The following is a 72089-nucleotide window of genomic DNA, read 5'->3' on the forward strand; positions in this document are numbered from 1 at the left end:
CCCATATGGGCACCAGTTCAAGTCCCAGCTGCTCTACTTCCAATCCAGCGCTCTGCTATGGCCTGGGAAAGCAGTAGAAGATGCTCAAGTCCTTGGGTCCTTGCCCCTATGTGGGAGATCCAGAGGAAGCTCCAGGCTTCTGGCTTTGGATTAGTGTAGTGCTGGCTGTTGCAGCCATCTGGGAAGTGAACCGTGGATGGAAGACCTCTTTCTCTCTCTCTCTGCCTCTCTGTACTCTGCCTTTCAAATAGATAAATCAATCAAAAAAGTTGAGTGCATTTTGATTCAAACACTTCTTGAAATCCACACTAGTTTATTCAAAATATGCATTTTATGTGAAATTTTTAAGATCACTCATATATCCAGTAGCAATAAAGTTGCTTATATAAACTGCATATGTTTAGTAATAGGCCTCTCAGATACACACATCAACATACATAAAATTTCAACAAATTTTCAAATGTCAGAAAATATCCCTTCGATTGTAAATGTACATACACTAACTCAAAAAATGCATGCATATAGATAAGCTCACTTTCATGTAATTACACATCTTCTTGCACATGCATGCAAATCCCCTGTGTTTTTATTGTGTATATGGATGACACAGGGAGTTAGGGGTTAATATTTCCAGATTAGCCTCTAGTCTCAAAGGAAGTCAGTATGGGTGTAATTCAGTGGGGATTAGAGATAAGAAAAAAAACTTAAAGTGTGAAGTAAGTGAAAGATCAGACATAGTCCTTTAAATCGGCCTTAGTCTGAGATCTCTATCAAAGACTGAATCCCAGAAGCTTATTGAAGCACTCATGACCATGTCCATCTTGATCAAAGACGCAGCAGAACTCAAGGTGAGTGATTCTCTGTCTCGGGCATCCCTGCCCTTTCCAGAAGAAGTAGAATTTGCAGAAGTTCCAGGAAGATGAAACAGCAAGACAATGACTGTTCAGAAAGGACAAACTCAATGGAGCTTCAAGTTCAATGATCTGTGACCACAAACCTTTATTCTGACATGGGGAGAAGACTCAGGGCCCCCACTACATCCTCTCTATCCTCCAGGTAAACCCCAGAATGAGTTTGGAGCTGAATGCCATGCACTCCAGAATCACTGCAGTACCCTTAGTTTAGATACCTCAGAGTGAGAAATCAAAATCTAAACTTCTCTCAACTTATTCTTTAGTAAGATGTCTGGTTATTTTATGAAAAACCTTTATCCCTGACTGACACATTCACAACAACAATTTCCTCATAATGCGTGGAGACGTGGAGCTCCAACAGAGCCAGTGGGTACCATCATGGGATTCACACACATATTCACAGTTGAACAGTGAGTTCCACCCTGGGAGGACGCAGTGCTGTGAACTATGTTTCCTGAACAAAAATTACAGAAAATTTCTACAAGGTAGCTACCTTCTGGGAAGAGAAAAATTGAGTCTGAAGATCAAGTGTGATCCCTAGCTGTAATGCTTAAAAACGATATAACTTAATTTCAGTCTTTAGTATGCACTATTTGTGTTTTACTCTGAGTAAAGGAAAAAAGGATATATTCAATATCAGTCTACAGGATTAAAGAGGGCTGGACAGGAAGGGAAGTTATATTGTTTTCCTTTCTCCTACTGTTTACATTTCCATCATTCAACCCAAGGGCAATTTGATCATTTGTGCCTACCTTTCAGGACAGGAAGGTGGATTTAAGTATTTTGTCAGCTGGGCTGATCCTTGGTGACTATGTTCACATAAGCAGAAGGTGACATAGACGGGGGAAAGGCAGGTGATGAGGAAGACATTGGCTCAAACAGAATAGATAAGACTTGCTGGGAAAACCAGGCCAAACAAAAGGCATAAAGCATAGACCCTCTACCCCAGATACTTGTGTTACTGAATTTCACTATATGTTATATGGGAGTTTTTGTTTTGAGCAGTCCTGTAGCTATTATCTGGGTAGAATGGGAACTTTCCAGTTCAGAACAAGACTTACATGTTGGAGCTTCATTTTGCTCATACTATATTAATCTGGGGAAAATTAGAGTAACACTAGACCTATTTGTGACCTGGAAGAAACTATTTTAAGAGGCCATTTAATCTTAGTTAGTTGTTAGTTATAGGGGAGATGTGTTAGTGGGGATTTGAGAGAAAGCTCTTCTTATCAATTTGTTTCTATAATGAAGATGAGAACTGAAGTTCTCCATCCAAGACCACAGGACAACTGAGATTCCATGATTAAAGGCACTTGACAAGAACAGATTAAGTTTTGTGACATTGATTCTAAAGCAGGCTGTGTTCACCAGAGGGATCTGACAGTAGAACCAAACCACACAAGGAAGATCAGAGGGCAATGTTCACATACTATTGAGTGACAGCAAGGCAACCTCTAGAATTAGACATGGATATAACTGCCTTGTGGGCATGGCTCAAAGTAGAGTTGAGAGGATTTTACCAGGACATATTAAGACATTGCAATCAGCTGGTGAGTTAGTTGTCTCTAAACGACATCATTTCTTTCTTTCTTTTTTTTTTTTTTTTTTTTTTTTTTGACAGGCAGAGTGGATAGTGAGAGAGAGAGACAGAGAGAAAGGTCTTCCTTTGCCGTTGGTTCACCCTCTAATGGCCGCTGCGGCCGGCACATCGTGCTGATCTGAAGCCAGGAGCCAGGTGCTTCTCCTGGTCTCCCATGCGGGTGCAGGGCCCAGGGACTTGGGCCATCCTCCACTGCCTTCCCGGGCCACAGCAGAGAGCTGGCCTGGAAGAGGGGCAACCAGGATAGAATCCCGCGCCCCAACCAGGACTAGAACCCGGTGTGCCAGCGCCACAAGGTGGAGGATTAGCCTGTTAAGCCACGGTGCCGGCCATCATTTATTTCTTATTTCTTCAACAAAAGTTTAATAAATTTTTATTCAGAATAAACACATAGGTGCTAAGGATCCTACAGGACTCAAGACTGACCTCAAGACAATTTGATCATCTAGAAGAGGCACTGGCAAATTATAACTTGTTGACAAAACTCAACTTATAGCCTATTTAGCTAACTAAATTTTAATTGGAATATAGCATGCAATTATACATTAACTATATCTGCTTTGGAACTATATATATATACATATATATACATGTAAATAGGCTATAAATATATGTATATATATATGTATTATATATATATAACTATTTAGGTGAAGAATTGCAACAGAGAATGTATATTCACAAAGCCTAGAATATTTATGTTTGCTGACACCTAATCTAGGAGGTTCTAAACACTAAGGGTAATTCTTCAGTTGCAGATGTGCAATTGTTCTGAGTTTTCTTCCAGTCCAAACCCTTATATTAACAGCAATAGAGGTAAAGGTAACTCAAGACCACTACTTAGATTTCTATCAAATTTTAAGCCAGGCTGACTTCCTATCCTGAAAAGTCACCTAAGTGGCATAACAGAGGGATAAGAAGAAACTATGAGAAAGACAGAACATACTGTTAGTTCTACATAATAGAAAAAATCCTACAATATTATCTGTCAGAAAGTATTTGCATCACCGTACTCTACTTTAATAAAAGCTATCAATTCTTAAAATCTAATTATACTTGATATTAGTATGACTCACCCTGTTTTGAACAATACAACTATAAATAAACTACAATGTGTAACACGATTTCCTGTTGCAAAGTTTTATTTATTAAAACAGTTTGAAATTAAACCTAATAGCCTTATAGCCCAAGTGTATCATATGAAAGTCTATTGAATAATAATAATTACTTGGACTATTATAAAAATAACTAAATCAATAAATAAAACCCAATTAACCTCTTAGACATATTATATGAAAGAAATGAATAACAATAGTAATCACTTGGACTGTTATCATCTGCAGAGAGTACATGACCTTCCCAATGGAGAGCATATTAACCATCACTTGATGTTGACGTCAGCAAACAGCTCTTCTCATCCTGCATCCTTCATCCTGCTTGGAATTCCAGGACTAGAGAATTCCCAGTTTTGGATTGCCTTTCCATTCTGTATTATGTATGTTGTAGCCACAGTTGGCAATATCATTATCCTTCATATAATCCGAACTGACCACACATTGCATGAGCCCATGTACCTTTTTCTGGCCATGTTGGCTATCACTGATTTAGTCCTCTCCTCCTCTACTCAGCCAAAAATGTTGGCCATACTCTGGTTTCATGCTCATGAGATTGAATATCATGCTTGCCTCATCCAGGTGTTCTTCATCCATGCCTTCTCTTCAGTGGAGTCTGGGATCCTCATGGCTATGGCCTTGGACCGCTACGTGGCTATCTGCTTCCCACTCCGGCACTCTAGCATCCTGACCACAGCTGTAGTGGTTAAACTGGGGGCAGTCGTGATGGTGAGAGGGCTGCTATGGGTGAGCCCCTTCTGCTTCATGGTCTCCAGGATGCCCTTCTGCCCCAACAAGATCATTCCCCAATCATACTGTGAGCACATGGCTGTGCTCAAGTTGGTGTGTGCTGATACAAGGGTCAATCGTGGATATGGGCTGTTTGTAGCCTTCTCTGTGGTTGGCTTTGATATAATTGTCATTGGTATATCCTACGTGATGATTTTGAGAGCTGTGCTGCGGTTACCCTCAGGTGAAGCCCGCCTTAAGGCTTTTGGCACATGTGCCTCTCATATCTGTGTAATCTTGGCTTTATATATCCCAGCCCTCTTCACATTCCTCACCCACCGATTTGGCCATCACGTGCCCCGAGTGGTACACATCATGTTTGCTAATGTCTATCTACTGGTACCTCCCATGCTCAACCCCATCATCTATGGAGTTAGAACCAAACAGATCAGGGACAGGGTTATCCGAGCATGTTGGGGGAAAGACCCCTGAATCAAGGGTAACTGCATCACCATGACTCCATCTGCTCCACTGATCAAAGGACATAGTGAAAAAGTTTCTCAGGCTGTTGCATATCATCACAATGTCATCTCTGTGAACAACTGACCCAGGCACTGCAGCCCTCAGGAAACAAGCAAAACAATTTTCAGAATACAATGAGCACTCTGAGAGACGTGACAGATGACAAAACTTTGTCAACCTTTGTTCGTCATCACAGGAAAATAATTTGTCATCTAGTACCTATATAATAAATTATTATCAAGATATTATTAAGGTAAAAGAATAATTTTTCTTTCAGAAGTATACTTGGTACATTGTTTAAAAGGAATTTAGAAATTTGTATCAGTTAGGAAGTATATATATTTATTTTCCAGTTTATCAATTTCTTTATAGAAATAGAATTTTGAGAACAGAAACATGTATAGAAACATACCTAAAATCATTATTTATAAAAATAAAACCGAAAATCATTCAATTACTGTCCTAAAAGAAACTAGCTGAAGCAATGTACAACTGAAATCATCTGTCTTTACTTGTTGTATTTACAAAAAGTGTCTGAACATTTGAAAAGTGATCAAGATATAATATTATATTGAAACAGAAGGGAAAAAACAATTGTCCATAGTGTTTAATGCCAATTCTGAAAAGGAGTAAATAGGTAGAGAACACATTTTGGGAAATGCATGCCAATGCCATCATAACTATGTGGATTAGTGAAGTTGTGGGCTTTTCATTTTTTATTTTTACTTTTGTGTTTTTGAAAAATTAACCTCAATTGATGAAGTTTAATTAAAGTATGAGTAAAAGGTAATTAAAATAATAATGAAAGCATACAGAAAAGGTTGAATAAGTGCCAAAGCTTAGGGAAATGGCAGGATGGCATGGACAATTTGAGAGTAAAATGGATCATGGAATAGACTAAGATCCACAAAAGCTAAAAATCTAGGTGTAAAATTGCTGCCGGGTCACAACTTCTTGATACTGTTAACAATGAGGATTGGGTGAAGTTTGTTTCCCTTTTCCAAAAGTTTTTATTCCCTAAGGACAATGGGTTTCAGAATGAAGGAGAAATTTAGGGTAAAAAATTAAGAGGAAAATTCTCTTCTGAAGCTACTTATAGGAATCAGTGTTGCACAGTTAAATCATAGCTCCTTTAAAACTCAGTTGTTTTTAAACAATTAGAACCTAACAGAGACATTAAAAGAATGTAATAGATTACTTTAACTCATTGCTTTAACAGAGGATCAGATTCTGAATTCTATGTCAAAGAGAAATAGATTAATAGTTTTTGTATCCAAATTAAAACAACATTTTCTTTTTTTTTTTTTTTTATTTGACAGTTAGGGTTATAGACAGTGAGAGAGAGAGACAGAGAGAAAGGTCTTCCTTCCGTTGATTCACTCCCCAAATAGCCACTACAGCCAGCGCTGCACTGATCCGAAGCCAGGAGCCAGGTGTTTCTTCCAGGTCTCCCATGCGGGTGCAGGCGCCCAAGCACTTGGGCCATCCTCCACTTCTCTCCCGGGGCCACAGCAGAGAGCTGGACTGAAAGAGGAGCAACTGGGACTAGAATCGGGGCCTATATGGGATGCCAGCACTGCAGGCAGAGGATTAACCAAGTGAGCCACAGCGCTGGCCCCTGGACAACATTTTCTAAATAAGGTAACGCATCAGCCTTAGTTACTTTTAAGCAGTGTTGAACTATTTTTCATAAATAGTTTATGAAAATGTATTTATATTAGGTTTTCTATAGAATTTAAGGTGCTAAGATTACGTAAGTTTACATTTAGACACATTTATCTCATTTGCCTTTACCAAATGCACATTTAGCAGTTACACCTCAATGACCTAAGATGTTGATATTATATTATAACCATATACAAATTAAGGTCAAAATTGCATTCATAGGGAATTATACTCCTTTTATAAACCTCTAGCTATAAATCAATGACATTAAACCAGAGACTGCAAAATCTACCTTAGGGACTTCAGCGAATACTGATTACCCATGGCTCTATTATCAAAAACTTGTTAAAACGAATTGAAAAATAAGATTGGCAAGTTACAAAGCAATATTTTTAAAGGCAGTGATCTTCCTAGATTCATAGAGAAAAATTTCTTCAAACCCAATTTCTAGTTACAGTTGCTTTTTACCCTAAGAACACCTTAGGCCAATGATGCTCTAGTCAACAGCCATTTGGGACTGCCTCTGAAACAAAAGTTCAAGCAGCTACAAGGCAGGTCCCAAAGGTGGGCTAGGGGCTGATGTGCCAGGGACAAGAAGTCCACTGGAGTTTGTTCACCATTATTGTTTGGTTTAATAGTGGAGAGCATCCATCAGAGTAGATGGTTACAGAGATTTTTTTTCTTTTTTTTTTTTTTAACAGGCAGAGTGGACAGTGAGAGAGAGACAGAGAGAAAGGTCTTCCTTTACCATTGGTTCACCCCACAGTGGCCACTGCGGCAGGCGCGCTGTGGCCGGTGCGCTGCGGCCGGCCTACCGCGCCAATCCAAAGCCAGGAGCCAGGTGCTTCTCCCCGTCTCCCATGCGGGTGACGGGCCCAAGGACCTGGGCCATCCTCCACTGCACTCCCGGGCCACAGCAGAGAGCTGGACAGGAAGAGGAGGAACTGGGACAGAATCCGGTGCCCTGACTGGGACTAGAACCCGGTGTGCCAGCGCAGCAGGCGGAGGATTAGCCTATTGAGCCTCGGCGCTGGCCGCAGAGAGATATTTTAAGGAGGAGAATCTGATAGGTGAAAGAAAAAGGGGAAATTAGGCCGGCGCCGTGGCTCAACAGGCTAATCCTCCGCCTTGCGGCACCGGCACACCGGGTTCTAGTCCCGGTCGGGGCACCGATCCTGTCCCGGTTGTCCCTCTTCCAGGCCAGCTCTCTGCTGTGGCCAGGGAGTGCAGTGGAGGATGGCCCAAGTGTTTGGGCTCTGCACCCCATGGGAGACCAGGATAAGCACCTGGCTCCTGCCCCTCTTCCAGGCCAGCTCTCTGCTGTGGCCAGGGAGTGCAGTGGAGGATGGCCCAAGTGTTTGGGCTCTGCACCCCATGGGAGACCAGGATAAGCACCTGGCTCCTGCCATCGGAACAGCGCGGTGCACCGGCCGCAGCGCGCTACTGCGGCGGCCATTAGAGGGTGAACCAACGGCAAAAGGAAGACCTTTCTCTGTCTCTCTCTCTCTCACTGTCCACTCTGCCTGTCAAAAATAAAAAAAAAAAAAAGAAAGAAAAAGGGGAAATTATGGAAAAGAAGATGTGTCTGAAAATAGTTATTAACCCGGTGAGCTGGCTTGTTTGAAGGGCCAGTCTAGGAAATGCTCCATAATGAAACCAAGGAATTAAGTTTTTAGGAACTGGGGAGACCTGGCAGGCAGCTCAGCTTGGTATTCAGTTAAAAGGCAGGGACAAAAACGATCAAAAGACCTCATTATCCTGTCTTACTTACTCATGTAAAATGAAAGAGCCATCAAAAGGTTAGGATACCTACTTAGTTTTTCCCTAAAGAGGGAGCTCTGAAAGATGGAATCATCATTCCCTTTCTATTCTTATGGCAAAATTGGAACAAGAGAGAGAGGGGCAAAGACCAGTTGGAGGATGAGGGCTGGAGGGTGAAACCATGGAGAGAACCCTTGTTATATATTCTTAAAGTTGCATTTGCTTCTCCAGGAGGAGGGTGTTAGGGAAGATCATTGATAAGATAGGGGAATAGACTTTGGACAAGGCCTAATTCTGAGATTTGGTCAGAAGTCCTGGGCGGGAGGGGGAAGGTACAGTGAGCCAAGACAGTGAGAACATGACACAAACTTAGAAGAAAGGGGTATTGGCCCTTTGGGTGAGATCTTTGGAAGTGGAGAGTTTGAGCTGGAGAAAGCTTAGACATAGGAAAGCTTCCACTTTTCCAAACGCTCACAGAAGTGGTAGAGATCCCAGTAATGTTGGGGTTAAACATGTCATCAAACAACCATTTGGACTGAGTTGTCAAAGCAGGAGATAACAGAGAGGAGGGTTGGGTAGAATATGGGAGGAAGCAGTTCCCATGGCAACCTGTAGAGTTGGATCAGCAGATATCAGGCATCCTAGAGATCATGGCTGTCCCACAGCATGAGATGGAAACAGAGGGCAGGGGTCATCACCCATACATCCACTGGATCCCAGGGCCTAGCCCATAGAAGGGAAACAGGAGCTTGAGTCATCACCCACACTCACTGTTGCTCAAAGTCTGTAGAGGCATGAAGCCATAGGAGTCATGGTGCCCAGTACCAGGACTTCGAGATTAAGCAGAGAAGAACCACAATCCACAGTGGAGATTATTGTGAGAATCTCTCATTCCGCAACTTAACTAAGGATTTGAAATGCCGGTGTGTGGATGGAGATCATCAAGTGTTCAGTGGCGTGGAAGGAGTCCCAGGGGCATGTTTTGTGACTGGCAGAAATCCAGGACCCCAAGGCAGGTCAAATCCCGAGCGGAGAGCAAAGTCAATGACGGAACCTGGATCTGAGTCACGGCACCAATGTAAGGCCTCCACAAAACAAACACCAGAGTTGGAGGAAAGGTTTACTGTCAGGTGGGGGAGGCCCGCTGGGCCAGGGGAGAGGGTGAGAAAGAGAAGGAGAGCATAAGAGAGAGAGAGAGATCAAGAGAGCTAATCTGGGGCCAGTGCTGTGGCACAGAGGGTTAAAACCCTGGCCTGAAGCACCAGCATCCCATATGGGCACTGGTTCTATTCCTGGCTGCTCCTCTTCTGATTCAGCTCTCTGCTATGGCCTGGGAAAGCAGTAGAAGATGGCCCAAGTCCTTGGACTCCTGCACCTTTGTGGGAGACCCAGAAGAAGCTCTTGGCTCCTGGCTTCAGATTGGCACAGTTCCAGTCATTGAGGCCATCTGGGGAGTGAACCAGCGGATGGAAGACCTCTCTCTGTCTCTGCCTCTCCTTATCTCTCTGTGTAACTCTGACTTTCAAATAAATAAATAAATCTTTTTTTTAAAAAAAGAACTAATCTGTAATTATTTTAGTTTACTGTATATGTATATGGGTGAAATGGTCATCTTTCCATTTGATTATTGTGTATAGCCCTTGCATATACTCTGGCTGAATTAGGGTCTTTTTACTTTTACCTGCTGAATTAATTCGGTGGAGCATTAAGCCTTTGATTGCATTGTAAATTAAAAATGTGTTATCTTAAAATGAAACAGAGAGAGAGAAAGTGGGAGGGAGGGAGAAAGGAAGGAACACCATTATGTTCGTAGAATTGTACCTATGAACAATATGGAATTTGTTCTCTTTGGATTAATATCACATTAAAATGAAAAAAATATATCAGATGGTAAATACACTCAACTTGTTTTTAATGAAATGTTCTATGAAATGTATGATTTGTACCTGAAGCCTCTGTTCTTCTAATTGCTTCTGAGTCCAGGCACTCAGAAACCCTGTCCAGGGGATATGTCCAGCAAACAACAGAAACCGCAAGAGTTGCAAAGAGAGGGTGAGCACTAGAAATGGGGGGGGGGGGGGGAGCACTATGGCGTAGTGGGTAAAGCTGCCATCCTCAGTGCTGGCATCCCATATGGGTGCCAGTTCAAGTTCCCACTGCTCTACTTCTAATCTGGCTCTCTGGTATGGCCTGGGAAAGCAGTGGAAGATGGCCCAAATCCTTGGGACCTTGCACCCATGTGAGAGGCCTGGAAGAAACTCCTGGCTCCTAGCTTTGGATCAGCACAGCTCCCGCCATTGTGGTCACCTGGGGAGTGAACCAGTGGATGGAAGACCTCTCTCTCTCTCTCTGCCTCTGCCTCTCTGTAACTCTAAATTTCAACTAAATAAAAAATAAAATAAAATAAAATAAATGTGTTAGGACAAAAGGACTCCAGTAAAGGAAAGAATAACATTTTTTAGAAACAGATGATGTGTGCAAAGGAGGTAGATGGGGAAACATAGAGGAAGGAGTAAGAAGACTGGCTGTACAATTTAAAAAGGGGATAAAATGCAAGAGAAAATTTAGATAGAATTCAAAGGTACTAACTACAAGTGTAAAATATCCATGAAACCAATTTGAATGGAGTCAACACAAATGAAGAACTGGATTCATAATGAATTGTCTTTGAAGTAAGCAATAGACCATTGAGGAGAAAGAAATAATAGGAAAAATTAATAAGACTGACAAGAACAATATCACAGTATGTGCCCTAGAGTAATAAGAGCAGGTAAATAACCCATCCCAGGCTGTGTGTTTGAGGAAAGGTGGTCACCGGAGGTTCAGGAAAGAGAAATAAATCCTGAGTTAGACCACCATAATGGAATGAAAATGGTGATGCAGAGAGGGAGAAAGAAGTTCCACGTGTAAAAAAAAATCAATGAATACCTGCAAGATCACAGAAGTTCTTGAAGGCTTAGGTGCATGGAAAGAAATACAACAGGAATAGTTTGGAACTAATGATTGTCAGGGACCAGATGGTGAGGAGATTTTATAACCACATTGTGTTCTTTATTTTGAAGCAATGGAAAAGTAAGTGGTGTAAGGACCGGTGCCACAGCCATATCATCAAAGAGCAAATGAGGACTATTACTGTGGAATCTATGCAGAAGAAGGATTGGATGGCAGAAGAAGTGGCAACAGGAAAACCAATGAGAATGATGCAAATTAAAAGCCTCAGGAGAAAAAAACCTGCAGTAGTGTTTATAGAATTAATTGATTGTTACTCATTGTATATGAGCACACATCTTACAAAGAAAAAAATAAAGCGTTAGAGTTGAGACCAAGGTTATCTTATAATTATCTTTGATTCGGTATCATGTCCCTGACCAAAGCCATTACTGTTCTGATCAAATCAATTTAACTCCTCTAGGAGTATTGGTAGGCACTGACATGCAAATACAACTATATAGAGATGGAAAGGACTTTGAGAGGTTTTTAAAACGCACATGATGGGGGCAGGTGCTGTGGCACAGGGGTTAACATGTCACTTGGGACATTAACATCTCTATATCAGACTGCCTGGTTTTGAGTCCCACCTCCACTTCTGATCCAGAATTCCTGTTAATGTGTATGCTCAGAGGCAGCAGTGATGGCTCAAGTATTTGGGCCTCTGCCAGCCATGTAGGACACCTGCATGGAGCTCCTGGTTCCTGGATTAGGCCTGGCCCAACTCTGGCATCTCCAGCATCTCTCTCTCTTCCTCTCTCTCTCTCTTTTCTCTACCTCTCTTTCTCTCTTTCAAATAAATAAAAATAAATAATAGTAAAAAAACTACATGATACCATACTGCATAAATAATTCTACAACTTTATTTAAAATTCAACTTCTTCATTCTTAACTGTTAAGATACTTACGCATCATAATAATCTCTCTGATTAATATCTCTAGGAAGAACTCCTGTTTTCCCTTTTGAAGACCATAATATTTTTAAGTATTATCTGTCTATTCTTATTTATTTATTTCCACAACCAGCTCAATCACTCTTCTATTCTGTTTCCATGAGTTTTACTTTTTGAAATAATACTTGTATTTGCTTGTCTGGCATATTTCACTAAGTATAGTGTCCAGCAAGTTCATCCATATTGTAGTGAAACACACGATTTTCTTGCTTTTTTAAACTGATAAGAACAGATACTACACTTGATCTTAGCCAAAAGGCTGAGAAGCGATTTTTTTGCTTTTTAAAGCTGAATGACATTCTATCACATTTTCTTCAACCATTCATCTTTTGACAGACACTGAGGTTATTCTTATATCTTGTCTATTACGAATAATGCTATAACAGACATGAGATTAAAGATATCTCTTTGACAAAAGAATTTTATTGCCTTTGAACCTATACCCAGTAGTGGGATGATGCAATCACAGAGTAATTTTCTTTTTTTATTTTTTTCAGGAAGCTCCATATTGTTTTTCCCAATGACTTCACCAATTTATAATCTCATCAGCAATGAACAAGAGTTCTCCTTACTTTACATCTTGCCTAAATCTACTTTACAAAATGTTTTGATTACTCTTTTGTTTTGAAACTAGTTAGGCTGGGTTCTGAAGTCTTCTTTACCTTATTTGATCTGAACAAAACCAAAGACCTACTATGTCTAATTCTGACAAAAAATATTCATCCCTGGTTTCCAAACTCGCTATCATAATATCTGCTTTTAAAAATCATACTGTAGGCCGGCGCTGTGGCTTAATAGGCTAATCCTCCACCTGTGGCGCTGGCACCCCGGGTTCTAGTCCTGGTCGGGGAACGGATTCTATCCCAGGTGCCCCTCTTCCAGTCCAGCTTTCTGCTGTGGCCCGGGAAGGCAGCGGAGGATAGCCCAAGTCCTTGAGTCCTGCACCCACATGGGAGACCAGGAGAAGCACCTGGCTCCTGGTTTTGGATCAGCGTGCAGCGGCCATTGGAGGGTGAACCAACGGCAAAAGGAAGACCTTTCTCTCTGTCTCTCTCTCACTGTCCACTCTGCCTGTCAAAAAGAAAAAAAAAAAAAAAGAATCATACTGTGAAAATACAATGAATGGCAACAAAACTGGGCATACATAAATGTCAAAAAAAAAAAATAGAATATTGCAGACTAGCTAAAAAAATTCTCCAAGCCTGACAGGAGAATCCCAAAGGAACCATGACCTTGTAATGACTGAAATTTAACACATATTTCAAAATTATACACATTGGAGAAATACTGCTTTTTGTTCTAAAATTACCTTTCCCCTTTCTATAATAGACAGAAAACATGAGAATCATTCCTAACTATACCAACCCATATGTTATCTTCCACCTTCAGGTATCTACTGCTGTCACTATTAATTCAATCACCGTGCATTTCTTGAGGAGTTACCTTATACACTATAAAGAGTTTATTAACAAACCAGATCCAACTCTTTTAAAGAATGCTACACTTGGACACTGCAGACATTGTCTTGTAAATGAAAGAAAGTGAATATTATGATTAGTGTTGAATTAAACCTTTGAATATAGAGTGAATTCAAATTATATTTTTGCAAAAACTGATGAAGGCAGAACAGGGAGGGAGGGGGAATAGAGAGAGCAAGGGAGTGTGGGTAACTGTGATTGTCTTCTTAGAACTGTATCTATGGAATACATTAAGTCTCTTCTCTTTATATGAATAAACATTTTTAAAATAAAGAAAAAATATTCAAATCAAGGAATTGAAAAAGAAATTATTTTAATAAAGAAGGAAAAACATGATTTCCTCAAGTTTTGAGAAATAAATTCCAGAAAATTAATGGAAATTTTTCAAAGTATAAAAATAATTAATATTAGGAAGAAAATTAAAGTTCCAGAAGTACAGAGCTAACATATTTAATGGTGACCTATCAAACCTAATTTTATTAAAACTTGTGATAAGTCAACACATCTACTATCACACTACTATCCAACACTTTATGGAAGAGTACTGGTAAATTTACAAAGACAACTAAATAGAAAGAAATTGTGTTACTTTGGGAAAAAAATTTTATTTGGGTTTTAATTGTATTTTTATGGAAAAAAAATCCTAAAGAGTAGACTGCAATCCTTTTTTTAAAGATTTATTTATTTATTTGAAAGGCAGAGCATCAGAGAGAGAGAAATATCTTCCATCCACCAGTTCACTTTCTAAAACCACAATAGCCAAGACTGGGCCAGGCTGCAGCTGGAAGCCAGGAACTACATCTAGGTCTTCTGCATGGGTGACAGGGACCCAAGCACATGGGCCATCATTGGTTGCCTTTCTGAGTGCATTAGGAGGGAGCAGGAAGTAAAGCAGTCAAATTCAAACCACCAGTACTCCAATATGGAATGCAGGAGTCACATGCAGTGGCTCCACCTGCTTGCATCCCAATGCTGGTCCCAGACTGTAATCTATTAAAATTGTTTACTGAGATACGAGATATCACAAATGAATAGTTTCCTCTATTCACAAAATTAACCACTGAGAAATTTTATAAAAATAAAACTTTATTCAAGAAAGCCTAAAAAGTACAAAATGTATTGCTAATACAAAAATTTGCATTTGGTGGCAGAGGGAGATCCATAAAAATTGATTAAACACAAAGCCCTTTATTCCTTAATTCCTGAATTGAAGAATCCTCAATGCTGAAGAGATGTGAATTCTTCTATAAATATATATAAATTCAAAGCTTTGTCAATAATAAAAGTCTTAAAATATTTAGTTGATACTAACAGATGGATCTTAAAATATAAGTTCTGTAAGTATGCTAATGTATTCAGTACAATATGGAGAACAACAAAGATGGGAAAGGACTTGACCTTTAATATATCAAAATGCAACATAAGCTATTGGAATTAACAGCACGCAAAATTGGCAAAGGTGTAAAAATACATTTAAAAATCATTAGAAAATAACACTATTCCCTAGGAAAAAGAGAATGAGGGCAAAAATCATGAAAATATTGTCTTACATAAAATGAATGAAGAACCGATTATGTGATTAATAAGGTTAGTCCATTAGCTAAAAATTTTAAAAACATAAAATGGCCTTTATTTTACAAAACTTGCACTTGAGTTAAAAATTTGAGATAAAAATAAAATCTATATATTAGAATAATGGAAATGCATTACTTAAGAACTAAATGAAAACCAGCTACTAAAATATTGTCATAGAACACTGTATCCAACTCAAATGCCACTGACTGCTGAAGATGTATGTAAATAAACTTAGAAATACAGCTTGTCATATATGCATTGGAACACCAAGACCAAACAACGTAGACATTTCTGGTTAAAAAAGGCATCATAGGGGCCAGTGCCATGGCTCATTGGTTAATCCTCCGCCTGCGGTGCAAGCATCCCATATGGGCGCCGGGTTCTAGTCGCAGTTGCTCCTCTGCTGTGGCCCCGGGAGGCAGTGGAGGATGGCCCAAGTCCTTGGGGCCCTGTAACCACATGGGAGACCAGGAAGAAGCACCTGGCTCCTGGCTTCGGACTGGCATAGATCTGGCTACAGTGGCCTTTTGGGGAGTGAACCAATGGAAGGAAGACCTTTCTCTCTGTCTCTCTCCTTCACTGTTTAACTCTATCTGTCAAATAAATAAATAAATTTAAAAAAAGGCATCATAATATAGATAATGAGATATAAACAGATAATTGGAACATATTTTTACAAAATATAGTGAATAAGAGAAGGCAAAACTGGTTACAAAACTGATGAAAGATTAAAATAATTAAAACAATCTGAAATATAATATTCAAGGAGACAGTAGAGGAAGTGAAAAGAGTTACTAAGGAAAGAATATAAACCTCCTTCTACTATGAAAATTTTAAAAATGTCCCCCACAAACTCATCACCATTTTGGTGATGAACCAAAGATCAAAATGCATGATTTTTGTTCTTAACTACTCCATTCAACATATATCTACTATCAGCTCAGTGCACAGCATCCACCTTTGTTGGCCATTTGCTTGTTTTTTAATATCATTAAAATCAGTCTACTAGATGAGTGCTTGTAACTTGTTGAGCACATTAGAATCATTTGGAAATCTTCTAAAATATATTTGAAGCCAAGATCTCAGTCTAGATCAAATCAACCTGAATGTCTGAGAGTAACACCCCTGAATCTTCATTAAGTTGAATAATGTGTCTGTTGTTTTCTAGTGATTTCTGTAGTTTTATTGATGGTGAGGGACTTAGAACTGGGAAGCCTCGTTATGAGTATGTAAATTTCCATATCTAGGGTTTTGGTCATAGAGAAAGTGGTGGACACCAAGATGTATGGTGATTTTGTCCAGGCAAAATAATGAAGATTAAGACGGAATTCTTTGTTCCTCCAGTGACTAACAGTAGGACTTGGAAACCATTGCCTTCTATGGTCCCTTTTCTATAAACTTTGGACTTTATAAATATCCCTGATGTATTTACTCCAATTGTTTCTATGATGGTAAAAATATCAAGACATATTTGAAGTAGTTCTTTCTAAATATAAATGGCTATTATGAAGAGAGCTAGAAGGGAACTCAGAAAATGAGGATCCCGTAAAATGGTGGAGCTGAAGCCAAGTTAAAGGACCCAAAAAACTTGTTTTCTAGAAAATAGAAATTAGCCAAATAAAAATATTGAATGAAACAAAAATAAAATATCCATAAACAAAAAATGTCAAATTTAGGGTCACAAAAATCATAATAATTCTGTTTTCTTTCTGTAACATAATTAGCTTTGATATTTTCTCATAGGAATAATTATTTGTTAACAAAGTTCTTGCTGATATCACACTTAACTCCCAAACCTTCAGCTTGGATCTATTCTGAACACCACTTCCCTCTATTTCTAGTCTTTGTCTCTAAATTGCAAAATTTCCTAGACTCTCAATACTGCCCAGAATTCTTTGCACATCATTTTGGACTCCAATAGGGTTTCCTGAGCCCTCATTGCTTCCTACAGAGATGCAAGTATTTGAAAGGCCATGGTGGCCGGCGCCGCAGCTTAATAGGCTAATCCTCTGCCTTGCGGCGCCAGCACACCGGGTTCTAGTCCCGGTCGGGTTGCCGGATTCTGTCCCAGTTGCCCCTCTTCCAGTCCAGCTCTCTGCTGTGGCCGGAGAGTGCAGTGGAGGATGGCCCAAGTGCTCGGGCCCTGCACCCGCATGGGAGACCAGGAGAAGCACCTGGCTCCTGCCTTGGGATCAGCGCGGTGCGCCGGCCACAGCGCGCCGGCCTCAGTGGCCATTGGAGGGTGAACCAACGGCAAAAAGGAAGACCTTTCTCTCTGTCTCTCTCTCTCTCTCACTATCCACTCTGCCTGTCAAAAATTAAAAAAAAAAAAAAAAAAAAAAGAAAGAAAGAAAGAAAGGCCATGGTGATGAAAGACCTGTAGAAGGGTCAATCAGGAAATATTGGTGTTTCTGTCACACATTCTTTCCGGTCAGCCAGCTCAAAAAGTTGAAAAGCGGTCTGGAGGACTTGAGAAGTAACTCTCATGAGAGCCTGGGTGTTATACTTGTTTGATGTCACCATGATATTTGGAAGAGTTAACAGACGCAGAAACACAGGGCCTGCCCCTAGATGTCACTTTCTATTTAGGGAGAAAAGTTTCTTTTAAAAAGAAAGAATAAAAAAAGAAAGTAAAGGACATGAACTTTGTTCTGCTTTCATTATTATGTGAGCACTTCACATGCTAAAGTTAAGATAAACAAAGAAAATAATTTGCAACCTGATATAAAACCAAAATTGTAATGAACAATGGCAGCTTGGTCCTCAAAGCAAGAAAACTTCAACCATTCCTTGTAAACTTGGACTCTTTCACAAAAACAATTTTATCTGTGATTTTACGATGTTTATATCTGAAAACAAATTATGCCCTTTGAGAACATGCTGAGGACTCTCTGCCATAAACACATTGATGCAGACCTGGTGACCTTGGTGATTTCCCTTTAAATGTGCATTCAGAATTTTTTTTTTTAATTTCAAGAAGCATATCTTCTGAAAACTGTTTTGCACTCTTAAAATAAATGTTTCCTTTCAGTTTTTAAATGTTTATTCCTCATATCGTTCTTTCACACCTCATTGAAGTTGAAATTAAATAAATCAGGAGTGCTGAGAAGATACAATCAGAGAATTTCAGCAGGAGTCTAGGAAATGAGAGTGTGAGAGCCTTTTAGGCTTTAGCTGTCAAGGTTGAGTGAGGAAGACCTTCTGGCTTCATGGTTTCTGACATGGACTATCCCCGAGGGAATTCGCTTCTCCTCTCCAGATAATCACTATATCAGAAGTGGACAGCTGGCAGGGCTTTGGTAGCAGAACTACCTCTCTATGCAATGAAGCACCAATAATTTGCCAGCACCGCAAACCATACTGCTTATATTTACATGCTCATATGAGAAAATACAGATAGGCAATCACACACTCTCAGGTATGCAGTTAGGCCATCACAAAATGTGCGCCATCAAGGACACAACATTCACAGAATGATGACAGCACACTAATTATGCATATGTAACATACATAATTGTCCATAATTTCAGAGATACACAAGCTTATACATACACATACACTCAAATGCAAATCAGCCCGTTAAACAAATTACACGTTTATTAACAAATCTCATATATACACAACATACATGAATTATCAACACATTTTCAAGCTGCACAAAATATCCCTTCAGTTGTAAATACATGCATACTCTGCCTCACAAACAGTACATGTGTACAGATAAGCTCATTTTCAGATAATCATGCACATATATGCAGATTCCCTACCTTTGCATTTATGTATACAGAGGAGAGAGAGAAGTTATGGGTTAATGTATACAACTGCAGTCTCCAGTCTCAGAGGAGACCAGTGTGAGTGAGAGGGCAGTGGAGCTTAGGGAGAAGGAGAGAATTAATGCTTGGGGATAGGGGAAGGGCAGATATAGTCCTTTAAATAGGCCCTGACCTGAGGTCACTGTCAAAGACTGGATCCCAGGAGCTTACTCCAACCACTTATGGCAATGCCCAGATTAGTCAAAGACAGAACAGAGCTCAGGGTGAGTGAATCCCCATGGCTCAGGCACTCCTATCCTTCCCAGAGAAAAGAAGGACTCTGAGAATCGCCAAGAAACTGGAGGGTAAGACGATGCCTATGCAGAGGGCTAACTCAATAGGAGCTTCAGGTCTACATATCCATGACCATTGATTTTTTTTTCTTTTCTTTTTTTTTTTTTTTCATTGACCATTGATCTTTAATCCCACATGGAAATAAGACTCAAGAATTTCAGGGGCCGGCGCCTTGGCTCACTTGGTTAATCCTCCGCCTGCAGCGCCGGCATCCCATATGGGCACCGAGTTCTAGTCCCAGCTGCTCCTCTTCCAGTCCAGCTCTCTGCTGTGGTCCGGGAGGGCAGTGGAGGATGGCCCAAGTGCTTGGGCGCCTGCACCCACATGGGAGACCAGGAAGAAGCACCTGGCTCCTGGCTTCAGTTCGGCACAGCGCCAGCTGTGATGGCCATTTGGGGAGTGAATCAACGGAAGAAGACCTTTCTCTCTCTCTCTCTCTCTCTCTCTCTCTCTACCTGTCAAATAAATTTAAAAAAAAAAAGAAAGAAAGAAAAAGGATTCCACTGTGTCCTTCAGGCAAATCTCAGAATGGTAGAAAGACCCTTCCATGCATAAAACATCCATAAAGTAGATTTGATCTGAATCTCACCTGCACCAGTGTCTTCACTCACCATAGTTTCAATACACTGAAATGAGAAGAGTTTAAATTTCTTTTTATTAAAAAAAATGATATTTTTTCTGAGGTAGAACTAAAGGACATTTCCCTGAAGCTATTTCTCAGCAAGATTCCAGGGACTTATAGCAGCAAAGTTGGCTGGTAGACTCAACAACATACACCTAATAGGTGGAGGAATTAAGGTCCAGCAGACCAGTGACATTGACAAGTATAAGCCCATATTCACAGACGAAAGGTGAGCTCCATTTTGAAATCACAGCTCTTGAAACCAAATCTCCTAAACCTAAAGCTACAAATAACTTTTGCAAGGTTGTTGAATTTTGCATGCCTGAAAATTTAAGTTCAAAGCATCATGAGCCTACCTATAATGTTTGAAAGGGATGTGATCTAATTTCAGCTTTCACTAGGCACCCTGTTTGTGAGCATTCCAGTCTGGGAATAAAGGGAAAGAAACAGGTTAATAGCAGGATATGAATGAAGGACTATTGGGAAGGAAAAATATTATGCCATTCTCCTTTTCCCTAACCATGCAGTTGACACATATTTGCATGCCTAAGCCCAAAACAAATGGATGATCCGAGTTTCCCATATTGAAAATCTCACACATCGGACAAAAACGTCCAAGCATTGATCAGTTCCCTATGAACGCCACATGACTTTTAGCTTGTCACTCTCTGCCTATGTTGAGTTCATGAGTCTGTAGTGGAAAACGGACAAGGGAATTTCTGACAGCAAAGGCCCAAGATTCCATGGCATAGCAGCAGAAAGTACAGACAGGAAAGAAATTATCATGTCAAGGGTTCCAGCTCCCTCTTCAGACTTGGGTTCCAGGTAAGCTCTTCTCCTCTAGTATCCACCCAAGAAAGAAAATCTGAGAGCAGAGAATCAGAGCTGACAGGATAGCATAATAGAATGAGACAGGCTTAGAGGCATCTTTTTATTGGTGGGGATGGGTGGGTGGGTTTCTCTGTCCTGTGGAAAGAATAATGGGAAATGTATGATATTGGTGGATGGGAAGGGAGAAACTGGCTTTTGAAATGGCCTGCAGAATATAGGTAACTGAAATTTGGTTGTAGAATCATCACCCCAAAAAATAGAGTGTAACATAGGTGAGTTCTCCATTAAGCCTCATGGGAACCAGCAAATAAAGATGTTATCTCAGAGAAGCCAGTGTATCACGAGAGATGCAAAGGAGCCAACCTGGAGACTCTTCTAGAAACTCTAGTTCTGTAAAGTAGCAGAGGTCCGGTGTCAAGTGTATGTGTGTCTCTAATTCAGTATACAATCAAGTAAGCTATTTTGTATCTGTGTTTTTCATGACAGGATAACAGTCTCTACTTCGCTCACCCTGAATCTGAGTCCCAAACTTTATCTAGCTAAGGCAGTTGTGTACCACCAAGAGTGCTGGCTATGGCCATTACGTAGGACATTATTTAGTCTGTGATTGTGGAAAATAACTTAATTTCTCTGAACTGTTTTTCTCTTCTGTGTGAGTTAGAGAAATAAATTTTAAAAGCCTGTAGTTCTGTGCCTCAAAACATATCATTCCCACCAAAGGCAAAAAGAGATCATATACTTTGAGAAATTTTACCTAAAGCTAGAACCTTTTCCAGTACTTTTTTCAAGAAGAAGCATGGTCTATATATGATTCTATAGGTGTCTTTGACCTTGAACACTGTGTCCCCACATGGAAAGGTGACATAGAATGGGCAAAGGGTAATCAAAGAGGAAGATACTCTCTCAACAGAACAGAAGATACTCTTTGGCAAGACCACGCCAGGCAGAAGAGATATAAAAGTGCCTCTGGGCTCCAGAGGATATGTGGTTCTAATTTTGTCATACTCTAAATAGGAGTATTTGTTTTTGAGCAGTCCTGTAGCTATTCTCTAGGTAAAATGGTAATATCTCTAGTTTACAGTAATTCTTATAAAATCAAACCTCCATTTTTCTCATACAATTTTAACGTAGAGCAAATAAGAAAAAGGCTTGAACTGAGATGTTCATGAAACATTTTTTAGAACAACTTGATCTAGTTGAATAAAACATTTCTTAGCCCCTTCTTGCTATTTGTTAAAGGGATTTGAAAGGACAATCTTATTTGTGGGTGTTTCTGTTATGAAGGAAGAGCTAAGATTTTCAAACCAAGCCACAGGACAGATGAGGTAAATAGTGAAAAGGTGTTGGTTAAGAACCAAGTGAGATATGTACCATTCATTCATTCTGAGGTAGGTTATGGTTACCAGAGAGACAAGAAGGTAGCATCAGTTCCTGAAAGGCTAAAACAGAGGGTAGCACTGAGAAAATGTTGAAGGGTAGAGCAATTTCTAGGATGAGAAATAGATATTATGTCTTGTGGGCATAGATGGAAGTCTGGTTAAGAGGTTTCCATGGGGATATTTAAGGCTATTGTTCATCAGTTAACGAGGTGGTTTCTACTGAGTGATGGGAGCTGTTAATTCATTGAACAAAAGTTTATTATATTTCTATTCAGAAAAAAAGACATAGGTGCAAGGCTCACAGCTGAACTCACAACAAACTGATCATCCAGCAGAGGCATCAACAAATTATAACATGCTACTCAAATACATTGCAGCCCATTTTCATATATAAAGTTTAATTGAAACATAGCTACACACATGCATTTATATATCAATTATGGCTCTTTTTTTTACCAAAAGGGTGAAACTGAATAAAACAGAGAATGCATAGCCCAGAAGCCTAAATTATTTATGATCTGACATTGTACAGCTAGCTCTAACTGATCCCTAATATTAAATTCCATGCAGTAAAAATATTTTTTCATTCACGGATTCACAATTGGTAAGTTGGTTTTCTTTAACCTTCAAAGAAAATTCAACATCACTGCAAAAACCCATTTTTCAAGTCCTGGTAGTAGGGTTTCCTACTCTGAAAAGTGTCCAAATGTCTTAACAAAGGGACAGAAAGAACTTGTTTGGAAAACTGGGGTTGGTGGGAGACAGCTGTTTTGTCTAAAGAATACAAAGGAAAAACATGACTATGACACATCTAGCTTAGGATATCTTGCCTTCAAAAGAATATTGTTTCTTAAAAACATAATAACACTTCAAGCTAGAATGTTCTAATTCCATTTTGAATGACATGAATATGAATAAAAATGAAAAGTAGCATAATTTTAGATTATAAACTTTTATTCATTAAAACTTAAAATTATTCCAGTTTACCATTAAACCTCATCACCCCAATACCCAATTGCACCATCCAAAAGACTTATAAATAATGATAATAATTTATTTAATTATTACCCTCTACAGAGAGCGGATGATCTTCTCAATGGAGAACACATTAACCATCACCTGATGTTGGCTTCAGGGAACACCTCTTTTCATCCTGCATCCTTCATCCTGCTTGGAATTCCAGGACTGGAGAATTCCCAATTTTGGATTGCCTTTCCATTCTGTGTCATGTATCTCGTGGCTGTAGTTGGCAATATCATTATCCTTCATATAATCCGAACTGACCACACATTGCATGAGCCCATGTACCTTTTTCTGGCCATGTTGGCTATCAGTGACCTTGTTCTCTCCTCCTCTACTCAACCAAAAATGTTGGCCATACTCTGGTTTCATGCTCATGAGATTGAATATCATGCCTGCCTCATCCAGGTGTTCTTCATCCATGCCTTCTCTTCAGTGGAGTCTGGGATCCTCATGGCTATGGCCTTGGACCGCTATGTGGCTATCTGCTTCCCACTCCGGCACTCTAGCATCCTGACCACAGCTGTAGTGGTTAAACTGGGGGCAGTCGTGATGGTGAGAGGGCTGCTATGGGTGAGCCCCTTCTGCTTCATGGTCTCCAGGATGCCCTTCTGCCCCAACAAGGTCATTCCCCAATCATACTGTGAGCACATGGCTGTGCTCAAGTTGGTGTGTGCTGATACAAGGGTCAATCGTGGATATGGGCTGTTTGTAGCCTTCTCTGTGGGTGGCTTTGATATGATTGTCATTGGTATATCCTATGTGATGATTTTGAGAGCTGTGCTGCGGTTACCCTCAGGTGAAGCCCGCCTTAAGGCTTTTGGCACATGTGCCTCTCATATCTGTGTAATCTTGGCTTTATATATCCCAGCCCTCTTCACATTCCTCACCCACCGATTTGGCCATCACGTGCCCCGAGTGGTACACATCATGTTTGCTAATGTCTATCTACTGGTACCTCCCATGCTCAACCCCATCATCTATGGAGTTAGAACCAAACAGATCAGGGACAGGGTTATCAGAGCATGTTTTGGGAAAGATCTCTGATCCAAGGTTCACAGTATCACCTTGACTCCAATTGCCCCACTGATCTAGGGACACAATGAATAACAGTTGCCAGACCATTATCTATCATCACGAACTCAATTCTGTGAACAACTTCTAGAAATAAGAATTTTCAGGAGGTTTATGGAAGATGTGATGGATAACAAAATTTGTTGACTTGTGTTGATCATCACCAGTAAACAATATATATTTTTTATCTGGTAAATCAGTGAATATTACAAAAATGCAACCTATTATTAAGAAAAATATTTTTACACTATTAGTAGAAATATGTCAGCACTTTGTTTATTAAAATGACCTTAGAAAAATTACATCAAAAATACATATATTTCCCCCTATGGGAATCTCTTTATAGAAATAAAATTTTATGGGCCGGTGCTGTGGCGCACTAGGTTAATCCTCTGCCTGCAGTGCTGGCACCCAATTTGGGCGCCGGTTCTACTCCAGGTTGTTCCTCTTCCAGTACAACTCTCTGGTGTAGCCTGGAAAAGCAGTAGAGGATGGCCCAAGTGCTTTCGCCCCTGCACCCCCATGGGAGACCAGGAGCAAGCACCTGGCTCCTGTCTTTGGATCGGCACAGCTCCAGCTGTTGTGACCACTTGGGGAGTGAACCAATGGAAGGAAAACCTTTCTCTCTGTCTCTCTCTCTCTCTCTCACTGCCTGTAACTCTGCCTGTCAAATAAATAAAATAAAATCTTTAAAAAAAAGAAATAAAATTTTAGAAACCTAAACAAATACCAAGACACATATGAAATCATTATTATAACAAGCCAGAAAAACATTTTAATATTATATGATAAATAACCAGATAGACAAGTGCAGTTGATTTCCAGGTGCTATTTAACTACTGCATTTGCAATGAGTATCTGCATGAGTGAAAAATGAGTAAGATACAATACTAAATAAAAATGAAAAGAAAAATAATTATTCATAAGTCTTAATTCCAATTCTGTAAAGGAATACTTAAGAAAATAAACTTTTTACTTGTTGAACATTATGGCTAGGGGCACATTAAGACTATATTATAAAGTAAATTGAAATTATTTTATTGCAAATATTAAAGAAAAAAATTGGTAAGAGGGATAAGAAATTGAGAGAGGGAGGGGGCATGGAAGTATGGTTATATTCTTAGAAATGTATATAGGAGGGGCAGGCACCGTGGCTCACTTGGTTAACCCTCCACCTGCGGCGCCAGCATCCCATATGGCTGCCGAGTTCTAGTACCAGCTGCTCCTCTCCCAGTCCAGCTCTCTGCTGTGGCCCGGGAGGGTAGTGGAGGATGGCCCAAGTGCTTGGGCCCCTGCACCCGCATGGGAGACCAGGAAGAAGCACCTGGCACCTGGCCTCAGATCGGCACAGCGCCGGCCATGGTGGCCATTTGGGGAGTGAACTAATGGAAGGAAGACCTTTCTCTCTGTCTCTCTCTCTCACTGTTGATAACTCTACCTATCAAATTTAAAAAAAAGAAGAAGAAGAAGAAGAAGAAGAAGAAGAAGAAGAAGAAGAAGAAGAAAGAAAGAAAGAAATGTATATAGGAAATACATGAAATCTGTTCTCTTTATATTAAAAAATCTGAAACTAAAAATTTAACAAACCATCACTACAAAATAAAAATAAAAGTCCTTGACTACCTTTCAGGGGAAAAAAAGAAATTCATCCATATATCAATAATAGCTTCTGATAGAGATGTTTGTAGCATTTTCATTTTCTTCTTTCACTTAATTTTGTTTCAAAAAGTATTCAGTTGAAGAAGTTTAATGTTTACATGAGAAAGAGGCAGTTAAAATAATAACAAAGGCTACACATGAAATTAATTCCCAAAGACTAGGCAAGTGAAATGGACAATCTAAGTGGAGTAGGAATGATGAAACAGATTAAGATCCACAAAATTCTGAAAATTTAGATTAAAATATTGCTGCCAGATCACAAGTTCTTGAGACTATTACTAATGAGGATTGGGGTGATGACACTTCATTTCTCAAAAATATGCTGATTCTGTCATGACAATGGATTTTGGAATGAAGGAGACATTTTTGGAAAGGAAGAGAAAGATTTTCTTTTAAAGTAATATATGACTTGAGATATTGTCATTAGAAATTTTAATATTAATTTTCCTTGGAAACCACAAAATTTTATTCAGTTTTTAAAAGTATGTTTCCTTTGGAATCATGTACTTGGATTAACCCTTCCACCACCCTTTCCAACAAAAGCCAATAGCAAAACAGTTTCTAGTATCCAGGGCTTTATGTTACTAAAACCAACACCAAATGATGGTATTTTGAGAAGTATCAAAACCAGGTTTGCTTCTTCAATAGAAAAAGAACATGACCCAGAAAGAGTAGGAGCTCTGAAGGAGCATTTTCATGGTTAGTAAATTTTAGAATTAAAGGGACCTTCTCAGAGAACTAGTTAATCAATATGAGACTTTATCTTCTCTTTTAAAATTAGTTTTATAGGTTACAACAATAAATTTAAATAATCTATCACACAGTTTGATGAGTTACAATCCCCATGTGGCCACCATCTCCTCATGAAGATATAGAATGTTTCTATTTCATCAAGATTTCTCCCACCCCTTTCTGTACAATCAGTCCTCTCCAAACAAATTGGAAAAACCCTAACCTGATGCTTTTCTATTGCATCACTATTTCTCTATATGCCTCTGTTGTACACTAATACTTCTCCCCTTTGTCTTTTCTTCCCACACTTCTCTGCTTCAGAAAATGTGCACATAATCTCTGAGGGTTAGAGAACTGCTGTTGTTGCTGCTGCACCTCTGACCTACATTATCTGCCCAAACTTCTGGCTTCACTCAGGAATCTGAATAAAATGGAGAGATGTGGCCAGGGGGTGCCTGTCTACAACCCTCCCCATGGCCTTGATCCTGTGCTCAAAGAATGAGGTTTCACATGCAGTTAGCACACTCAAGAAGTAGAAAGTGACACAAGTAAAAGGTATGTTTTAATCTCTCTCTCAGGCACTATTTTGTACAACTCAAGGACAATATTATTATGGATGAATTACAATGTGAATTTCTCCTCCAAACTACATGATACACAGATCTTTGTTTGTAAGTCTAAGATTTTTTTCAGTTGACTTCTTAAAGTCAATTCCACCTAGGAGCTCTATTTTTTGTCTGTTTTTCCCACTTTCTGGCTCTATGCTATTCTCTGGTTCAGAAATAAACTCAAGATCATTATTTATATTCCTTAGTCTCTGTTTGCTCATTTACAAACTTGCATTGGATGATCACAATTGCACTCACTTACAGTAATGCAACAGTAATGTGAAGACCTGGAGGAAATTCTAGGGCTGACATCTGGAGGACTTACAGATAGCAGACAATTCCACATCTCTTGCATGAAGATCTGTGCTTAAGACAGACACCCTGAGAAGCGAATACCAAAGCCTGAGATTTCAGCTTCCCCGGTTTGGATAAAGTGAAGGGCCATGATCCACACAGTCACACATCACAACTTCAGAACCTTTTTTTTCTTCTTTACCTGGCCTCAGGGGGTGCAGTAGAAATAGCCAGTGACTTCACAGGTTGCACACAGAGACTACCTCTTAAAATTTGCTGGATTCTTCTCTTAGCTGCACCAGAAATTTGTGACCATTTCCTCATATTTCAGAATAAAACAACATTTCCTGACCTGACATTCCTACTTCTCAAAAAACAGAATGAGCATACATCTAAATAGGTACATTTATCTCCATTATCAGGGAGACTTGAGGACAGGGATGTATTGGTAAGTGGTGTGAAACACCCAAAATGCTTTACAAAAAAAGAAAGAAAGAAAGAAAGAAAGAAAGAAAGAAAGAAAGAAAGAAAGAAAGAAAGAAAGAAAGAAAGAAAGAAAGAAAGAAAGAAAGAAAGAAGAGTGTTTTATTTAGCAGTGAAGATGCACTGAGCACCAGGTAGGGCATCAGGAAGACACAGAGATTAGCGTTGAACTTAGTCCTTTCCGTATATTCAGGAGAGGTGGACTTAGGGAAAATAATAGAAATGCAATACATGCAGTCCAAGTAATACAAGACCTCCATAAAAAGGATACAAATGAAAAAAGGCAATTCTATCTGGGGGTCAAAAAAAGATACCCAAGGTGGCGATGATTAGTCTGTACCTTAAATGGAGTAATTTTAAGTCATCAGATGGGTAAAACATGAAGGAATTTTAAAGCAGAGGAATCAGTATTTGCCAAGACAATGAACTACGAAAGATCTGGAAGAAATAGCAGAAGCATCTGAAATCTTTCCTAAGACCTCAAGTTTTAATTTACAGGATACAAAACATCCCCACTGCCTATTTTATTTTTTTATTTTTATTTTTATTTTTGAGAGGCAGAGTGGACAGTGAGAGAGAGAGAGACAGAGTGGACAGTGAGAGAGAGAGACAGAGAGAAAGGTCTTCCTTTGTCATTGGTTCACCCTCTAATGGCCACTGCGGCTGGCACACTGTGCTGATCCGAAGGCAGGAGCCAGGTGCTTCTCCTGGTCTCCCATGCAGGTGCAGGGCCCGAGCACTTGGGCCATCCTCCACTGCACTCCCAGGCCACAGCAGAAAGCTGGCCTGGAAGAGGGGCAACTGGGACAGAATCCGGTGCCACAACCAGGACTAGAACCCGGTGTGCCGGCGCTGCTAGGCAGAGGATTAGCCTGTTGAGCCACGGCGTGGGCTCTATTTTGTTTTTTTTAAGACGTACAATGATTTGATTTTCTTGAGATACCAATTTTCTGATTTGAGTCAGAACTCTTAAACACAATGGTATGATGCAAAATACTTCCTAACTTCTTATATCAGTTTTCTTAAAACACAAACTTTCTCACATCAGGAATTTATATTAGTTCTTAATATTGGCTAGTTTCTATCCTAGACCTACTCTATCAGAAGCTGACAATGCACAGGGCTGTCTCTCTTTAAGAGTTCCATTAATGATTATAATTGAAGCAAAGGGGAAGAACCATGACCTTACAAGAAAATGTAAATAATTTACTAGTTGACCACTATCTTATTTGTTGAAATGGGACATTTAACAGTGTTACTCCGTTTTACAATTGTTCAGAATAATTTTTAAGAAAACCTTAGTACCAAGAATGTCCTTTATAAGACATAAGATCATTGATCATCTGCTAACAAACTGAAGACTTAACCAAGTTTTTAATCCAGTAGTGGATTCCATTAAATAATATGTCTATACAAAGGCCAACTAGGATATAACAATTTGTCTTATAAACTTTCTAAGTATGACACCTTGGATGGAGTAAGCACAATTTCTCCTCTTTGAACAGTCCTTCACTTCCACTGTTAGTACTGAATATCACCAACAAATTGTGTGGGGCCAGCACTGTGGTATAGTGGGTGAGGCCACTATCTGCAGTGCCAGCATCCCCTATGAGCTCCGGTTCAAGTCCCGGCTGCTCCATTTCCAATCCAGCTCCCTGCTATGGCCTGGAAAAGCAGTAGAAGATGGCCCAGGTGCCTGGGCCCCTGTACCCATGTGGAAGACTCAGAAGAACCTCCTGGCTCCTGGCTTCAAATCAGCCCAGCTCCAGCCATTGCAGCCATATGGGGAGTAAACCAACGGATGGAAGACCTCTCTCTCTCTCTCTCTCTCTCTCTCTCTCTCTCTCTGCCTCTCTATAACTCTGCCTTTCAAATAAATAAATAAATCTTAAAAAAAAAAAAAAACAGGGCCAGCACTGTGGCATAGCTAATAAAGCCACCGCCTGCAGTCCTGGCATCCCATATGGGCGCTGTTTCAAGTCCCTGCTGCTCCACTTCCAATCCAGCTTTCTGCTCTGGCCTGGGAAAGCAGTAGAAGATGGCCCAAGTCCTTGGGACCCTGCAACCGCGTGGGAGATCCAGAGGAAGCTCCTGGCTCCTGGATTCGGATCGGCGCAGCTCCAGCCGTTGTGGCTATCTGGTGAGTGAACCAGCGGATGGAAGACCAATCTCTCTCTCTCTCTCTCTCTCTCTCTCTCTCTGCCTCTCCTTCTTTCTCTGTGTAACTCTGATTTTCAAGTAAATAAATAAATCTTTTTAAAAAAGGTTATTGGGCATTTTTATTCTTTTATTCTCATATACATATATATTATATATAACTATACACACGTTTTTAAGAGAAATCAGTTTTATTTGTGATAGAAAAAAATGCAAGTAAAAAATTCAAGTATTTGTATGCATAGCTGTTAAGCAACTTAAATTTTATTGACCTCCCAGTTTTAAAAAAAGTTAAATTTAAGATCACACCTCTGAGTCTGATGTATAGATTATAGAGATTGTGCAGAATATGGGTATGAAGAGATACATATTAACAAAGGAAATAGTGGGCAAGTTCAGAGTGAGGACTTATCCTGTAGGAACTCTTGTAAAAAAAAAAAAAAAACTTAATTTTCTTCTCTCCCCTTCCATCTCCCACTCTATTTCTCAGCATTTTCCTTATTTTTCCAATTGCTTTTAGTTTGATGTGTAGAAACAAGAATAATATCCACATATGCCTACAGGCATATTGGGCATTTTGCAAAAGTAATATCTTTAGATGCAGTTTGCTCTTATTTGGAAAAAAGGACAAGAGTTAATGTAACATTTACTGTGACTCATTTCCATTTGCCAGTTTAATATTTGAAATGTTTATTTTTCATTCCATAAATCTATGATTTATAAACAGTGCCATTAGGCGAAACTGGGTACATCCCAGTTTTAGTGTTTAATTTAGACAAAATATAAAAATACATTTGTTGATTATGACATGTGGGTTCCTGTATGAACAATTTTTTAATCACCTGATTTTATAACTCCCAGGCTTTTCAAAGTGTTTCTCACTGGGCTAAGTCTCTTCAGAGGGTAGTTTCTTTCACCAGACATTCATGCAGTGGTCAACCTCTGACAATACCATGGAGACTAACCATCCCTGCCCTTCCCCCACTTCATACACACACACACACACACACACACCGGCTTCCTGTACCTTTCAAGGGTTGGAGGACTCCAAATTGTATGTCAATTTCTTGTTCTCTTCAGCTATGTTGCAGCTATTGTGAGAAACACTAGACTTCTTTGATGTGGCCTGCATATTTCTTCAGTGAACTTATATTATTTATTCCTTGTCTTTCTAGCTTTCATAGAGATGTCCTTCCACCTAACCTAGGATGTTTCACATTTCATTGGAACTAAGCCCATAAAATTAACCACCACAGCTGCTTCAATCATGCCGGGTCTGATGCTCCCATAATTTCTCCTCTGTTGGTCAGACATGGCCACTAGGTGTAACCATATGGCAGGAGATGTGGTCATCTGCTTTCCACTCACTATTCCATTTTGCTCCAATCACTGGAGCAAATCTGGTGACACAAATCTCATGGCACAGAGGCACTCAGTAATGATATTTTTAATCCTTACCTTTGTTTTCTGCCTGAGAAAACTGAGAACCAGTTTATTCAAATTTTACAAGAAGCTACAAGTAGTTATTAGAAAATTCAACATGAGAAGTTCCTAGAATTATACACTAGTACTTTTAAATTTTTAGTGATTCTTTTTATTAAATGTATTCATTTGAGAAGCAGAAAGACAGAGACAGACAAACAGAGAGAGCTCCCAACCGCTGGTTTACTCCTCAAATGCCAGCAGCAAAATTGTACCAGGCTGACAATGGGAGCCAGGAACTCATTCCAGGCCTCCAGTGTGAGGAGCAGGAACCCAATTACTTGAGCTATCGTGGCTGCCTCCCAGGATCTGCATTAGAGAGAAACTGAAATCAAGAGGGAAAAGCAGGTATCAAATTCAGACACTCAAATATGAGATGCAGGCATCTTAACCAGTAGTCCAAAAGCCCATTCAAAGAGTGATTGTTTTTTGTTTTTTTGTTTGCTTGTTTGTAGAGTTAGACAGTGAGAGAGAGAGAGACAGAGAGCAAGGTCTTCCTTCCATTGGTTCATCCCCAAAATGGCCGCTACGGCTGGCGCTGCACCAATCCGAAGCCAGGAGCCAGGTGCTTCTTCCTGGTCTCCCACACAGGTGCAGGGGCAAACACTTGGGCCATCCTCCACTGCCTTCCCAGGCCACATCAGAGAGCTGGACTGGAAAAAGAGCAACCGGGACTAGAACCTGGCACCCATATGGGGTATGTCAAAATCAAATGAAGCTCAAGTCATAGTCTAAGGATAATACAATTGGCCTAGAGTGAAAATAGTACATTTTTAAATTTTTATTTAAGGACTACAAACTTCATGCATTTAATATATACAAATTTGGGGACATGGTGATTCTTCCACCCCTACCTCCCTCCCACCCATACTCCTACCCTTCTTCCTCCTCCCTCTCCCTTTCCCATTCTTATTTCTTATGAAGGTCAGTTTTCAGTTAATTTTATACTCATAAGATTAACCCTACACTAAGTAGAGAGTTCACTGAATACTATGATGATAAAAGAAAATATAGTATATTTTTAAAGCTTCCCCATTGGTAGTAATGTGCAGTTAGAATGCATCATGGTGGTACTATCATAAGTATATTCTTGGCCGGCGCCGTGGCTCAATAGGCTAATCATCCACCTGCGGTGCCGGCACACCGGGTTCTAGTCCAGGTTGGGGCGCTGGATTCTGTCCCAGTAGCTCCTCTTCCTGTCCTGCTCTCTGCTGTGGCCCAGGAGTGCAGTGGAGGATGGCTCAAGACCGTGGGCCCTGCACCCGTATGGGAGACCAGAAGAAGCACCTGGCTCCTGGCTTCGGATCAGCGCGGTGCACCGGCCGCAGCACACCGTCCGCAGCAGCCATTGGGGGGTAAACCAACGGAAAAGGAAGACCTTTCTCTCTGTCTCTCTCTCTCTCACTGTCCACTCTGCCTGTCCAAAAATATATATATTCTTTATTTCCAGTGGCAATGCAGTTGTAAAATTTAGGCAAGTGAACCTTTCTTCATCTGCAACCTAATAATAGGATCTTTATTTCTTTTATTTTTTTTTTTGACAGGCAGAGTGGACAGTGAGAGAGAGAGAGGATCTTTATTTCTAATATTCTAGCATGCATCTTTATGTATAATTAAAATTTATACATTAAAATTAATTTCACAATCAACATGAGTTTGATCATTGTACTGTTTATCTTTTCCTAAAAATTATTAAACAAATATTTTATAATTGATTTTACCTTAAAATCAAGTATCTATGGCATTAAAATAAATAGACATTTAGTTAGGAAAAAATGATTCGAAGAGTGCCTATTTTAAAAAGGAAACATATTCCTAAGACTCTTGACTAAATCTCCCTTCTAACATACCTCTTAAAACTTAGGAAAGTTTCTCCCAGTATCAGAAGATTGTTCTTGAATGTCAGCTTTCAAATTGGGGGAAACTTGGAACCTAAGCAAAGAGTATGACCTATGACGAATGGTGGAAGACAAGGGGCAGAAAAACATACTGGGCATATATCTACTGATTATCCACAAGGTATCCAACTTTCATATGGTTGGGCTGAAGCTTAGTTATTGCCTTTTAGGAGTCTGTTGCTCCAGAGACTACTTGAGAATGTGTCCAGAGCAAAGGAAAAAGGTCCTCTTATTACATGTAAATGGAAGAGAATCTGGTTTATTGTGATGGAGGGCATGGAAAAAAATCATGAAACCCAGTAGAAAGAGCTTGCGCTTCACTTGAACTTCAGCTGAAACTAATTTGACCCTTTCTTTCCCATGTGCTGATGCATCACCTCAGATTAGTTCTTTAAACAATTCCAGCCTCCGTTCACACATCTATGAAATGATAAAAGGGTGACCCACACTCCTGTTTCATGCTTAATCCTCCATTCTCCAGGCATACCCAAACAGCAACAATGATCTTTTAACTTGCAATGTGTCCATGACCCTTCGCTATTTAAACTCTTCTGCTACTTCCTGTCATTTCAGTGAACAGATGAAGGCCTCACAATACACAGATCTACCAGCCAAGCCTCCTCTCTATCAATGCTCTCCCTTGTTCTCTCTGCTACAGTCACATAGACCTCCTTTCAGTGCCTTTTTAAAGAGAGGGAGGGATGGAGGAAGTGAGGGAAAGAAAGAGGGAGAAAGAGAAAGAGAGAGAGAGAGAAAGAGAGAGAGACAGAGAGAACAACCTCCTGACCCTAGTCACTTCCCAAATGTCCACAATGGCCGGGCCTGGTCAGGGCTAGAAGACAGGAGCCAGGAATGTAATGCAGGGCTTCCACATGGTTATCAGAAACCCAGCTCAATTACTTGAGTTACCTGCTGCCTCCCAGGAGCACTAGTAGGAAGTTGGAGTCAGAAACTGTAGCTGAGTGTGGAACCCAAGTATTCCTATGTGGGATGCACGTGTCTAAAACTGGATCTTTTTTCTTTTCCCCAAATAACCTCCCTCCCACCCACAACCATCCCATTTCCGATTCCCTCTCCCATCCCATTCTTCATCAAGATTCATTTTCAATTATCATTATATACAGAAGATCGACTTAGTATATACTAAGGAAAGATTTCAACAGACTGCACCCACACAGACACACAAAGTACTGAGTACTGTTTGAGTAGTAGTTTTACCATTAATTCGCATAGTACAACACATTAAGGGCAGAGGTCCTACATGGGGAGCAAGTGCACAGTGACTCCTGTTGTTGTTTTACAATGGACACTCTTATTTATGGAGTCAGTAATCACCCGAGGCTCTTGTCATGAGCTGCCAAGGCTATAGAAGCCTCTTGATTTCACCAACTCTGCTCTTATTTAGACAAGGCCATATTCAAAGTGGAAGTTCTCTCCTCCCTTCAGAGAAAGGTACTGTCTTCTTTGATGGCCCATTGTTTCCACTGGGATCTCACTCAAAGAGATCTTTCATTAGGTTTGGGTGTTTGTTTGTTTGTTTTGTTTTGTTTTTTTGTTTTGTTTTTTGGTGGTTTTTTTTTTTTTTTTTTTTTTTTTTTGCCACAATGTCTTGGCTTTCCATGCCTGTGAAACTCTCATGGGCTTTTTAGCCAGATCCGAATGCCATAAGGGCTGATTCTGAGGCAAGAGTGCTGTTTAGGGCTTTTGCCATTCTACGAGTCTGTTGTGTATCCTGCTTCCCATGTAGGATCATTATCTCCTTTTTAATTCTATCAATTATTTGCAGACACTGGTGTTATTTATGAAATCCCTTTGACACTTAATCCTATCTTTTTGATCAATTATGAACTTAAACAGATCACTTTAAAAAGTAAGATGGCATTGGTACATGCCACCTTGATGTGATTGAATTGGAATCCCCTGGTACATTTCTAGCTCTACCATTAGGGGTAAGTCCGAGTGAGCATGTGCAGAACTGTATATATCCTCCCTCTCTTATATTTAACAGGGATCACATTTCAGTTAAATTTAAACACCTATAATAATTGTGTGTAAATTAAAGAGTCCAACCAATGATATTAAGTAGAACCAAAAAAAAAAAAAAAAACACTAAAAGGAATAAACTAGTAAATTGTTCCTCTACAGTCAGGACAAGGGCTGATCAAGTCATTGTTGATCATAGTGTCCATCTCACTTCAACAGGTTTCCTTTTAAGTGCTCAGTTAGTTGTCACCGATCAGGGAGAACATATGATATTTGTCCCTTTGGGACTGGTTTATTTCACTTAACATGATGTTTTCCAGATTCCTCCATTTTATTACAAATGATCGGATTTCATTTTTTAACTGCTGTATAGTATTCCTAGAGTACATATCCCATAATTTCTTTATCCAGTCTCTGTTGATGGCCATTTGAGTTGATTCCATGTCTTAGCTATTGGGAATTGAGCTGCAATAAACATTGAGGTGCAGACCGCTCTTTTATTTGCCAATTTAATTTCCTTTGGGTAAATTCCAAGGAGTGGGATGGCTGGGTTGTATGGTAGGGCTATATTCAGGTTTCTGAGGAATCTCCAAACTGATTTCCATAGTGACTTTACCAGTTTGCATTCCCACCAAGAGTGGATTAGTGTCCCTTTTTCCCCCACATCCTCGCCAGCATCTGTTGTTAGTTGATTTCTGTAGGCCGTTGTAACCAGGGTGAGGTGAAACCTCATTGTGGTTTTGATTTGCATTTCCCTGATTATTAGTGATCCTGAGCATTTTTTCATGTGTCTGCTGGCCATTTGGATGTCCTCTTTTGAAAAATGTCTATTTAGGTCATTGGCCTATTTCTGAACTAGGTTGTTTGTTTTGTTGATGTGGAGTTTCTTGATCTCTTTGTAGATTCTGGTTATTAATCCTTTATCTGTTGCATAGTTCGCAAATATTTTTTTTCCCATTCTGTTGGTTGCCTCTTTACTTTCCTGACTGTTTCTTTTGCAGCACAGAGACTTCTCAATTTGATTTAATCCCAATAATTAATTTTGGCTTTTACTGCCTGTGCCTCTGGGGTCTTTTCCAAGAAGTCTTTGCCTGTGCCTATCTACAACCCTACACCATCAAATTAAAACAGGATCTTAACCACTAGGCCAAATGCTGACCCCACCCTTGGAGTCTAGTCACACACACTCTGCTTGGACTCTTTCCCACTCTGTTATTTATGTCCTATTTATGCTTCATATCCAAATACAAAAGTAAGTTTCTGTGAAGTGAATGGGTCTGCTTTCCTCACTACTAGAATTTACTGTTAAAATAGAGCAGCACAGTGCAATGTTTAGCATAATTATTAAAATAAAAGTATCAATTAAGACAGATACAAATAGACAAATCAATGAAATCATAAGATATAGCACATAGAAGATGCTTGAAAATGATAGTTATTATTTTAGAAAGTACCAAAATCACTATTTATTGAAGACTTGCTTGCCAACATTATTTGGTCAATTTTCGATTCATTTTCTCCTTCCTTAATTCATTGAAAAAATGCTCAATGCTTGCCTTAAGGAGCCTTTTTTTTTTAATGTGAAATGAAAAGAATAAATCCTAAAATAAAAATATTAGATAATGTACATAATAAATCCCTTCTTATTATGGAGTGTACCAGATACTCAGTTATGTTACTTTCTTTCCCTTCTCTCCAATGGGCTTGCTCTATCAGGATGAAAGATTTAGTTAAAATCTGACCAAGAATGTTCCTTAAGGAGATTGTATACAAGTGTACCAGGTGCCTGAGGAAAATCCATGCATTTTCCTCTGTGGTGAGTTAGGAACCCCACTGGGGCCAGAGATTCTGCCCTTGGTGAGTGAGTGACCTGGGGAAAGAGATTTAAATGATGCCTTGCTCCAGTCAGGAAGGGCTGCACTTGCAGCTTCTGCCCCAGCGAGCATGTCTCAAAGTAATTCCAGCTGCTATGCTGCCTTTATGAAGTACCTAGACGCGAGTGTTTCTACTTCTGATCTCTGCAGTAGGATTCTGTGAGGACTAATACTTTCCTCCTCCAGTGGCTAGCAGGTAAGGAGATGCAGAAAGGGAGCAGATGAAGGAGAGAACTAGGGTTATAGAGAAGTGGGGACAGTTGGAGTAGAAATTTGGAAGAGGGAGAAATCTTCCTTCTGTGCTTATTTAGCCTTTGTTGGGTAGTAGGGAAGAAGATGGTACTGAGAATATTTGGGGGGAAAATTCTGCAGCAACTCTACAGAAAATTCAAGATAAAATGAGACTAAAAATGCACCCCCCCTAATTCAGAGTAATGAAAATTCTTGTTTACCTCACTCATGCTAAGAGCCTGGGTGGTCGCCAGGGAAGTGAGGCTCACCTCATGAGCAAAATTTGGGGGATATCAAAAAATTCAGCCACCATGATAAATACCACTTAATGCAATAATTTAAAAAATCCTGATTATCTTTCTACTCCATAATTAATATACTACCAAAAAGTTAAATAAAGACTAGTGCCATGCTAAGCTACATTGGAATCTGAGGCAAAGATGAAGATGTGTACCCCTGGCTTTAATGGAAGCAAACCGATCAGCTGTATTTTCAAAATCTATGTCTTGCTCATCGCATTTTCAATTGAGAAAATGACCATTTTTGAAATTTTTTCTTGACTGAAGGTTCTAAATAATGAAATTTAGCTGGAGTGAAATTATAACATTTTATTTTGGTGAAAAATATTTTAAGTGTTACTATTAATAAGTTAGTATTATTAAATTTAAAATATTTCAATTTAAAATGATGTGAGTTCAACACAATCACTCTTCAATAGTTAAATACTTTTTCAAGGACTTTAGTGTTTCAGAAAAATATTTTAATATACATGAAAACATATAGAGAGAGCCCAGTGTATTTTTTTTCATTTTCCTCAGACTCTAATATGGCTTGGCATAGTTCTGGTCTTTATCAAGAATTCCAGCATTTTGTTGTCATAGATATTTTAATTTTCATTTTTAAGTAGTGAATAAAAAGTTATGTACCTAATTGCTGAGTTTCCTGGCATACTGTTTTTATTCCCTGCCCCAGGCAAACACCTTTCTTGCCTTGCTTCCCTTGGCCCTGCTATCTTAAGCACGCGCTGGGCCTGAAATAGTAGGATGAGCAAAAGCTTTGAGGCAGGAATTCTGCCTTTTACTTGTGTTCAATGAATTTACAAGGCTGGGTGTCTACTTGTTTATTGTACAATGAAGATAGATGAAAATTGCTTTTAAATCAGCTATAATAACCACATGATGTACATTAATTAGAACAACTGACAAAATGTCTGACATAGAAAGGCTTTGACTCAATGAAATGTATTCTTGCAGGACTCACTGAAGGGGAGTGTGATTTCACTCAGATTACCATGCTACCCACCGGTAACTCCACTTCCCCAGATTTCTTCTTGACTGGCATCCCAGGTCTAGAGGCTTTTCACATTTGGTTTTCTATCCCCTTCTGCTGCCTCTGCGTAATGGCACTGATGGGGAACAGCATCATTCTCTACATCGTGATGACAGACTTCAGCCTCCACGAGCCCATGTATTATTTCCTCTCCATGCTGTCTGCCACGGACATGGGCATCACTATTTCCTCCCTTCCCACGACACTGGGTGTCTTTTGGTTCAATGCCAGGATCATTAGCCTAGACTGTTGCATTGTGCAGATGTTCTTTCTGCACGGCTTCACCCTCATGGAATCCTCTGTGCTTTTGGCCATGGCTTTTGATCGTTTTGTTGCCATATGCAACCCCCTGAGATATGCTATGATTTTAACTAACTCTAGAATCATCAAAGCTGGGGTGGTGATTTTTGTACGAATGCTGATCAACTTGATGCCCTTGCTCCTGCTCCTCAAGCGGTTGTCTTTCTGTGGTCCGAATGTGCTTTCCCACTCCTATTGCTATCACCCTGATGTGATTAAATGCTCTTGCTCAAGTACAAAGATTAACAGCATCTGCGGCTTAGTTGCTCTCATTCTAACATCAGGTATTGACATCCCCTGTATTGTCCTCTCATATGTGCTCATCATCAAGTCTATCCTTAGCATTGCCTCCACTGAGGAGAGGCAAAAAGCCTTTGGCACCTGTGTCTCCCACATTGGTGCTGTTGCCATCTTCTACATCCCCTGGATCATCTTGGCTTTAGTACATCGATTTGGCCGTAATGCTCCTCCATATGTCCATACACTGATGTCAAATATCCATTTCCTCTTCCCCCCAGTGCTAAACCCCATCATATATAGTGTGAAGACCAAGCAAATCCGTAAGGCCTTCCTCAAGCTGTTTCCAGAGAGTAGGTAGGCTGACCACGCGGCAAAGTAGACAGTCTTGCTGTTTTGCTCTCTTCCTTCCTTCCTGCCACATTTTACTGAATAACATAAGGCATCTGCTTATAGATGGTAACACAAAGGCTATAACAAGACTCCTGCTCTCTCAAATATTTTATATAATCTAGTAGCGGTGGCACAAAATGAAATACTAACAATAACAAATAAGAATATTATTACAGAACAATGTCCAAGAGGCAACAAGGACACTGAAGAATGCATATAAACTAATTTGTGATGTAATCAATTCTTAGCGAAGGTGATAAATTGGACAGAGAAAAATACAAAACAAAGAAGTATGGACAGGCATTTGGCACAGTGCCTTAAATTGCCTCTTAACATGCACATATTCCATAGCAGTGTCTGGTTCAAGTCCCAGCTGTTCTACTTCCCATGCAGCTTCTTGCTAATGTGCATCCTGGGAGGCAGTGGTAATGGCTCTAGTACTTGATTCCAGCCACTCATGTAAGAATGGCTTCCACCTGGACCAGCCATGACTGTTGTGGGCATTTAGGGAGTGAACCACTAGATGGAGGAGAGGCAAAGGCCATTTGGCACCTGTGTATCTCACATTGGTGCTGTTGCCATCTTCTCCATTCCCTGGATCATCTTGGCTTTAGTACATGTATAGCTCACTCACTCGCGCTCTCTCTCTCTCTCCCACCCTCTTTCCCTCTCTCCGTCTCTCCTTCTTCCCTTCTCCCCTTCTCCCCCTCTTCCTCTCTCTCTTTCCACTTCCATGCCATTCAAATAAAATGAACACATATTTTAAAGATATCATTTGCAAAATAAATATGTAAAGGGCTTTACCCTCAGGATACAGAACTATAAGTTCAATGAAGAATGATGGGGCCTGATACCTCAAGGAAATACCATGTTAGAGACATAAGAAAAAGAGTAGTATGTGATAGGAGAAACGAGATGATATGTGAGATTGTAAAAGAATCTTTGTTCCAGGCAAAACTATGGTTACAGAAACTTAAAAAGAAGCAAAGGATCAACAAATTGATCAGCTTTCTTAGATTCCCTCTTAAGTGATATTTGTTTTATTCTGGAGAAAAACATTCTCCCTTTATTATTCTGATCTAAGGCAATATAAAAAATATTAGGTCTTCTGTTGTTCCTCTGTTGTTATTTTGGGCTACCTTCATTCCCTTATTATCTTATGATAAATTCTTCATTCCATAGTTCTGGTATGATCTACTGTCCCTGGACTTCAAATAGGATGCTGAGATTTCTAGTACAAGCTTGGATACTTATATTCTTAAGGAAAGATAATGAAGATCAAGATATTCTAAGCATTCAAAAAAGAAGAAGGAGATGGTAGTAAAATTTAGTGACTTCTTGTCACTCCTACAATATCCAATTTCCATATACCCTTCACCACTCCCCTCATAAAATAATCTTCCAACATAAAAAACATTAAGATAGGTAAAAGGCAAAATCGGAGCATGAGTATTAAATATTCCCCTGAAAGAAAGATATGCATGTGCCTCATTTTACAGATTATATGAAATTTCACACTTTACAGCTCAATGAATCCAAGAACATCATAGCATTTCTGAGTTTTCTGTGAGTATTAACTTCACATTTGTTAAATTTACCCAACAATAGCAGCAAATTTGAAGAAATCAAGGTAAGTAGAGAAACAATAAATTAGTAGAACTATAATATTTATTATACTCATACAAGCGTGAGTATAGGATCTAGTAGGATTTTTCATGTCTTTCCCACTTTTGTCTTCTACAGATGATTTCTTACAATTTTCTGTTTCTATTCTGTGATAAAGTCCTTACATATTTGTTCTCCTCACCATTTATTCTCCAGCATATTAAACATTTGGAGATTCAACTAAAGCTGAGCTGCTAGAGAAGTTTCTAGACATATATATATATATATATATATGTAAATAGAGGAAACACTGAAAACAACTCTTTTGAAGCAGCTATCTCCAAAACTTGAAAGAAAAAATTAAATCGCAGAAAAAATAATAAATATAAGTGCAAATTTTAATTTTAAAAATATTCCTTCAATAAATAGGGCAAAAACTCATCAGAAGGACTAGTAGCCCACAGGATGCATTAACAGTAAGCTGGATCAGAAGCAGAGTGTCTAGAACTCTAACAAGCACTCTGATATGGATTGCGGGTGTTGCAAGCAGCTGTTTAACCAACTATACCACAAAACCCACCCCTATAAAACTCTGTTAGAAAGCTCAAAATTCATACACTAGTTTCACTCCTAGACTATAACAAGTATAAGTGCATATCTTTTCACTCCAAAAGACACGTATAATAGCTTTAATAACAACATATTTGTTTGTAACCAAAACCTGAACATAATTGAATTTCCCAGGAAAAAAGGAATTTATAGTTTTATTATATTTATATAATTAAAAGAATTAAAATAAGCAATATACAATGTAGATAAATCTCACAAGCATAATGTGAAAAGGGCCAGACACAAAGGCATATTTATTGTATTATTCAATTTATATATTATTTATTGTATTATTCAATTTATATGTTTTTATTTTACCATAGTAAAAATTCAAATAATAGGTAAAACTAATTTAGGGTGTTGTAAATCAGTTATGCTTAGTGTTGAAGTAGGGTCTGTCACTGGGGTGGGATAAAAGAGGATTTCTAGCAATGTTTTATATCAAGATTGGCAAATATGGCCCAATAGCCAGCCAAAATTGGCCTGCCACTGTTTCATAAATGAAGCATAATTAGAACCCAGCCATGTGTATCCAGTATTTTCTAGAGCTATTTGCATGCTAGAATATGTATGTTGAATAGTTAAGACTAAGAACTGGATGACGGAAAAAAGTCTAAAATATTTGTTGGGGTCAGCGCTGTGGTGTAATGATAAAGCCACTGCCTGCAGAACCAGCATCCCACATGGGTACCAGTTCAAGTCCTGGCTGCTCCACTTCTGATCTACTCCCTGCTGATGCTCTGGGAAAGCAGTAGAGGACCCAAGTCCTTGAGCCCCTGCACCAACGTGGGAGACCTGGAAGAAGCTCCTGGCTCTTAGCTTCAGATCGGCTCAGCACCAGCCATTGCAGCCATTTGGGGAGTGAACCAGCAGATGGAAGAGCAATCTATCTATCTATCTATCTACTTATATATCTATCTCTATCTCTATCTCTCTGTAACTCTACCTTTCAAATAAATAAAAAGAATTACTATCAGCTGCTTACAGGAAATAAAACAATGGGGGAAAACTTGCCAAACCCTAATCTATATCATTGTCTGAGCTGCAGTTTATGTGATAAATCATTGAGCAGTGCACTAATGATGTACGTAATTTGCTGAATGTGTATTATTACTTTTCTATTAAAGTTTTATTTATAATTAAATAAATCATTATTTGGTTTCTGCAATTTATCCACATGTGTTTTAGGCATTTTAGATTACACACAAAGATGTCCTCAAGGAATCAGAATCTCAAGAGTCATGACATAGCACTAGGGGCAGAAGTAAACGTTACTCTGCATGGCAGTGTTTCTGTGCCCATTAGGTATTAGAAACAGTAGACAGTGAAGAACAGCCAAAGCAGTTCTTTTTTTTTTAACTTTTATTTAATTAATATAAATTTCCAAAGTACAGCTTATGGATTACAAGGGCTCCCCCACCCCATAACTTCCCTCCCACCCGCAACCCTCCCCTTTCCCACTCCCTCTCCCTTTCCATTCACATCAAGATTCATTTTCAATTCTCTTTATATACAGAAGATCAGTTTAGTTTTATTAAGTAAAGATTTCATCAGTTTGCACCCACATAGCAACACAAAGTGAAAAATACTGTTGGAGTACTAGTTATAGCATTAAATAACAGTGTACAGCACATTAAGGACAGAGATCCTACATGATATTTTTTTAAAAAATGATTAATTTTCTATGCAATGTCCAATTTAAAACCAAGTTTTTTTTTCATTTTCAATTATCTTTATATACAGAAGATTGATTCAGTATATATTAAGTAAAAATTTCATCAGTTTGCACCCACACAGAAACACAAAGTGTAAAAATACTGTTTCAGTACTAGTTATAGCATTACTTCACATTGGACAACACATTAAGGACAGATCCCACATGAGATGTAAGTACACAGTGACTCCTGTTGCTGACTTAACAATTTGACACTCTTGTTTATGGCATCAGTAATCTCCCTAGGCTCTAGTCATGAGTTGCCAAGGCTATGGAAGCCTTTAGGGTTCGCCGACTTCGATCTTATTCCAACAGGGTCATAGTCAAAGTGCAAGTTCTCTCCTCCCTTCAGAGAAAGGTACCTCCTTCTTTGATGGCCCCATTCTTTCCACTGGGATCTCACTCGCAGAGATCTTTCAATTAGGTCTTCTATTTTTTTTTCCCAGGGTGTCTTGGCTTTCCATGCCTACAATACTCTCATGGGCTCTTCAGCCAGATCCAAATGCCTTAAGGGCTGATTCTGAGGCCAGAGTTCTATTTAGGACATCTGCCATTCTATGAGTCTGCTGTGTATCCCACTTCCCATGTTGGATCTTTCTCTCCCTTTTTGATTCTATCAGTTAGTATTAGCAGACACTAGTCTTGTTTGTGTGATCCCTTTGACTCTTAGACCTATCAGTGTGATCAATTGTGAACTGAAATTGATCACTTGGACTAGTGAGATGGCATTGGTATATGCCACCTTGATGGGATTGTTTTGGAATCCCCTGGCATGTTTCTAACTCCACCATTTGTGGCAAGTCAGATTGAGCATCTTCCAAATTGTACATCTCCTCCCTCTCTTTTTCCACTCTTAAATTTAACAGGGATCACTTTTCAGTTAAAATTTAAACATCTAAGAATAATTGTGTGTTAATTACAGAGTTCAAACAATAGTACTAGAACAAAAAAAATTACTATAATGGATAAAGCATTGCATTGTACATCAACAGCCAGGACAAGAGCTGAATCCAGTCATTTGCAACAAGATGGAGAAATCTGGAAAACATTATGCTGAGTGAAATAAGCCAGTCCCAAAGGGACAAATATCATATGTTCTCCTTGATCGGCGACAACTAACTGAGCACCAAAGGGGAAATCTGTTGAAGTGAATTGGACACTATGAGAAACAAAGCAGTTCTTAACATTTATGTGGCCTCTCTGTCAATGCATAATAAGTTATCATAAATATAGTGGTTTAAAACAACATAAGATAGTCATCTTGAAATTTCTGTCCGTCAGGAGTCTGGATACAGCTTAGCTGAGTCCTCTGCAAGTCTGTAATGAAGGTGTCATGAGGGCAAGAATCTCATTTGAATCTTGACTGGGAAGAGACATGTTCAAGTTCACATGGTTGTTGGCAAGTTCAGTTAGCTCCTTGTGGGATGTTGGACTGAAGAACTCAGTTTCTTGCTTACGTTGGCTAGGAGAGGCCACACTGAGTTCCTGGCTGGAGATCGTCCTCAGTTCTTTGCCATGTAGGCCTGTCTAATAAGGAAGTTTGCTTCAACAAAGCCAGATATTATACAACATAGGCACAGAAATGATAACCTGTCACTTTTGCCATATTCTATTGGTTACAAGCAAGTCACAGGTCCAACAAACACTTAGAGCAGATTATATGAGGACTTGAGGAAAGGGATTAGGGATAACCAGGGACTATTTTTCTATCATTATCTCTCTATCACAAATGGAGTTGGGAGGAAGTCCGAGTTAGATTATAATCTGTTTGAAGACAACAGTAGTGAAATGTTTGATTCATAAGTGAAATGTTTGATTCATAAAACTTCCACAGTGATTAGCTAATCATTCATTTCTATTATTAAAATACCAACCCAGACACTTAACAATAGTTTTTGGCACAGTTCTAGGCATTAGGCAAGTCACAGTTCTTGAATGGAACCCCTCACACTTTCTGTCATTATTATTTCTCAACAAATATAAAGCCTAAAAGAAATGAAAGAAAACTAGGGAAATGAGAAAAAAAGTTTCAAGTTCATTGGTCTCTAGCAAATACAAGAACCTAGAGTCACTAGGTTGTAAAGTGGTCTGCATCCAAGTTCCCTCAATGACAAGGGTCATTGAACCCCTAAGAGTCTGAACCCTTGAACTTATTACTGGAGAAACACAACAATTAAGAGATCACAAACACAGACCCATGATATAAAAACTCACCATCCACCCACAGTGACTCTAGCTACTAGCAATATTAACACACTAGAAGCCAACCTACTCCCTGAAAAAGAGCTAATGAGTATCTGGAGAGAAATGGAACTGAGAGTGAATATATAAGGGTCACTGAGTCAATGATGTAGTGTAGACACAGGGAACTGGAGCTGGGATACAAACTTCCCTCTCTCTTACTTGTCACCATAATTATTCTAATGAACAGTGTCTTGCTTTCCTATCTTCCTACTCTATGAGTACTTATAATCCAGAAACAATGGCAGGAATCTCTAGTTCCTAATGCCTAGAATAATATCCCAACTTTCCCTTATATATATGATTTGGCTTCTTTTGCTTTTCTTTTGATGTCCTCACAGACCATTGGTCCCTTGAGTCAGTAGCTAAATGCTTTTTTAGATTGCATGCCTTTGCTCTGTATTCATAGATGAAGAGAAAGGGACTTCAATTGTTTTCTGCCCATGGTCCCAGGAGATTGACATACTATTTATGTTCCTATGGCTCAATCCCACTTTCTTATAAAAGTCATAGCTCCAGAACTGTAGTCTGTTCTCTCTGTTGGCAAAGACAGAACAGGTTCCTCTTTCCACCAGAAATTGGTAAGAAGCTCAAGAAAGGTGTTAACTGTGTTAATTTGTGCTTTGCTATGTTTTCACATCACAGGAAAGTCAAATAACATCAGTCTATTCTGTTTTCAGGGTTCAGATAACACATAGATATAGGAACTCTAATATTTAGAGTTAAATATTTTAGTAGTTTGACTTTGATGAAATTGAAACCAAAGGAATCATAGATTAAAAATAAGCTACAGAAACCTAGTCTAAAAAGAATGCCAACATGCATAACTCTTAGAGACTATTTACTCTCAGGAAACTAACAACACTCTGCCACCCAATATTTTCTAAAATTTGGTTGAAAAATATTAGCATTGCAATAACTAATATTGATAATATTTTGTTTTGTCTTCCCCAAATTGATTTAGCAATGTAAATTGTTACTTTGAAATTATTTTTAGAATTAAAATTGAATGAGGCTTTCTAACATTTCTGTTTATTGAGTCATTTGCCTCTCCTATTCCCTGCTTTAGCCATGGAAAATGTCTACATTATCTCCTAGCAGCCATCCTTACTTCATGCTTCATAATCAGCAGATATCCCCCATAAGGGTTAAAAGAGTCAAATGTGGACACTGGGTGATAATTCTTTCATGTAACTCTTCAAAACTCTACCAACTTGCCACTTAATCTTTAGTCTCAGTGGAAATGGAGATTCTGTTACCATGCTGGGTACTCAGCCCTCTACCACTTTCTTAAAGACTTTCCTGTGCAAATTAACCCCTCTCATTCTATAATTTACATTTCTTAATGTACTTCATCTTCAGCCTCAGTTTATAATTTACCCATTTCTCTTAAGTTTTTGCCATCTTCTTGCAAAAAATCTTCTATGTACCTTACAGCCTTCTTTAGTCATAGCCTGTTTATGCCCTTGACTTCATTGTCAAGTTTCTAGAAATAAAAATAAATTGGTCCCCAACTACTTACATCTCTATTCATTCCCCAAGCTGTTAGACCAGGTTTTCAGCTTTTCCAGGGTCACTATTGTGTTCTTTGCTTCATTAGAATTTTTTAATCCTCCGCAGACCTGACTGCTTGAGCAATTTTATACGTGTTCATGTGATAGTCATGGCACTAAGGTCTCATGGTTCTTATGGTTCCCATAAAGTTGTCAGTTTCATTTTGCTTTTGTATGGACAGCCCTTTCCAATACCTCTACAGAGTTCTGTCTTCGTTGGTTTTCTCTTCTAAATCTTCTCTCAGATTGTTTACCAATATTGCATTAAATGATATGCACAAGGATAGGTTAAAATTATATGCATACAATAATAACTTTTAATCTTATTACTAGAAGATCTGAAGATCCATGCTTTAAGATTCAAATCCACATGGCCACTATAGATCCACAGATATCCTTAAATAGATTTCTCTTACTCATTTCACATACAACATATCCGGAATTGAATACCTTCATTTTTCTTAATTCTTTATTCATAGAATCTTATGATCTAAAGGATCTTAAAATTTGTCAATATAAAATTAAATACCATCAAAATGTGTAAATAGATATATTTTTCTTAAGAGAAAAAAATCTTATATATTTGCTAAATATACTGATTTATAGTAAATAAACATAATTTAATTTAGTTTCCTCGATGATAGAGAACTTACTCTTCTAACTATAAGAAACTTTATCTTAATATTTTTGTATACCATTGTAATTTATTACTTCCATAGGATTGTGAGCATTATACAAACAAATGCTGCAAACACAGGACAACGTACAGATCCTAAGCAACTGGACATCTAAATTTCCAACCTTTTTATTGACTGTCATTCCTGGCCTAGAGTCTCTTCATTCCTGGATCTCCATTCCCTTCTGCTGCCTTTATGCAATTGCCCTCTCTGGGAACAGCATGATCCTTTTTGTCATCATCACCCAGCAGAGTCTGCATGAGCCCATGTACTATTTCCTCTCCATGCTATCAGCCACTGACCTGGGCTTGACTATTTCTACAATGTCAACAACATTAGGTGTCCTCTGGTTTGGTGCAAATCAAATCGATCTAGACAGCTGCATTATCCAGATGTTCTTTCTTCATGGATTCACTTTCATAGAATCTGGAGTGCTGGTGGCTATGGCTTTTGACCGCTATGTGGCAATATGTGACCCTCTGAGATACACTACCATTCTAACTAATTCCAGAATCTGCCAAATGGGTCTCTTAATGATTGTACGCACCATAGTACTAATAGTACCACTACTCCTACTCCTGAAGCCTCTGTCTTTCTGTAAAATGAATGCCCTTTCCCACTCTTACTGCTACCATCCAGATGTGATTAAGTTGTCATGTTCAAATACTCAGGCTAACAGCATCTGTGGATTAATTGATCTCATCCTGACTACAGGGATAGATACACCATGCATTGTTCTGTCTTATGCTTTAATCATTTACTCTGTCCTCAGGATTGCCTCCCCTGAAGAACGACAGAAGGTCTTTAGCACCTGTGTCTCCCATATCGGAGCAGTTGCTATTTTCTACATCCCCATGATGAGCCTGTCCTTCCTGCATCGCTATGGTCGATCAGCCCCCAAAGTAGTCCATTCAATGATGGCCAATGTGTACCTCCTTTTGCCCCCTGTGGTCAATCCCATCATCTATAGTATAAAAACAAAGCAGATCCGCAAAGCTATACTCAGTCTGCTCCTTATAAAATAATCAAAGATTATTAATTTGAAAAAACCTGATATAAGTGACTTTCACTAGAACAAAGACATCCTGGTAAGTCACTTTTTATCAGACACTTTTCATATTTTTCCTTTGTTAAATAAATAAGTTGTGTCATTCTTTTTTTTTTTTTTTTATTTTTTGACAGGCAGAGTGGACAGTGAGAGAGAGACAGACAGAAAGGTCTTCCTTTTGCCGTTGGTTCACCCTCCAATGGCCGCCGCAGATGGCACGCTGCGGCCGGCGCACCACGCTGTTCCGATGGCAGGAGCCAGGTGCTTTTCCTGGTCTCCCCTGGGGTGCAGAGCCCAAACACTTGGGCCATCCTCCACTGCACTCCCTGGCCACAGCAGAGAGCTGGCCTGGAAGAGGGGCAACCGGGACAGGATCGGTGCCCCGACCGGGACTAGAACCCGGTGTGCCGGCGCCGCAAGGCGGAGGATTAGCCTGTTGAGCCACGGCGCCGGCCAGTTGTGTCATTCTTTTTTATACTTTTTTTTTTTTTTTTTTGACAGGCAGAGTGGACAGTGAGAGAGAGAGACATAGAGAAAGGTCTTCCTTTGTCGTTGGTTCACCCTCCAATGGCCGCTGCGGCCGGCGCATCTCGCTGATCCGAAGCCAGGAGCCAGGTGCTTCTCCTGGTCTCCCATGCGGGTGCAGGGGTCCAAGCACTTGGGCCATCCTCCACTGCCTTCCCTGGCCACAGCAGAGAGCTGGCCTGGAAGAGGGGCAACCGGGATAGAATCTGGCGCCCCAACCGGGACTAGAACCCGGTGTGCCGGCGCCACAAAGTGGAGGATTAGCCTGTTGAGCCACGGCACTGGCCATGTGTTTTCATTCTTAAAACATAAATGATACTTTACTCAAAGAACTTTACAGTCCAATAAGGTAAATAAGAAAATAATAATAAATAATAAAAAGAACACTCAGCAACTAAGGTTTCTTGATTGCTTTATACTAGTCAGAAAATGTCCTTGACTGTTAAAAGCAGTTGTTCTATTACTTACTTTAAGACATATTCCATTTATTCTTCAAAATGGTTCAAATGAAATATAAAATACTGTTTATTATATATTACTGATGAAGAAATTGAGATCTGGGGACATTGAAGCCACCCAGGTCCACACAGCTAACATGAAGAGGGCTGATTTTACTCCAGATTTCTCATATCTCAGATATTATACTCTTTACCACTGTACTGTATACTCTGCCAAAAGCACCTAGGAGAAATGTTATTAGATCCAAAGTAAGACCTAGATTTTCAAGGATCTATAGCATGTCATTAAAAATATAGTAGCCTTCTTAAAGTGCATTTTATCTTGTTTTCTTCGTAGGTAATTCATAATACAAAATGTAAAAATAAATAGTCCATGAGCTGTAAGCATAAGTGATCATTCAGTGCTAGAAAGTCAAAAGAAAAACTTTAGGGATTAAGGACATGTGCTTATTAAACAGAAAAGATCCTGAAGTAGACTGTAAATAAATTTGGTTCTTAACCTTTGTTCTGCACAATGATCCCTTAGGAATTTAATAAAATATATGTTCCCTTTCAGATAGATACACAGAAAAAATTGATGCTAAACACTCATATTATTTTTCATAAAGTTTCACAGGTTCCAAAAATGTCATGAAGGACCTACAATCCTCCCTTAACCAGACAAAGAACCTAAGCAAAAAGAGGTAGTTCTCAGGATATTAGCAGTTTTACAGAGATATACTCAAAATGTTTTCTTCTTCGAAGGAGACTCCTTGTAAACAGACTGACTTAAGAGGCAGGCAGAAACTTTAAAAAATACAGTTGCATAAAGGGTAGAGCAAATCTAGAAGAAAAATTTAAATGAAAACCTGAAGAGCTATATACCAGTGTTTTTGCAGCTGTAAAAGTGGTGATAGGTAGGATGTGCCATGTGTACCACAAACACTGGGAGGAGCAATGCACACCTCTTGCAAGGACCAATCGTGTGCGTTTCTTTCCAACTCTGTGTACAACGATGTCATGTAAGTAGCTTAAAATCACTATATGAGAATATTTGCATCATGGGAATTAGCAAATTGTCAAAGAAGACCTTTTATGCCATTTATTACCCATAGATTCAGTATACTAATACACCAGTGGCTAAGGGTGTGTTTGTCTTTGTAGGAAAATGTGGAAATTAAACTATCAATAGACATAGTTACCTACACTCAATGAATTTAAAATCTGCTTGTGAAATATCAATATGGGCAAAGTAATAAGATAATGTACCTAATCATGTGATCATTGGTAATATAGGAATCACACAGGAAGTTTCTCATTGTTCTTGGTATCTAAGGTGAAAGTATTTGGAAACATTCATGAATAAGAGTATTTTGGAAGCATTCTGTGGAATCTTCACATCACAATTTCTCTGTTGGTGGGGGAATGCTCTCCTAGTTATACAATCATAGGTCCAATTTGGACACAGGCATTGACGTAATGAAAACACAATAATTTTCCTTTAGTTTTCTCTACCCAGCAATTTCCCCCCATGTGAACTTAAATTATTATAAGATTTACATTAGGTGCTTTAAAAACATCTTTTACTTGGACAATGGTTTTATGTAAAAGAAATGATTTGTACATTTGGTTTTAAAATTTATCTATGATTTTCTAAATTTTATATGTGTGAGATTCTTGTTTTGGTGATTCTACGACTGCTCAGAACTTTAGAAAGATAAAAACCCATAAAATGCTAATGCTTAAAGACTTTTACTTTGATATAAAATAAGTATGCAATTTTTTGAACCTGCTAACAAAAAATCTCTATATATCTGAATGAGCCCTCTTTCCTGGAACTGAGCAAGATGAGAGGAAAGGGGTGATGATGATCTTCTACATGTTTTTGGGACTCTTCCAAGGTAAAAGCTCCAATAATTTTATTTACTTAACTTGCTATGTGGTCTATGAAACATGAAGAACCCCACATATGCAGGTTACTAAGTGTAATTTATTTAAGGGAATAGATGAGGGCTTGGCTTAGTAGGTAGCATGGGCTTGAGGTAAATTTATAAAATTTATATACAGGTAAAGTTTAGAAGCTCAAAGGTTGCCATTAAAATAATTATAAAATTAAAATAAATATAAATAAATGCAAAAAATTGTAATTAGAGACTTGAGGAGCTTAGTGGTTCATTAATATATAACTCTCATGAAAGAGAATAACAAAAAGAAAAACAAAACACAATCCTTGACGTGTGACTATAGAGATACATTTGTCTCCATCTGAAGACTATAAAAATATCTGATAGCCAGTGGCCCAAAGCGTGTCTGTTTAACAGCTCATGGAACAAATTGATGAAGTGTGGTTACTAATGTTCCTTCCCTGATGCCTACACCTCAGTATATGCCAAAAAATAAAATGCTGTCCTCAAAACCAAAAATTTGGCTCATTGTTGGGATAATCTGATTGACAAACATAAAATAAAAATAAAACAGGACAAGGGCCATCTATCTTTTGCAGTCTATATTATTTTTCGAGTGGACTTAAGGATCTAAGATCTACAATTTCCTGCAAAAAAAGCTCAAGAAAAAGCCAGAGCGAAAACCAAGGGAAATTTAAAGGATAACACAAAATCACATATTCCAATATGACATATACAATAAAATGATTATGTATATAATCATTAAATATAATGACCATAATGATAGCTAACACACACTGACATCTTGCCATTGACAGGAAGTGGAAAAGGCTGAACACAAATATGTGTTTGCACCTTAGTCACTATGTTCTTCTGAGTCTTGATTCTATGATTTATGTATCCATTTCTCCAGAGACTATTATACCAGCCCCTAATTGTGCTCCTTGATTTTTCTCTCTTCAGTTGCTCTATCAAGTATGTTGTCATCCAGCCCATTTGGGGGGAAAATAATGAAACAAAAATTTTCTATTAGGAGAATTAGTTCTATTGAGGTCTCTCAGCCTTGAAATAAAATGATTGCTTACCTGCAGTTTCATTACCCAGGTTTCAAACCAGGCTTATTTTCTCACCATTCTTCATATATATCAATTTAACTTCAAGTTGATTAAAACTACTTCTAATTCTAAAACACCACATCCCTTCCTCTTTTGGTTTTACCTTATTATAATCATAATTCCACATATTTTAAAAAAGCATTATTTGATCAGTTCCAACTAATATACGGTTCTGATCAACTTTGTATCTACAATCTTAAAGCCTATAATGCCCACAGTTTATTTTCTACCAGCTAATAAATACATTGTCTTTAACTGGGTATTCTTTTGGTGTGCATTTGATGCTCTGTACAGGTGCCCTTCATGAAGACAAAATTGGAAGACGTAGCAGAGATCTGGTTACAGTCAAAAGTAGCTTAGAGAATGCAGAAGAAATGAAAAAATAGGGGTAGAGGGACAAAGTTGAGATTCCACTGAAAATGGATCAAAGTACAACATTGAAACTATTAGAACCATACAAAAGGGATACTTTATTGGGTTGGAGCTTAACTGTGTGTTAAACTAAAGAAAGTAGAGGAGAAGAGTATTTACTACTCATACCTACTCTGCTCTGCTTCCTTAGTTGCCAACAAAAAAGATATTATCAAGCGTCTTTTCAGATTTCCCAGGATGACATAGATCTTGAAACCACAATAAAAGGAGTTTAAATTAACTATTTCTTTTTTTCTTTTATCTTTTATTTAATGAATATAAATTAACTATTTCTCTTTTTTTCTTTTATCTTTTATTTAATGAATATAAATTTAATATAATTTAATATAATATAATGAATATAAATTTCCAAATTACAGCTTATGGATTACAATGGCTTCCCCCCCCATAACCTCCCTCCCACCCGCAACCCTCCCCTTTCCCACTCGCTCTCCCCTTCCATTCACATCAAGACTCCTTTTCATAAATTAACTATTTCTATAATTGATACATTAATTTTAGGAGAAAGCTGATACAGGTTAAATTTGTGTCTGCTTGACTAGACTGCAATACTCAGACATTTGGTAAGGCACCAGTCTAGATGTCCATTTGAAGATATATTTCTATTTTTTTTAGAAAAAAAATCTTGTTCATTGGGGCTGGCACCGTGGCGCAGTAAGTTAATGCCTACAGTGCTGGCATTCCATATGGGCACCAGTTCTAGTCCTTGCTGCTCTACTTCCAATCCAGCTCTCTGCTATGGCCTGGGAAAGCAGTGGAAGATGACCCTAGTGCCTGGGCCCCTGCGTGGGAAACTGGGAAGAAGCCCCTGGCTCCTGGCTTTGGATGAGCACAGCTCCAGCTGTTGCAGCCATTTAGGGAGTGAACCAATGGGAGGAAGACCTTTCTCTCTGTCTCTCCCTCTCACTATCTGTAACTCTCTCTCTCAAATAAAATAAATAAAATCTTTTAAAAAATTGTTCCTTTATTGCTATTTTGTTGAAAGACAGACAGAGAGAGAGAGAGAGAGAGAGAGAGAGAGAGAGAGAGATTAATCTCCTATCTGCTTGTTCACTCCCTAAATGCCTGCAACGACCAGGGCTGGGAAGCCAGGAACCTGGAGTGGCATCTGGTTCTCTCATGTGAGTTGCAGGAATGTGAATAGTTTAGACATCATCTGCTGTCTAAGGAAGGTAGATCTGAAATGGAATAGCCAGGACTTCAACCTAGGTACTCTAATAGAATCAGGCATCACAAGTGGCAACATCCACTGTGTCACCTAACCAACCCAAAGTATGTTTTTACAGTTCTTCAAGAAAATTATTGATGGTGCCAGCACTGTGGCATAATGGGTAAGTCTGCCCTCTGCAGTGCCAGCATCCCATATAGGCATCAGCTCTGGGAATTGCAGCCATTTGGGGAATGAACCAGCAGATGCAAGAACTGACTCTCTCTCTCTTTCTTTCCCCCATCCATAACTCTGCCTTTCAAAAAATTATCATTTATGTATTTCATAGGAAGATTGACAGAGATAGAGAAAGAGATCTTCCATCCATGATTCATTCCCCAAATGACCACAATAGCCAGGGATGGTCCAGGCCAAAGCTAGGAACCTAAACTTCATCCTTACCTCCCATGTGGGTGGCACAGCCCAGGTATTTAGGGCATCATCTTTTGCTTTCCCAGGAACATTAGTAGGAAGCTGGACCTGAGGCAGAGCAGATGGTTCTTGAATAAGCATTCTGATATTGAATACCAGTATAGCAAGTGGCAGCCTAAATCACTGTGCCACAACACTGGCCCCCACTAAGTATATTGGATGAGATTAACATATAAACAATAGACTTTGAGTGAAGCAGATTAAATGTCCATATGTTGGTGGATCAGCATTATGAGAAGTCTTTAGGAGAAAAAGACAGAAGTCTCTTGAGGAAGAAGGAATTCTGGAGATGTAACATAAATATCTTTGGATCTCCAGCCTGCCAGCCTTCCCTGTACAATTCTGATTTATCAAAACCCAATCACAGGCCAGCACTGTGGCATAGAAGGTTAAGCATCTGCCTGTGGTGCCTGCACTCCATATGGGTTCCAGTTCAAATCCCAGTTGCTCCACTCCCAATCCAGCTCCCTGCTGATAGCCTGGAAAAGCAGTAGAAGATGACCCAAGTGCTTGGACTCTTGTACCCATGTGGGAGATCCAGAAGAAGCTCCTGGCTCCTGCCTTCAGTTCGGCCCAGCTCTGGCCATTGCAGCCATCTGGGGATGAAAGACCTCTCTCTCTGTCTCTCCTTTTCTCTGTCTGTAACTCTGCCTCTCAAGTAAAGAAATAAATCATTAAAAAAATCACATGAGCTAATTCTTTAATGTTTCAACCAATGGAAGATATTTCTCTGTCTCTCCCTCCCTTTCTTTCACTCTGCTTTTCAAGACTTTTTTTAAAGATACTTATTAAAAAAAAAGCACCAATAATTATAAAATATAATGTAAATATCAGTTATTTGTGCCACAAAAAAATCAAGCCAATTTAATGGAAATAGTTTTCCTTCTATTATTTTTGCTGCCAAAACTTTCCTCCTGCATTGAAAATCCATTCCCATACCCTTGTAACACAGGAGTTGTTCTTAGACATCACTTGGTTTTGTTTACAATAAAATGTCCCAATGGTTTTGAACTCCACTCTGAGCAATAGAGGGATGCAAGAAAGCATTTCTTGGAAGTGAAGGTAAAGACACTAATTCACCCCTCTCTCTGGAATTCCTCCTTTAGCATCAACATTATTGTCATCACTAGTTCTTCACACTCTGAAAGAAGAAGATCCTTCTCATTCCTACCTTCTAGCTCCCAAGTCCCCTGAGTTCTCAACTATTCTTTCAATTTACTTACAGTATCAATCAGCTTTCATCCCTATACAGAATCCTTAAATTAATTTATTTTCAAGACACCTTTGTATGAGTCTGTGGATTTTATGTCAGCCATACACAATAGAAACTTTTTCTCGGTGATGGAAAGTTGACTGTGGAACATTAATTCCCTTAAACTACTAGACAGTATCAGGACGCAGGTGATAAACTCCTCAAAATCCAGAAATAAAAGTCTTCAGGAAAAGAAGCATAGACACTGAAGATTAAAAGTTGCAGGCATTATGGATTCTATAGTCTACTGTTGTAAGTGAAATGAGAAGGGTGCTAGAAAAATAGAAGAGAATCTGTTATCTGCAACAGTATACCCCTACCACTACTTAAAATTATCTATATCTGGTATTGCTTCCATATTATACTAATCCTTCAGAAATTTGCTTGCCCACCATTGAGAAGAAAAATTCAGTACCAAAGGTTGGTGGAAAAAGCAATGGTTCTCTCAGCAGCAGTTGGTCCTGAGGTCATGACTGATATTGAATATCAGTCTTTCATCTTTTTTCTAGACTGCCTTCACTCTCAGCCACTTCCAATAATTTAAGTTTTTGCCCATTGAGTGAATTACTCCTTCAGTCCTGAAAATATAAATTCTGAGTTATGTTTCCTTGACAGATCATAGCTTCTTCATTTGCCATTCTATTCCTTTTGTTTTAGAATCTTTATAAAGGTAAAATTCATTTAAAAAAACCTGCACACCTTTGATGTCTATAATTTGATGAATTTGGACAAATACATACACCAATAAAGCAATAAAACAATAAAGGTAACACATGTTCACATCCAAAAGTTTCTCATATGTTTTTGGGGTTTTGTTTGGTTGGTTTAGTTTGGGTTTTGTGGTAAAGAACACATAATGGAGAGGTACTATCTTAATATAACTCTTCATTACACAGCAGAGTCTTATTAACTGCAGGCATTACATTGCACAGAAGATCTCTAGAACATATTCATGGTGCATAACTGAAACTTTATAACCATTGATCAACAGCTCCCTGTATTCCCCAAATTCCCTCTTTACTTTTATCACGTCATTAACACATTAAGATTTGTCCTGTAAATCCTCTGCATTCCAGACATAATCCCTCCAACAACAATTATGTAACAACAACCTTAGTTCCTCTTGATGTGAGTATAAGTGTGCAAAGATATGGCTCATGCATGTATGAGGTTTTGACCAAACAAAAGTCAGGCAGCAGTGGTTACTCACTGAAAGCAAGGGAATCCAATTATCTTAAGAACCAATAAGTTTCAAAGAGTAGATAAGAAGGATTAACAAGGAACTAGTTGTAGATATGATTAATAGACTGAAAAAAAAGAAACTTTGATATATATAAAATGATGGAATATTACTTAGTCATAGAAAATAAAACCTGACACTTGTAGCAAAATGAATTGATCATTATGCTTAAGCGAAATAAGTCAGCCACAGAATAACAAATATCACATTATTATCTCACATATGTGGAAGTTAATATATATATAAAAAGTATAAAAATTATGTAGAAATCATTATTTTGTAATAGATAGTTATAAATATTGTATATGCTGAATTATACCATCTACAAGAAAATATACCCTTCTGTCCTCTTTATTATCATTGTCATGTATCCCACATTATATGATATTAATATTCCTGCTTTCAAGAAAAAATGATATACATGTAATATTTACATCTGAAACAAATATGTAAAAATGTTAAAAATTGTTAAATTTTAAATTATACTAGTTGAATTCTTTATTTAGTGGAGAGTTAAGCTTGTGATTATGAAGTAAATTGAAAGCATGCCATTGTAAAAATTAAAAGAAAAATAGAAAAAGAGGGAAAAGCAAGCGTGTGAGTGAGGAAGCAAGGGAAGATTAGGGTGAGAAATATCATTATACCCTTAAAATAGTATATGTGAAATACATCAGATTTGTTCCCTTTGTGTAAGTGGAAAAAGTGAAAAAACTACTTCTAGGAGCATAAAGGAGGAAAAAATCACACTGCACCACATTAATATGTATAATTATTGCTAATAAAATATTTTAATATAAAGAAACATCATGGACCATGACTTCCCTGGAGAAAAAATGACAAGAGCCAACTTAGAGCCAGGTAGTGAATGACAAAGAGAGGCAAGAGTGGAGGAGCAGGTTGAGAGCCGGCAGACTTTGACATGGGTTTAACTTCTAGTTAAAAAGAGAAGGAAGAGAGCTTGGGTAGAAAGAAGCATCTTAAACTGTTGTTAGAATCAGAGTTAGTCAAGGTCATCCGGTTCCTCGACTCAAAGCAAGCTGTTAGAGGGGTCTTGTGGCTTCCAGGAGTGCAGCTGCCTTAATTCCCTGACACAGTCATTGCCTGGAAGCAGCCCATGGTAGACGTGGCCCAGATGGAACGTGATGGTGCACTAGGACTGCTGTATCCCACTATCTGAGGTATGAAGTGAACATGTTAATAACTCCCACACGCATCACATCCAGGGGAAAGGGGCCGAACAGCTCAAGGAAGAGCCAAGCATCCAAACCTGGAGACAAAGAGAAGCCAGAGTAGCTATGGGCTGCTGGGGGTAGTTCAACAGCTAATCCTCTGGCATCATGTGTCTCCCTTGAAATTTCAAATTCTCAGGATCAGCCCACTGGGGAGACGGATATGAAAATATTACTGTTCTCTTTATGATATTTCAATAATTCAAAAATCTTTTTTTTTTTTTTTGACAGGCAGAGTGGATAGTGAGAGAGAGAGACAGAGAGAAATGTCTTCCTTTTTGCCATTGGTTTACCCTCCAATGGCCGCTGCGGCCGGTGCATCATGCTGATCCAAAGCCAGGAGCCAGGTGCTTCTCCTGGTCTCCCATGCGGGTGCAGGGCCCAAGCACTTGGGCCATCCTCCACTGCCTTCCCGGGCCATAGCAGAGAGCTGGCCTGGAAGAGGGGCAACCGGGATAGAATCCGGCACCCCGACCGGGACTAGAACCCGGTGTGCCGGCGCCGCAAGGCGGAGGATTAGCCTGTTAAGCCACGGCGCCGGCCCAAAAATCATTTTAAATATAATCTTAAAAATTTCTCTTGGCCAGCGCCGCGGCTCAATAGGCTAATCCTCCGCCTTGCGGCACCGGCACACCGGGTTCTAGTCCCGGTCGGGGCACCGATCCTGTCCCGGTTGCCCCTCTTCCAGGCCAGCTCTCTGCTGTGGCCAGGGAGTGCAGTGGAGGATGGCCCATGTCCTTGGGCCCTGCACCCCATGGGAGACCAGGATTAAGCACCTGGCTCCTGCCATCGGATCAGCGCGCTGCGCCGGCCGCAGCGCGCCAGCCGCGGCGGCCATTGGAGGGTGAACCAACGGCAAAGGAAGACCTTTCTCTCTGTCTCTCTCTCTCACTGTCCACTCTGCCTGTCCAAAAAAAAAAAAAAATTTCTCTTAAGACAACATTTGATTGCCCCCACTTTGGTATTGATTAAACACGTTTTAAACGCTTCTGGTATTGATTAAACACGTTTATGCAAACAGAGTCAGTATATTAGACCCCACCTCTATGTTTGGGGCTGTTATCAGGAAAGGAGAAATATATTTTGCCAAGGAAATGCACACACCCAATTCTTATACCTGCTGCTTACAAACATGAAGACCATGACATAAATTTTAAGGCAATGGTGAAGGTCCTTTCCTGGGGATTAAATGACAAAGCAGAAGAATATTATCAACTTTCATGTTTCCCTTTCAGCAAAACCACTTCAGGCAAAAGGACCAAGTATTACAAAACCACAATTAGTTGAATAACAGGATAATTACATCAAATTACAGAGTAAACACAATGTATTAACATGTCATGTCTTTCCTGCAGGCCAGCAGAGAAAGACCAGACATTTTGAAGCAAAGATTAAAAAGTAATCAATATTAAAAATGTATTATTTTAGGAATAGGAGCAATAACATTTTCTTTATGTATAATTTAGATTCTTCATAAAAAAAATTTTATTATATTAAAGAATTACACATTCTGATGACTATTGGTTTAGGAATGCTACTTAATATTAAATACTTGGCTACTAATAACAAACAGTGGTCTGCACCATTAAACTTTAATAAAACTAATAATTCTTATTCTGGGGCAATTTAGTAGAATTAAATAAAATATGCAAATATAATTACAAAAAGGTCAACAGTAACTCATGTCCATGTTTCTGTACTGATTGCCTCATATTTTGTTTTATAGAAAAGAAATCCATTATTCAAAACTAATTTTCACAATATTATGAATTTATTCATTATTCATTTGGTGAATTTTTATCAATAACTACTACATGTAGATGCAAATAAAGCACACTCTTGAGAGACATATACTCTCATGAAACATTTTTAACCATGTCTTCCTACCAAAATAATCTACATGCCTGTCAGCAGCTTAAATTTAACAAGTCCAAGATCAAGTTAATTGTTTAGTTTTTTTTATAAAAAGGGAACAAAATTCATGTATTTCATATATACAATTTTAAGTGCATAATGATACTGTCTACCCTACCCTATCCTCCTGATTCACTCCTGTCCTCCCTCCTTTTCTTATTTTTCTTTTAATTTTTACAATGACATATGTTCCTGTTATAAACAGAAGCACTTCTGTTAACTAGTGAAGTTATTTCTGGTAATGAAAGATGAAGAACAAGTAGCATATTTTTCTTTCTTTGAAGAAACTTGACTCCTCAGACCCATGGCAACATGTCTTTCTGTTTTAATTTGTTTGATCAAAACGGAAAATTTCTGATTTCCCTTTATGATTGCTTCCCATTTTTCAGCCAACCAAAACTGAACTACCAATGTCACGTCTGACTTTTGCTCATTCACCACCATTCAAACCAACATCATCTAGAACAAATGCAGCTTCCCTGGTGCCATGCTTTGTATTCTTCCTCACTTCCTGCTTCGGTGCCCAGAAACTCTCTCTACTGTGGGCACATTCACTTGGGCAGACTCATTTCAGTCTCTCCTTACTCTAACTTATGTTCAACCTAAATGTCAGATTAATCTTATTTTGGAAACACAGAAATGCTTAAAATAACATTCAGTAGCTTCTCTTGATCTCCAAATTGTAAACATTTCACTACCAAGACACACAATCTTAATGCTGTTTAATTTTCTAAGATGAGGTATTTCCTCACTGAAACTTGCTGATACTGAAATAGATACCTTTTCTTTGAGCCACAGTTATTAGCAGTGTTTTCTGGTTGTATAAGCCAGAGTTCTTGAAACTCTACCAGACTGCATTTCTCAAGAGTAGAAACTCTTAGACTGGTTGGTTATCTGCCATTCTTAATGAGTCTATTTTCCTCCTGCTTTCCACTTTTCTAAAAATGTACAGCAAAATTATAACTACAAAGATTTGTAAACAAGTCCTACTAAACAAACTAGCTAGATTGGCCTGAAATTATCTGGAAAGCATTAATCACTATACAGGAGGTAGATGAGGCCATCCTTGAGTAAAAGTCAGACCCTTTCATTTTTCTAGTAGTTGCTTCTACTTCAGTTCCAAATGTCAAATCTTTCATCTATTGAAACAGAAACTCTCTTGGAGTCCTGTGACTTTGTCATTCTTTTTTCACTGCTTGCTTCTGAATTATAAGATTCCATTTGCTCATTTTAAGAGGCTTGTTATGCATATGTGCTAATAACTGGTACTATGCTATTGCCTGGAGATACTTCAAAGCATCTGTTACTCCAATCAGTCCTACACAAAAATTCTGTAAATCTATTACTTATAGGAAACACATAGCAAAATTTTAAAAAGACAAAATACAGTATCCCCATCTTAAATGCTCTATCCATCTTTGAAGCAATGGTTCCATTTCATCTTTAATTAAATCATGTGAACACAGATTCCCTGTGTTGATATTTGTTTATTTTTCTTTGTTTTATTTTTTCCACTTGTCTAAGCATCCATATTTCCAATGCCAGCTCAATACCCTGGGACAGAGAAATGCAGCATTACATAATGGCACAAAAATCCCACAGGGCTACATGCGTCCCAATTGGATAAATGACTCTACCAACAAATTTCCTTTAAAAATTTCTACATATAGAGGTAAGTCGGTCACCTTCATAATCCCTAATTTAAAGAAGAATAAGGGAAGTCCTTCCTCCCGGTCTGAAGGCAAAGGCAAACAGCTGCTCTCAGATCAAACACAGTAGTTCTCTGTGTCTGTAATAAATGTAACTGATGACTTCAAGTTGTATCATGAGTAACCTAGCATAGATAAACACAAGGAAGAAGTTCTTGGAAGTGAAGTCAAGGGCAATAATTTAGCCAGTCTTCAGCTCTTGCCCTCCAACATCTACATCTGTGTCCCTTCTAATTCTCTACATCTTGAAAGGTAAGATTCTACCCTGCTTAACTCTGGCCCTTGGTCTCCAAGCCCCTTAAGCTTCTTACTATATTTACTCCCCAATGGTTGTTCAATTTAAGGGGCTAATATCAATTCAGAAACCCTAGAGTCAAATTAGATGGATCTTATCGTCCATTTAATCACACCCAATACTGTACTTCTCATACAAGTACATTTCCTGACATGATTACTAAATCTCCAAATCTGGTTCCTGGCATATCCTCAATATTGCTTCCCTTGTATTTCTTATTAGTTTATATTTACTATAGCACATTAATTCCATTCATTCTCTTAGGTCTACAGCAACCTGGCTTATTTATTTTTAGCTTGGTTTTAAATACCAGAGAGGCAGCATGGCAGAGTAAAATGATCACACATTTAGGGTCAAATACCTGGATTTTACACACTGAATTCATTTTACCTATCAATGTAAACCTCCAACATGTTCTTCCTCTGAACCCACGTCACATCATCTGAGAACTAGAGATGTTAGTCACAGCCTGTTAATGGTTAACTTAGAGTGATGCATATGAGGGCTATGTAGCAAAGACTCTGGCTTACTGTTGATTTTTCTTCTCTCTGACAATGTTCTATACATCCTCTATCTTCCAGTCTCTCATCCAGTGAAACTGAATTGGTTGCCATTGTTTTCACAAATCATCATGTGATGGTAGCTGATTTTTTTCTGTAGCAAGATCTAACTTCATACTTTCTTGTATAAAAGATAACTATAAGTCTAGAAAGTCATACTTCATATTCCTCTTGATAACATAGGAAGTGTGTTCTACCCTTTGTCTTGATTAGTCATACTTCTTAGAGATTCTATATGAATAATCCCTATCTTTTCCTAAAATGTTCAGGCATAGATTTCAACTTACGTCTAGTTACACACCCATTCATGTTACCAAGAGATTTTGAGATTTGACCAAGGTGACTGCCTAGAGAGTGGAGAACACCAAAAGGATATCAACCTCAGATATGGAACTGCCTGATACTAAGCCTATATTAGCCTTCTCCTTTCTTGCACTCTAGAGAGCCATGGTGCTGAGAAGCAGACTATGGGCAATTGGTAATGTTTTTGTCAGAGCAGACTCTTCTTATCATTTAGGAATACTTGACAGTGACCTTTGAGTAGATGAAGAAACACTAAGTCACAAACTATCAAAGGAACTAACAAATTGAAAACAGATATTTTTCTCCCAGTAAGTATAATAAATAGCAAGTAGATGTTTGCTCTTGTAGTGTAATTAAGGGGGAAAATTTTCTAAATTTAAGAAATTAGCACAATGTTTCATACTTAATATGCTAATCTCTTTATAAATAAATAAAAGTATATAGTATCTTGAAATAAATACAAAGTAGGCTTCCATGCTTATTATACAAAGGAGTAATTAGCAAATGATAAAAGCATGATTGATTTCTACAGCACATGATAAGCAGTAGCTATTATTAGTAGTATTACTAATTTCTGAGAAATTATATTGTTGATTCAAAGGAAAGGAACTCTAACGTGCATAAACAAATAATGACAAATTTTACTTAAACACTCCTTACCACAAAAGTGTGCCCGTTTTCCTACAGCCTAAAAAATCTACTAAACTTTGTCAACATTAGTAATTGTTTTGATTGCCATTCCTTTGGCTGACTCTGAGGCTGAGTTTTCTTCTTGTATTAACTGGAAGTTCTTTGGAGAATTCCATTTTAATGCCTTCGCTCATTTTTTCTATCGTAATTTTTCACTGTCCTATTCTAAATAAGCACTTTATCCAGCTAAATATCACATGTGCTTCAAAGATTCCCCCAGGTTGTAATTAATGTTTTAAGCCTGTGGAAGTGGCTTCTTCCATAAAACTGTTACTTGTGTCTTACCAAATCAAATGCATCAATCTTTACCTCCACAGTTTATATCTTTTTCTTTATCATTAGAACACTATTTTGCACTCCAGGATTATGTAAATATTTATATTTTATTCTAAAACACATGTGTTTGTTGATATTTACACATGTAACCATCAGGAAATAATTTCAACATACTTTGTGGTGATATACTTTATTTATGTTTTTCCAAATGTGTAGTCAGTTTACTGAACCCCTTTTACTCAACAATTCACTTTCTTACTACAGGTTTTAAAGACTACAATTATTGCTAACTAAATGTACACCCAGATCTCCTCCTATACTTTTAATTCTATCTCAGGGTTTACTTGTTTCCAAGTAGATATTAATTTTTTTAATTATGTCAGCATCAAATACAACAATGTAGAAATAATTTTTTGGTATCAGTTTATTTATTTATTTATTTATTTTTGACAGTCAGAGTTAGACAGTGAGAGAGAGAGAGAGAGAGAGAGAGAGAAAGGTCTTCCTTCCATTGGTTCACCCCCCCAAATGGCCGCCAGGGCCAGCGCGCTGCACCAATCTGAAGCCGGGAGCCAGGTGCTTCCTCCTGGTCTCCCATGCGGGTGCAGGGCCCAAGGACCTGGGCCATCCTCCACTGCCTTCCAGGGCCACAGCAGAGAGCTGGACTGGAAAAGAAGCAACCCGGACAGAATCTGGCGCCCCAACCAGGACTAGAATCCGGGGTGCCGGCACCGCAGGTGGAGGATTAGCCGAGTGAGCTGCGGCGCCGGCCAGTATCAGATTTTTTAGAAAACACAGCAAATACTCCATTGCTGACAAATGTCTCTGTCCATCCTTTCAGATGATGAATTTCTTTTCTTGAGTTTCTCTTTTTCTCATTTCAGCTCAAGCTCACTTAGAAAACACTGCAACATTTCACATTTTACTTGTAAAGGTTATATGGTATGGTAGGTATATTGTCTTAAGTTTTAGGCATCTCTTACTTTTCTCAGTGAAACCGATTGAAACTAATATTATGTTTGCCAAGAATTATTTTACAGTTTAGCTATTGCTTTTTGACACTCAATATTTTATAAAAGAAACTTAAATCCAGCCTTATTTTAACAGCTTTATTGAAATATAACTTGTATGTCATAGAAAGTATAAAATTATAAGAATTTTAGTAAATTTATAGTGTCGTGTGCATAAGCCAATGTCAGCACAATCCAATTGTAGAACATTTCTCCATCACCCAGAAAAATTCCCTTGTGCTACTTTGCTATCAATCTCACTCCCACCCTCAGAGATACAACCTTCCTTTCTGTCTTAAAAAATTGTCTTTTCCAGCTATTTCATAAAAATAGATCATAAAATACAAAATCTTTTGCTTCAGGTATCTTTCACTCAGCATAAAGTGTTTGGGGTGCATCTATGTTGCCACATATTTCAGTACTTCTGTCCTTTTATGCTTAATAGTATTTCATCTTATGGATATTTCACTGTTTAATCACCAATTAGCTTGTAGACGTTTACAGTGTTTTCAGCTTGAGGCTATAGTGAATAATGTTGTTGTAAACACTTCTGTGCTTCTGGGTCTTCTGCATATACATGCATTCATTTCCCTTCAGTAGAGTCCTTGGAGTAGAATTTCTAAGTCATATGGTAAGCTTATGTTTAAATTTTGAGGAAGCTACCTACCTGTTCTTTAATGTGATTGCATGTTTCTCATTTCTACTAGCAAGTATGGAATTGATGGGGTGGAGCATGAGCAAGACTTTGGGGTTGCAAATGTCAAATCTCATTGAACTCTGCCCTATAGTTTTATGCACTTTACTGAATACATATTAAAGTTCAACCAAAATAATTCTAATTCTATAATTTAGGAAATCAATATCTTATGTGAGAATTCTGGTGCTGCAGACTATAATGTCCATCTTGCATAACTCAACTTCCCCTACTTTCATCCTGACGGGAGTTCCTGGACTTGAATGGGCCCATGTCTGGATCTCCATCCCCTTCTGCTGCCTCTATTTTACTGCTCTTTCTGGAAATACCTTGATCCTGTTCATGGTTCTCACCGAGCCAACCCTCCATGAGCCCATGTACTATTTCCTCTCCATGCTGTCCACCACTGACATTGGCTTATGCATCTCTACACTGGTGACAGTGCTGGGAATATTCTGGCTCAATGCCCGGGAGATCAGCTTCAATGCCTGTTTATCACAGATGTTCTTCATTCACCTTTTTACTTTCATGGAATCCTCAGTGCTGTTGGCTATGGCCTTTGATCGTTTTGTGGCCATTTCTAACCCCTTGAGATATGCTGCCATTCTAACTCATGCAAGAATTGCACAGATAGGTTTAGCAGTTGTTACCAGGGGAACACTCATTTTGATACCACTAGTCCTGCTTCTTAAGCGTCTAGCGTTCTGCCATAGCCATGTGCTCCACCATTCCTATTGCTTCCACCCTGACGTAATGAAGCTCTCTTGTTCAGACACAAAAATAAATAGTGCATTTGGACTCACTGCAATTATCTCTACCGCTGGAGTGGACTCCATTTTCATCCTGCTTTCCTACGTCCTGATCATTCGTTCAGTTCTCAGCATTGCATCCCCAGAGGAAAGGAAGAAGGCCTTTAGTACCTGCATCTCTCATATCACTGCTGTGGCCATATTCTACATCCCTTTGATCAGCCTATCTTTTGTTCACAGATTTGGAAAACGTGCCCCACCCTATGTCCCCACCCTCATTGCTAATGTATACTTGCTCATACCCCCTGTGATGAACCCTATCATCTATAGTGTGAAAACAAAGCAGATTCAGAAAGCTGTGCTTAAGCTTCTGTGTTCTAAGGGACATCTCTTTTAATAATCACTAACACCATAAAGATTTCAATTTTCCACAGTCAAGACAGTTTATAACAAATTGATATCATAAATACATGCCATATTATAGACAAATTGATCTAGGAATCATCTAATTCAAACAGCTCTGTGGTGTAGTTACCCTTCCTAAGGCAATCTTGACTCTTGTATCACCAAAATACTAATTCAAATTATATTTATTAGCTACCCTATTCCAATAGGTGACTAACTGACCAACTTACTATTTCTATGCTGTTTTTGCTGAAAATCGCATGCCATTCATTTTGAATTAATTTTTAAAAATCTCTAGTTCTAATAAAATTTTAAAACAAAAAAATTATTCCATGTTAGATAACAACTTGTGTCTACGGTAAAATCCTCCACAATTTGGGTTCTATGAAGGGCACCATGATGCTTCTCCCTATCCCTCATCCTGCTCCTTTTGATGAGGGAGTGGACTCTTAACAGCTTTCCCTATAGTATTTCTTTTTAGAAATCCTATGATAACCCCATTTGGCAGCATCTCCCTGTGTCAAAAGATTCCCTGTATATGCATCTTCTATGTTTAAGTACCCCGATCTAAAAAAAGAAAAAGAAAAAGAAAGAAAGAAAGGGAAGAAAGGAAAAGAAGAGAAGAGAAGAGAAAACTAGTTCTTAGAAAGCAAAGCTTTGACAACAAGTGCTGACAATTCTTGCAAAGACCACTTGCATCTTATGTAACGTATTGAGCAAGCTCTGTACAGGGTGTGCAAAAGTAAGTTTGCCATTTCAAGATGACAAGAAGACTGTTCTATGTGTATATCCCTGTTTCCTCTTTGAGCACTCTGAATCCTAGGAAAATGAACATCTTAAATTTTACCTTGCAGTCTGTTTTCCTTATGTCTATAACAACTTCTGCAATATTTTTGAACTGGGTATTCTCATTCTCATCTGATTTGTCTTCCATCTTGATAATCTGAAAATTCACTTTGGAACTTAATATTTATTGTTCTCTTGAATCAGTCATTACTAAGGAAGAAAATATAATTTTAACATTATACCATAGCAATCAATTAAGTCTGTGCCACTGGATTAATTTATACAGAAAGTGTCCCCAACCACCTGAAGAACTTTCCAGATTTTTTGTGTAGGAGCTATGACAACTATATTTTTAGCTCACTCCTTCTAAAAAACATTTGTGTATGACTTCTTGATTCCAAACCTAGTGGAGTCCTGACTTCCAGTTTCAGCTCCTGCTAAGGCATACCGTGAGAGGCAGCAGTAATAGGTCAAGTTAAGAGGTCACTGCCACCCACGTGGAAGACCTGGGTTGAGCTCCTGGTTCCTGGTTTCCTATTTTCAACTTGGCCCAGCCTCAGCTGTTGCAGGCATGTGAGGAGTAAACCGGCAGATGGAAAAATCTATCTCTTTCAAAATAAATTAAATAAGCAAAAATAATTTGAAAATTAAAAATATATATTACCTAACAGTAGATACAGCAAATGCTAAGTCTTTGGAAAGAATCCATTAGTAAACAGAAATTAGGGCAATTGAGAAATATGAAAGATATCCTAAAAGCAGAAGACGTATAGTTGAGTTGAGCCAGAGCCTCTATGCAGCTAGAATGCTTCAAAACAGAAGCTAACTTAGACACAACCTGAAACTCTATGGCTGGCTGTTAAATGGGAAGCCTCAGTATCCTAAGAAAAGTAGAGCTTTGGTAAAATGGAGAGAAAACACCTCTAAGAAAGACCTGAAAATTGTCAACTGGCAGCCTTACAGAAGAATGTATGTGGTAACTCTCAGTGAACTGTGGAAAAACTTGCCTAGCTATTGTTATTAGCTACCGCTAATTAGTTTGAGTTGGTACACCTAATAAAACCCTTGCCATGGCCAGGTTGAACTTAATCGTATTACAAGTACATCATCCCATTGCATTGGCTATGCATTTATTGTATCTCTGCTCCAAATCAAGCATTCTATAGAATCTGCTTTTTATAATGAGGCTGTAACTCATGAATCACAATCATTGCCAACTGGTTCCCTGCTGTGTCCTGTTAATTGGGGGATGCTACAAGACTGGAAACTGCCAGAGAAACAAGTAGTTCTACCATGTTTGATGGCTCTTACAATGCCATCACAGCAATAGTTCTTTGCCCAGCTTCACTGGTGCTATTTCCAAGTTTTATGCTCTACCCTCTTCCAGAACAACTTTTGTCATCCTCTACCCCGCCCGTGAAGAAACAGAACCAACCATCAGAGCACCCTTTTAAGAGATCTGAGTCCCAACTCCAAAAGAGGTCCTGTGCTTTGGAGGCCTGAGCTCCTGTGGGGAAATGGCCCTCCCACTGAGATTGAGTCATGGCTCCAAGTGGTCCGACCTCTAAGCTTCCGAAGTAAAGAACCATCAGAGAGCACCTTCTCATTATAGTTCTGGGTGTCACCTCTGGGAACTCAGAGGTCACCAAGATTCTTTGCTTTAACAATCCCAAATTCTCTGTTTTCAAAGTATACTGATGGTAGTATACTTCTGGATCCTAACCCCAAAATACTTTGACTGCTGGTTATTTTCTGTCAATCAGAATCAGATCTAGTATCTTAAATCTTAAAAATTAGCTAACATTTATTGATCCCATATTTCCTATTAGCAGTTATGGATAAATATTTAGTCTGGATAAGCATACAATCTATTTGCATTGTCAAAACCTGGAAGTTATGGAGAGAAAAAGCCATTGTAATCCATAAACTGTACTTTGGAAAATTATATTTACTAAATAAAAGTTTAAAAAAAAATTTGAACTGTATCTAATCTTCAGACCATATAACAAGGAAGTGCAACTGAGACAACTATAAACAGAACCATCTGAGTATAGAAGGTATCCAAAGCAAGTGTTATGACTGCTCAATGTTATAAATTTCTGTTTGTCACCTTCAAAAGAGTAGAGAATTTGCACATTACCAAAATCTATGTAAACATTACTGCTTTCTTCCCCAATTTAAACATAATTTTTACAAAATAAGGACCAGCATTTTGGCATAGAATCTTAAGCCACCTCCGGCAACACCAGCATCCCATATGGGTCCAGGTTCTGGTCCTGGCTTCTCCACTTCCGAACCAGTTCCCTGCAAACCTTGGAAAACAGTGGCAGATGACCCTGTAGCCAGTGGGAGACCTAAGAGAAGCTCCTAGCTCCTGACTTCATCCTGGCCCAGCTTTGCCTGTTGCAGTCAGGGAGAAAACCAGAATATGGAAGATCTCTGTGTGTGTGTCTCTCCCTTTCTCTGTAACTGTACTTTGTAAATAAATACATAAATTTATAAAATAATTAAAAATAAAGAGTACATGGTTCCTAAGCTTGCCTCCCTGATACAGGTGTCTCCATTCTTTCACCTACAACTTATAAAATACATTGTCTATCCTAAGTTACTTCTTCAATAGTTGATAACTGTAGTTTAAACCTGGCTTGCTTTTTACTGAAAAATACTATGCTGCATTTGTTGTCTATGTATTAAAAATTACCATTACACATCCTTTAAGTCAAATCAGAATAAAATACTTCTGAAATTATATCCTTTAATTTTTATACATCTAGAATTATGGTTATCCCATGTGTGATCATGAGTTATTTGAAAATATTACAATGTAACTAAATTAAGCTACTAAGAGGTAGGTTCTTATTTATTCATCATTACATTATCAATATTTGCATAACAAGCATGAGCAACAGAGACAACTATAAACAGAATAATTTGAATATAGAGGTTCTATAATATAAATTTTATGGATATTATTTTTTCGGTGCCAATAATCTTTTTTATAAGACATGGAAAATGTGTAAAATATACACACATTGTGTTACACTGGGTTAAGCTGTCACCTGGGATACCCACATCGTGTATCAGAGTACTTAGTTCAATTCCTAGTTATTCCATTTCCAATCCAACTTTCTTAAAATGGGCTTGGGGGCAACAGTTGTTGGCTCAATTACTTGGGCCTCTGCCACCCATGTGGGAGACCCAGATGGAGTTCCAGGTTCCTGGCTTTGGTCTGTCCCAAATTTGGCTGTTGTGGCCATTTGGGGAGTGAGTTAGCAGATAGGTGGCGTCTCTATCTCCCTGTCCCTCTCCCTCTCCTTCTCCCTCTCCTTTTCTCCCTCTCCTTCCCTCCCTCTCCTCTCTCTTTCTCCCTTACTATTTCAAATAAATAAGTAAGCAATAAAAAAAGCTATGCAGGGATATCAGAAATGTATTCGTACCAAAATAACCTCTCTTTTCCAAGGACACTTACACTGGTTTTTATAAATTCAG

General features: G+C 38.7%; 5 protein-coding genes and 1 pseudogene across 5 annotated transcripts; 5 read left to right on the plus strand and 1 right to left on the minus strand.

Annotated features, from left to right (window-relative positions):
• The first annotated feature begins 3893 nt into the window (after positions 1-3893).
• On the plus strand, positions 3894-4847 carry LOC133763816 (olfactory receptor 52R1-like). The gene has a single exon (XM_062197552.1). It carries the CDS (start codon positions 3903-3905, stop codon positions 4845-4847), a length of 945 nt encoding a protein of 314 aa, XP_062053536.1. The 5' UTR covers positions 3894-3902.
• Positions 4848-12343: 7496 nt separating this feature from the next.
• On the minus strand, positions 12344-12515 carry LOC133765012 (U2 spliceosomal RNA; annotated as a pseudogene).
• Positions 12516-23348: 10833 nt separating this feature from the next.
• On the plus strand, positions 23349-24302 carry LOC133763817 (olfactory receptor 52R1-like). Its single transcript, XM_062197553.1, has one exon. The coding sequence runs from the start codon at positions 23358-23360 to the stop codon at positions 24300-24302; it is 945 nt and encodes a 314-aa protein (XP_062053537.1). The 5' UTR covers positions 23349-23357.
• A 14662-nt stretch (positions 24303-38964) lies between these two features.
• On the plus strand, positions 38965-39957 carry LOC133763818 (olfactory receptor 51F1-like). Its single transcript, XM_062197554.1, has one exon. The coding sequence runs from the start codon at positions 38965-38967 to the stop codon at positions 39955-39957; it is 993 nt and encodes a 330-aa protein (XP_062053538.1).
• An 8496-nt stretch (positions 39958-48453) lies between these two features.
• Positions 48454-49413, plus strand: LOC133764541 (olfactory receptor 51F1). The gene has a single exon (XM_062198215.1). It carries the CDS (start codon positions 48454-48456, stop codon positions 49411-49413), a length of 960 nt encoding a protein of 319 aa, XP_062054199.1.
• Positions 49414-66861: 17448 nt separating this feature from the next.
• Positions 66862-67806, plus strand: LOC133763819 (olfactory receptor 51F2-like). The gene has a single exon (XM_062197555.1). It carries the CDS (start codon positions 66862-66864, stop codon positions 67804-67806), a length of 945 nt encoding a protein of 314 aa, XP_062053539.1.
• Positions 67807-72089: the final 4283 nt, after the last annotated feature.

The sequence above is a fragment of the Lepus europaeus genome, chromosome 7 (genome assembly GCF_033115175.1).
Source record: "Lepus europaeus isolate LE1 chromosome 7, mLepTim1.pri, whole genome shotgun sequence".
Classification (NCBI taxonomy): Eukaryota; Metazoa; Chordata; class Mammalia; order Lagomorpha; family Leporidae; genus Lepus; species Lepus europaeus.

What these genes read in the sequence shown, in the direction of transcription:
- LOC133764541 (XM_062198215.1), top strand. Translation starts at nt 48,454, where the DNA reads ATGCTGCAAACACAGGACAACGTACAGATCCTAAGCAACTGGACATCT.
- LOC133763816 (XM_062197552.1), top strand. Translation starts at nt 3,903, where the DNA reads ATGTTGACGTCAGCAAACAGCTCTTCTCATCCTGCATCCTTCATCCTG.
- LOC133763819 (XM_062197555.1), top strand. Translation starts at nt 66,862, where the DNA reads ATGTCCATCTTGCATAACTCAACTTCCCCTACTTTCATCCTGACGGGA.
- LOC133763818 (XM_062197554.1), top strand. Translation starts at nt 38,965, where the DNA reads ATGAAATGTATTCTTGCAGGACTCACTGAAGGGGAGTGTGATTTCACT.
- LOC133763817 (XM_062197553.1), top strand. Translation starts at nt 23,358, where the DNA reads ATGTTGGCTTCAGGGAACACCTCTTTTCATCCTGCATCCTTCATCCTG.